Source organism: Dermacentor andersoni, chromosome 10, assembly GCF_023375885.2.
Source record: "Dermacentor andersoni chromosome 10, qqDerAnde1_hic_scaffold, whole genome shotgun sequence".
Classification (NCBI taxonomy): domain Eukaryota; kingdom Metazoa; phylum Arthropoda; class Arachnida; order Ixodida; family Ixodidae; genus Dermacentor; species Dermacentor andersoni.
The window spans coordinates 67288047-67360135 of NC_092823.1; the positions used below are offsets into that span (position 1 = coordinate 67288047).

The window sequence follows — 72089 nt, forward strand, 5'->3', positions numbered from 1 at the left end:
CGTCACGTATAAGTGAATACATAGTGAGCGGGCGCAAATAAAGATATTCTCTCACTGATTCATTTCTGACGATCGTTAATCCTTCCATGATAATTTAAATCACACTTGCTTTGTGGGAATAACTGTTTTGTTGGTGTTATATGCGAAGCCTACCATTTATATTATCGCCTTTTTGCAGAAAAGGGTAGCGGATGCCCGGATCCCGCTGCCTGTCTCAAGAGCTGCAAGGACCAGAACATAGCAGCAGGTGTGTGCCTTGGAAAAGAACTACTGGACGCCTGCCTGTGTGTGGATCTTAAGCTGCTGGGCTTGGGGCTGTAACCTCGCCTACAGTTGCGCTCAATAAAGGTATCCTCTTTACTGTCGGACAGTGAAAACATGTGTTATCTCTTTTTTATTGGCTGTATACTCTAAACCTCTGTGCATCGCCCCAGTGTATTGTCTGGTCCTGCAGCAGCTGCTCCTGAATAATCGGACGCAGCTTCTACCCAGACTAAAAGAGTTCTCTTCAAATAGTCCCGCATACCACACGTGGGGGTGCGACTGAACCTATATATTTTCTTGTTACAACCATCAATACCTGTTTCGAGCATAAACATGCAATGACCGGTGCGGTAGCGAAGCGCACATTCTGAACCCTCCGATTCAATCGCTTATTGCATCGGTTTAGTATATATGCTGCTCTGTGGTGATTAGTTACGCTTGTCTTATTGTAACGTAGTAATGATGGCGAAGAAAACATTTGCAAAACTGAATGACGCATCTAATTTCCCTGATCTCAAACCTGTGCCCAAAAAAAGCAAGTTTCATTCAAAGCATAACGTTAGCAGCGAACACATTCTGCGATCGTCCCCGTCCGCTCAGCGAATGAAACCTGTCAGCTTTCTTACATCGCTCGTCGAATGTTCCACTGCAATCGCTGGTGCCCGCATGGTTTTGCGTATCTGGTTTGAACATCTTATCTTATTTCACTGTACATCTCTGAATTATCTAGTCGTGCAGCAGCTGCTCCTCAATTATCGCACGTTCTTTTACATGGGCTAATACGATTTGTAGGCAATGATACCACGTAACACACGCGTGTGTGCGACTGATCGAATAAGTGTTCCCTTAAAGGCCGTGAAACCCAATTTTCCGCTTGAACGAGCATTGATCGCTGCGATAGTGAAGCACAAAATTTTAACTGAGCAATTCAGCAGCGTACTGCATAAGTTTCTTGTATATGTGGCTATGTGGGGATTAATTACGCTTGTGCCACATTGTCATGTAATGGCGACGGTAAAGAAAACAGTCCCAAGTCTGCTAGTGGCAAAATTACTTTCTTGTTGGTCGAACCTGTGGGAAGAAAAGCAAGTTACACTCAAAGCACAACGTTAGTTGCGAACACAGTTCGCAATCGTAGAAATATGATCAGTGTGTGAAGAGCGTCCTCTTTCTTACATCACTCGTCGAATGTTTCGGTGCAACCGCTTGTACCCCGTGGTATTAAAAAAAAACGATTATACAATTTGTGTCGCACATGCAGTCTGATTATACTAGGCTGGGTGAGGACCTACATAACAGAAGGATGGAAAGAGGCCCCTCGCGTAAGTTGCAAATCTGCATTTGTGCCCTGCCCGCAACGATGAGGCTTAACATTAGTAAACCGCCGAGAAAGCGGTCACGGCGGAGGACTCAAACAGCCACGTGTCCATAGCTCGCATGCTCAGCAGTAGAAAAGGTCATCGTGACCCCGAGTTTCGAACCATAGCCGGAAGTGAACCACCTACTTTCGCAGCAGCTGAACTGCAACCATAGCTGACAACCAAGTATTGGAACTGAGCCTCAACTGCGGATGAGGGGTTGACATCGCAATTGTCACAAAGTATTTGTGGGGATCCCACGCATTGTGGCAATCTATGATACGCAGAGTATTTTGCATATACATGACCAAGCCGTCATTGCTTGGGCTCCTCAAAACGATAGCAGGTGGACCAATGTGTTCCTGTAAATTGAGTCGTCGTGTGAAGGATTCGTGCGCGTTCGTGTGTGTGACGAGTGCAGCACGACAGACTAAGTTGTACACGGTCCTATGTTAACAACGATATCATTTTACTCCACGCGGCCAGTGTTGGGATCCCCGTAGGTTGCGGGAGAGCGTGAGCGACACAAACACGAATTGTGACATCATAAGCCGGCACGTGCTTTGCAGTCCCACGTACAGCCGCTAGCAAAATTAGGAGACTACGGCATTATCCAAAAATTGAAATATACGCAAGCGGAGCTTCTTTGCCTGGAATTGGTTTTATACATTTTTTTGGACAATTAACCACACGTGGGCGTGTGCTCTTCATTTGAATTGTACTTGAAATCGAGTGCTGGAAAAAAAATGCGGCACCAATGGCCCCTAAGCATTTCCTCGCTACGGCACATATGGCTGTAAAACCTATGATGACATTTGTATATCAGCAAAGAAACGTACAACTTCATTACCTTCGGTAAGCATTCATTCTGTGGAATGAAGAAGAGTTTATACGAAGCGTAAGCAGTTAAGAGGAAGTTACTGCGCCAAGTGGGACAGTCACGCAGATTGTGCAGCGCTACGTTATGTCGAACCCAGCCACATGTGGTAGCGTGGCGGAGGCTTCGGGTTGAAGAACTCAGAAGCTTCGAAGTTACAAAATCGAAAATCTACAGGTCTTCCGGCACTTTAACAAAATTTAATAACTTCTGCCAATAGGAAAAAAAATAATCAAGTGTTTAGCAACAGTCGTCCGGATCAGCTTCGTTTTCGTGGCCCCAAGGCAGCTTCTTTTCACTACGCACGACAATTATATAACTTCTGTTTAAACGCGCCCTCCATGCGGTTGCCAACCACACACAGGTCACGACCAATCGGGATGACAGCGAATCAAGCACCCCGAACAACACTCTTGCTCATGTTTGGTATTTGATTGAAGAGCGCATAAGACGGGGTCACAGATAGGTAAGTAGCGAGGACTGCTCTTTCCTGTCTATTTCCATATCTCTGACGCCGTCCTGACAGCGCTTCAATCAAATTTCAAACATGAACGTGAACCAACTATCCCAACTCGCCATCCTAATACAACACAGCTGCAGACGTAATATGGAACTCGTGGTGCCAAGGAGTTCAAGAGGGTGCAATGGCAGGGAGATGGACTGACCGTGTGAATGGGACAGGCGATCTGTTACTCCTAACTGGTAACTGGTCTTCTCCGCTGCTTGTCAGTATATGCCAGGCACAAGCTGGCGGCGGCTTTTTTCCGGCAAACGTCCATGAGCCCCTCGCGTAGTCTCGGCCTCTTCTGGAGTGGCAGCTCTTTCTTTTGCGGCGCTTCTTCTCTGCCGAGGAGGGCCCGTTACGAGGAAATTAGCAGCGCCCTGCATCGCGTAGGCACTGCCCTCTGACTATGTTCCCAGGGTGGAGCTCGCATCTTACCCTTGTCCGTTACAAAAGAGCATGTTGTCCATTGCAGTCATAACAGCGTCATCCTCGCCAAGACTGCCGCGGAGGCAGACGGCGTGGTTTTGTGCAGACAAAAGCCAGAAACTCACTGTCGATTGAAGCCATTGCTGTCGGGTCTATAACTGTGTGCTGGCTTGTGCAGTGCGCTTCACTCATGCAGCAAAATGCGGAATGACAGGGGGAAGGCATCCGTAGTAGCCGTCAGCTTAAATAGTGACTGCCATATTAGGAAATGGAATCAATCTGTGTGACCAATTTGATGGGCTCCTGCTACATAGAGACCACCTGCGTTGCTGGCATTTCACAAAGCCAGGCCTTCCTCTAGTATAAAAGAATTCACTCATCCACTTGCGTTGTATCCGTAACCTCCAAGGAAAATACTTCAAATCCGGGACGCAGTCATTAGTGTGTACGACTTAACGCAGTGACAAAGGGTGTGGCACTGTTTCCAGGCATGGCAAGTTTATCGCACGTTATCTATAAGTAACTACGCCAACTCGCTCGCAAGCTTACGCCCACTTTTTTGTTAAGGTATTCAAATAAGTGAATAGGCGCATACTTGAATCTACGCTGTGAAGCAAGGGTGGCGCAGATTACACCGACCACAAACGAATGTTCGAAGCTAAACGTTTCCTGATGGTCCACAAAATATACGGGTGACTTGTTGTAATACGTCATCCTTACAAGTCATTATAAATTAAAGAACATCTACATTCCATGCCGATTGCGTGGCAAGAACAAATCGACCCCAACTGAGCACAACCGAGAGCGCTTAGCGCTGAAAATTAAACAACATAATGACCGCACCCAGAATTCTGACTCACAAATGTGAGAAACCACTGCTTCAATGTGCACGCAAAATAAACAAGAAAGGATGTTCCACATCCGCGGCAAAGATTATGTGATTGGTGTCGCTAGCTTCCACTCCGAGGTTTAAATATAATAGTAAAACTTAAATACAGCAGAAAGGGTAGGGGGAAATGGCGCTGTGGTAGCTGAATTGGTAGGAGCATCGCACGCGTAATGCGATATAGCGGGTCGTATCACAACTGCGAGAGAGAGAGAAGTGGTTCTTGCAGGGAAAAGGGGAAAGGCTGGCGCTATCTTCTGCAACCCTTGTGTAAGCACGGCTCAGCGCCAGCAGGGGGATGGATATGGGAGTGAAGGAGATAGAAAGGGGGAGAAAGGTAGAGTCGTCATGTCAGCAGCGGAGCAGCCCGGCAGGGAAGGCCCAGTGGCTTCGACCGGAGGAGTGGACTGGTGATAGACCATAAGAGGAGGCCCAGCAAAAACGAAGTTGAGGCTGATCAGGAGGCCCGAGGTGGTGAATAGCCGTTAGACTATTCGTCTTTGAAGAAAGTTCCTAGAGTCTCGCCGAGAGCCTCGATTAGTCGAGGTACTCGACTACACTTAAAAAGGCTGGTAGCTGATTACGACTGGGAAAGAGGATGTCTTCCTGTCGTGAACATGGGGTCCCCAGGCTGGAAAACTCCTGCAGAAGTCGGCCCGGTGCTGAAGGTTAGCAGGGCAGGCCAGCAGAAGGTGCTCCAGAGTCTCTGGGTCACCGCAGGAGGCACAGGCCGGCGAGGTGGTTTCCATATGCAGTGACACATACCCAGTGAACGAAGTTCATTTGATGGTGTATTTTCAATGCTCTTTTCATGGCAAAACAGCCCACTGCTTTACTCCTTCCACCATGCAGTATCCAGTAACCTGAGTAGGAAGAAAACAGAGATTTGGCCCGACAGAGAGGGCGAAACATAGTCGCCTAATAGTGCATGAAGCTCCAAAACAATGCTAATGGGATTAGAAATTTAGCGTGTATTGTCAGCCTGCAGTTGTCTGGCATTGATTTGAGGCCTAGCTTACAATTTCGATGTCTCAGCTTACTGAACCACTGAACAAGTCATTATAAAATTCAACCCCATGCTGAGTAAATGCACCAGCGGACACACTGTCTATCAATTACAGATGAACGACGTAGGTTTTTTGAAACCTGCCACACATCGACGTGGTGAACGATGTCTTGAGATTGCAGCCGCATGTGCTTCTTCATTCCAGAGGGGCAGTCTTTGCTAAATGAGCTCACAGCCATGCCTTGCTCACGACGAAAACATGTGAGATTTCTAATGAGGCTCTCTTTCCATCTGGGAGCTCGCCTACACTTCTTCACTCTGCAGAGCAGCAATTCACCAGTAGATTTGGAATGCGAAAGTGACACAGGGGACTGAGAGTGTTGCTAAGGAATTCAGCTTTATAATAAATATAATTTGCAATGATTCCAAATCCCTTGGGACCATGACATAAACTGATGCTTGAACGAATAAAAAATTGAGTGACTTGATTTTGTGCATTGTAATGTGCAGGTTGAATGATGAAGGCCAAGAACCACGCGTGATTAGCGCTGATGTTGAACTGCATTTTATTCGCAGAAAATTCTTGTTTTGATACTAACAAAATGTACATGAACTAATCTATGAAACGACAAAATGGCAGTAAAATGGGAAACGAAATTCCAGAATACAACGAAACATGCAACAAAACTTATACAGTACATCAAAAATTGACACACTAGTTAAAAAGCATTTGTTCTCGAAAACTGCGCAATGTTGCTACGCTTTCAAAATGTGATACTGAAGTCTGGCTGACGCACGCGATCGTTCTTTTGTTGATGTATTATGTTTCTACAGTTCGCACGTCTAATGTGTTTTTGATGCACGAAAACGAAATAGGCCCGCAAGCAAGAAGAGGCACACCACATCAAGAAAACTTGCTGCGTGGGTCAGATATCATCATTATTTTAGAATCCGAAGTAATCTTGTCGGAAAAAGGCTGGTGATATGCGTTGCTGAGAATGACTTTTAACTAGTCTCTCGCGATTTCAGGTACCTGGTGTCCACTTGCGGGCTATTTATATTTTTAGGGCTCTGTTATCCTAGCAGTCTGTTTCCTTTTTTGTTCTTGTGCGATACCTGGGTTTACTTACTTGGTGTTGGTATTTCAAGAAGTATTTTCTTTAAATCAAATGTTCAGGGCGCGTCGCATGTGGTTCTTTGTAGTCATTGTTTATGTTGCGCATTACCATAAATCTACGAGCACAGAAGACGCACTGACATTGAACTGAAACCCTTTATTGCAGACGAGACAGTGTAATTTGCATTATACCCTACAAACAAAACAGTCATGAAGAAGTGCATTATAAATTAAACACCAGTGGAAACTTGACTTGCTATCGCCTGCACTGCATGCCCGTGCTTGTGAAGAAACAGCATTTATTTCTTCAAAGAAGAGATAGCATACTCATTCACATTGTGCGTTCCCACGCTACCTTGGTATCAAAACAAGGTTCCCACTCCCCAGGCTGGACAATGCTTCGCAGAAACCCTACATAATCATTATGTATATTTTTATTGTGCTCAACCAGAGGGTCATTTTAACATGATGCATCTGATGCCTGGCAGCACATTTTAATTTTTGGTATGCTGCTTCCAAGCGATAGTGTTTATCTGAGACGAAAGGCAAATACTAGTGCTCCTACATGCTGTTTTTGAGAAGCTCAACTAACAAAAAGAATCCAGCTACAGACGATGGCCAGCGTAAGAACATATTTTTAAGACAGGAAACAAGACGCATGTAGGTTGTTAGCAATTCCTTCTCATACTTGCAAGTTCCCTTTGCAACTGGTTGGCCTTTATCGTTTCGATGTTGCAGTTTTTTTTTTCATATCTGCTCTTCAGTGCTTCCGCTATATACGTAAACAGCACCAGTAGCTCCACTGCTGCTTCGATACGATAAGCCGGCACGTTAAAGCTGTCAACCCAACAAAGTTGCAATATTTCTGCAATGCATTCAAGAAGCGTACGCGGAGAACTTTTTAGCGGGCTGTCAAATGCATAAGGCAGCATGGGCGGGCGCATCCGCATGGCTCTAATAATATCCACCATGAATAGCCACTAGAAATACTAAATACATATTTAAAAAGTGAGTGCTTTGCCCTTTGGCATTTTGTGCATTGTTCACGAATTTCAGAGATTTGTCATCTTGGAACAAGAACATCTGTTCCCGTGCTAATTGTGTAGCAGAAGCAACTTACAGGAAACGAAGCAACCATGATGCAGAAACAAGAAATCCGAACTACGAGGAAACGAAAACTTGCAAGCACGTTAGTAAATCTAAAGCAAATAGTGGAGCATGTAGGAATGAATTGACTATTTTCACCCTGCATAAATGTTTTTCGAAGAAAACCAAACAAGTAACTGTAACTGCACAGTCAGGAATAAGACGCACTGTGCGAAATCGTGCTCCAGTGTATTAGGCCAAACAGGAATGTATTTATGACTCCCCATCAGCATGACCACAATGTGCACAATAATTATGGTCTTTAGGCAATCACTGCGTAGGTTGTTGCTTCACATCCATATTAAAATAATATTTCTGCTTGCTTTCACTGTTATATACAGGACAAAAAAGAGACTGGCACACATGTGCGCAAGCTTTGAAGGGTTTACTATTCTCTAGCGTACGTCAATTATATACACGATAGGGTGACAGAAAGTAAATATAAAACACGAAAGACGAGAACGAAGGTAATCTGCGCACTTGTGATTTAACAATCACGAGTATAGCTTCATCCAACATCCGTCTATGAATTTAAAAGTTGTTTCTCCCCGTCTCACAGAAGCTGTGCCACCTCACTTTTCCGAGTCATTTTTAGCGTGAAATACGCTTGTCATATTTCACTGGCATTTCTAGATATGCAGAGAACCAAATCCTTTGTTTTCTGTAACATAGGCTTGTAATCGCATTGTGCGCAGTGTGTCGCCAACTGCCCTGACGATTGGAGCAGTTCTGTCGCCTACGTGTGCTCTCTTAATATTTGTAAAGCAGCGTGTCTGCCATATGTATGTTATTCCGCACGGGAAATGTATCTCGTAGACACGACTGGTCCACACGTGTTTTCGTTCTGGCGTTAAATTTCTCATTTGTTTTTAGCTTATTTATTTGTGTCATTATTTACGTTTTTACATAAGCCTACCATCTTTAAGAGTGCTGAAAAATCACTTCCGCGCCATGCCTTTCGCCAACCTTTTCGATGCCATGTGAAATTTCTTACATATAAGGTATCACAGTTACCTTCTTATTCTCTCAGTCGTCTGTAACTGCTTTCGTTTTGGTACTTGAGCCTCAAAACATTTTCGGCGATGGACCTCACAAGTCTGGTAGGATAACCACTGTCCTTACATTCCGTGACCTGTCAATGCATACTATCGTTGATCCTATAATGATATAATTTATTGATGGCTAGGTTAATACTCGAACTGGCAGTCGCTCTGTTTCTTAACTTAGAACGCACTTAATAGGAAAGGAGCAGCCTTCTTACACTCCTCCTTTTGTACAACCAACAAGGGCTAGTGTCACTGAATGTGAATTTGAAGTTAAAGAATTGGCGGTTATCATTATCCGGCCAATATCTCAGCAACCTTCGGTTTACCGATGACATTGTTCTATTCGGCAACAATGCAGACGGGTTACAACAAATGATTGAGGACCTTAACAGAGAGAGTGCAAGGGTGCGGTTGAAGAGTAATATTGCAGAAAACAAAGATAATGATGAATGGCCATGCAAAGAAACAAGAGTTCAGGATCGCCAGTCAGCCTCTAGACTGTGAAGGAATACGTTTACCTAGGTCAATAATTCACAAGGAACCCTGATCATGAAAAGGAAATTGATAGAAGAAAAAAGACGGGTTGGATCGAATACGGCAGGCATTGTCAGCTGCTGACTGGAATCTTGCCATTATCATTGAAAAGGAAAGTGTACAAGCAGTGCATTTTAGCACTGCGCACATATGGGGCACAGACTTAGAAACTGAGAAAGAAGCTTGAGGAGATGTTGAGGACCGCCCAAAGAGCGATGGAACGAAGATTTCTAGGAAATACTTTAAGAGACAGAAAGAGAGCGGTTTCGATCAGAGAGCGAATGGGTATAGACGATATTCTAATTGATATCAACAGAAAAAAAATGGAGCTGGGCCGGTCATGTAATGCGCCGGATAGATAACCGTAGGACCATTACGGTTAGAGAATAGGTACCCCGAGAAGGGAAACGCAGTCGAGGACGGCAGAACACGAGGTCGAGCGATGACATTAGGAAATTCACGGGCGCTAGTTGAAATCGGTTGGCGCGACACAGATTGGAGATCGCAGGAAGAGGCGTTTGTCCTGCAGTGGACATCAAACAAGCTGATGATGACGATGATGATTATTTGGCATTTCCACCTTAACTGCGAGGCCTTGGTGTGGCCGTGGGAGCATTTCTACACTTTCTGTTTCAGTAACTTTTGTGAACTGGTCATGTGGAAGACAAATAACAAAATGATTGACGTAACGCAAGCATCCGAGGCTCCAAGGCTAGGTAGCGTCTTCTGGAATATCCTGCACTCCTTAGAAATACGTCGCACAGTACTGTAGCTAAACATGGCCCTATACCGATCCCGACTTTCTGTAAGAGCGCTTCTTATTTATACATATCAAACAGCGTTTCAAGGTATAACCTTATTAGATTCAAAAAGATATTAACACCCGATTCACTGTAATTTTAGAACTTCACTGCCCCTTAAGCATTTATGCATTCTTCAGCGGCTTTCAAGGGAGCTTGTTGTGGAACATTGTAAAAAACTTATTTTGCATCTATGAAAATGTACTTCACTGCTTGTGCTTCCCTAATAAAGTCAAGAAATTATTCCGAGTTGCGGACGTGTACTAGCTCATCGAAATAAAGCATTCAAGTTGCTCCTGCATAAATGTTGCCAGAACACTCTGCCAGGTGCCCTACCTTCAAAAATGGCACAGAAAAGATTTCGTGTCTTATGTATCTTCACGGAGAAGAAAGGACATCGCTTTAGCTTTGTACTAGCATTAATTTCCTTGGTTAATTTTTCCAGCCGTGCTTCTTCACATTGCCGCATAGCCTTTCTTCTTCGTTGCTAGAAGTCTTCTTTTTTTGTCATGGTGGCGTATTTTTTTATTTTTATGCATTGCTTCTCCAGCTTCACGTGTATTCGGCATCATCAGTTATAAATATTCTGCAGTTCTGCAAGACATCAGCAGCCTTAAGTCTTGTTCCTTTAGAAATTTTCCAGCTGGTGCAATGTCAGTTCTCTTCTTGCATGCGCCGTTATTTGCACACGTAATGTCTTCAGAGCTGCATACTTCCTTCTCGTTATCTTGCACGCTGTTTAAAATATTATTTATCACTTCCTCCAGTTATGCAGGCTTTGGGCTGTGGCTGGATTGTAAACTTTGTTCTCTTGCGTGCGAAATTTACGGAACATTCACGTTGCCCAAGTTCACCGACCTTTGGTTCCTCACTTGTTTTCGTTTCTCGCCTTGGTAAAGTTTTAAATATCAGATTCAATGTCCTCTCATTTCAAGCTTCTGCGAAAGTCGATAAGTGCTTGAATGTTCCGGGACTTCTGTACTCCAGTATTAGGCAAGAGACTTTAGTTCGCGGTCTAGCCACAGCCAAAGCCGGCAAAACTGGTGGTAAATGTGTATAATATAGTAAAAAGGATACCGGATAAGGAGAAGGAAGTTAACATCTCAGAAGGCATTACGTGTGCATATAACAGCATGTTCAAGAAAAGAAGAAGCGATCACGCGCCAGCTGAGAGATTTAAAAAGTAACAAGAGATAAGCCTGCTAATACTGACAAATCAGGCACATTTGTCATAATACACGATGCACAGTACAAAATCAAAGCTGAAGAAGCAGTGAATAAAAATTTTGGAGACACACCAACCTGACTAAGAAGTACTCGTAGCAACGAACAAAACAATGTGGCATTAAGAAGTAGGGTTGGAAAAATTATCCATATAAATAAAAGACACCACGAAGGGTAGAAAGCTAGGACTTTATTCATTCTTCTCCGCGAAGACTCAGAAGGCAGGAAACCCTTCCCGTTCGATTGTTGAAGATAGGGTCATCTGGTTACGTGTTTTGACAATGTTTCGGCAGGAGCAACTTTCCATGCGTTCTCTGGATTACCCCTTCCATGTCCGCAACTTCGAAGAAGTCGCTGTTATCAGTAGAGCACAGCCAGTGAAATGCGTTTCCACAGCTGCAAGAGAACATTTTACAACATTCCATAAGAAGCAGTCTTACAAGCTGTTGATTAAAAATGTTGATGCTGGTGAACTTCACCGACTGGCCCGCTAAGTTCCAAGCTCACAGTGGATTGAGCGTTGATTCCTTTTTCATTCTATGAAGGTTATACCTTGGGGGGGGGGGGGGGGGGTGAGTGGCTGTTCGTTATGCTTCAGGGAGAAGTGTTTTATTTTTCAGAAAACCGCAATCTGTATAGGGTCTGTACTGTACTGCGCGACCTATTTCTAGTTAAGGGGAACAGAATACAACACAAAAAGCTTCTTTCTTCCTTTCTTCTTCGTTTCTTCTTTCTCTCTTCTTTCTTTTGCAAAGGAGCAGTTCGCAGAATGTACTGAAAGAGGGGTGTGGGATTGTTCACACGGGCACACCAATGGCGGGAGTTTATTGTGGAAATGCCACATGATGATAGCCTCAAATCTTTACTCTCTAAGTTGACGTGCACTGCTACTCACACTTGTGATAACAAAACAAGGAGGGAAAAAAAGAGCTCCATTACAATTCAGGACATCTTGAGTTCGACACCCCGCTGAGCATGTACTCACGGCTGCTTGTAACCCATATGCTCCTTCTTGCCTGGAAACACCGCCCACCCGTGGCCTTCGACGTTCCAGCGACGACTGAGGACACCCCTACCGGCGAGCAACGGCACTTCCCTGGCAACATCGGTAACCGTGAATTCCTGCACTCCGACGGATTGGCTCCGCCAAATCTGGGCAGGGTTGCGGATTTCATCTGGCAACTATGGACGACACCGGTGCATTAAAATGGCAAGTTGGGGCAGTTGGTTGGGATTCATAGTAAGGTAACCTTCTTTCTTCATTGTCTTGTGTTGCGCTGTAACCTGCCCAACTATGATAGCGGTGCGACTACATAAGGATTACTCCAGGGTCCTAGCAGTGGGGCTCGACACCACCTGTGCATGTACTCACGGCTGCTTGTAACCCAGGTTAGTTATTTGAAAGCCTGTATCAGCTATCGAAGCTCACATCGCCTTGTAGCGTTGTAGCGGTGTCACGCCCCAGTGACTCTCGTTATCTGTTCCAACGTGTCGCTTCAATGTGCCTGCTTTGCATTTATCATGCTGTTACCACGAACATGCTTCTGCTGTTATCTAGGAATATTGAGGGCCTGATGACGTCACTGAACTTGCGAGGCAGACAGAGCTTACTGAAAGTCCAGGTCTTTTGGAAACAATACATTGTATTGATCGGGGGCATTTGCAGTTACGGATAGACTTACGAGAATGGGAAAAAATATCGAGTCTAAGTTGAAAGAACACCGAGGAAAGGATTAAGTGCCTTGGACAAGAAAAAATACCTCTCAAGGCACTCCCTTGTTTTTGGAAAATCAGCAGGGCAAAGCCCCGGCGTGGCTCAGGACTTGGTACTGCTAAAAGTGGCAGCTGATGACGCCGAAAATCGATTGCGCAGAAATAACCTTTTTTTTCTTCGGAATTTCAGACAACGAATCAGAGACATGGGTCGAATCTGAGGACGCCGTTGTTGCCTTCTGCATCCATTCCTTAAGCATAAAGATCTTTGGTCAAGCCGGGCACAGCAACATGTAATAAAACCCGCTTATTCGGGATGCAACGACATAACTATTGCGGCAACCACCATCGGTTATTATTCGTTGAAGAATGTGTTTCGTGATCATCTTATAACTATTTGGTTGGTATGCACGGTCCAATGAACGCGAACCTTGTTGTCCGTGTTCTTTCAAGACTGTTCCAGTGTAGTCAAAACAAATTTCATTCCGTTGCTTTTCCTTTTGTTACGCATCTCTTTCTTTAGCTTTATGTAAACAAGCCACTATTCGTTTATTTTTTTTTTGCATCCTAGCTCATTTTAAAGTATCAATGATGTAAAACCAGGTCTTATGTTAAAAAATACAGTTGATCGTGCACCTTGATGACCTTTGCTTCCCGTCGGAAACTCGAGTAACATTTTTCTTGTACAGCATGTTATTTTTTTTTTACAATTAAATCTGCAGCACGACACTGCAAACACGTCTAGTCAAATTGAAGAGATCATGAGGTGTGTGGGCGGCGGCTTTATGAATCTAAACAGAACATATCGATCTCCTTTCCGTACAACGTCAAAATCAGCCAAAAATGATACGTGTTTTCTTACGGTTAGACGCAATGAAGGACTAGAATAAGGTGAGCACTGTTCAAATCCCGTAAAATATAAGGTGCCTGTTTAAGAGGGTGCCTGGCAATATAGGTTAAGTCTATACCTATTCTTGAAGTACAGAAAGCCTTCATACAGCACTTCTGTATCCTGGCCCCACAAGCTATGCTTCAGAGGCTAAATCATTCCTTTATAATCTTGCCATGTGGTTCTCCAAATGCACCCATTATAGAAATTTGACATCTACAGCATTTGTCAATATCGGTTGGTTAAAATACTGTTGTTACGTTTAAGGTCAGGTTGTCTATTCTTCTACATGCTTGCCTCAACCTGGTGGCATGAATGTACCATGCGGTGCGTTCTAAATCAAGTTGGAAATTCGCTGTAGACCGAAATTTCATCAGCAACGCAGCAAGAAACAGGAGTTGCTCCGGTCAGTCGTGGTTCGCTGCTGACAGCCAACTCGAAATCCATTGACCAGCGGACTTCTTCGGCGCACTTGGCAAATGGATATGCATCGTCGGTGCTGGTCTCCCATGCGTCAGGTAAAATAACAGCCTATTCCATGGTGGTATTACGCTCGAGAAACAAGCCAAAAGGGAGGAATCGTATCAGCGCTTAAGGGAACGCAAACTTCACGAAGGGTGGGAGGGTGTATTATTTCATTTGACTGTTTTAAACCTACATTGAAAGCACATCCGCAGTGTTTTTGAGTATTCTGGTCAGACCCATGGTTTTAGGATACTAAGCATTCGGAAGCAAGTAAATGCTGCGCTGAGTGTAATGACAAGTTTTACCAGGTGGGCAGTTGAGGCATTGCCTTTTTCGGTAACAACCGTGGTGTATGCACACTGCCGGTGCAAAAAAATCTGGGATAAGTAAGTTAGCAAGCTTTGTCGCAGTAGTTCTTTGGAGTGCCTTCATATATTAGGCGTGGTTGAAAGTGCACATCGGAGCCATAAACCATGGTTTAGGCAGGTGAAGATGAACATAGGCAATATTATGGCAACGTGCAAATGGTGTCTTACCTGAAAGTGTTTGCTATGAAACTTCGTGCTATGGCCCCTCAAATTAATTTTTTGCCACCTACCACTCTCCTCATCTGGCCTCGATTCGATCTATATATCTGTCAATAAGTGCACGTCAAAGCTAGAACGGTTCCGAAGCTTAGGCACGAGTGGTATGAATCTTGCACGTGAGATACATGAGACCTTTTTGAGATGAGATACATGAGCACTGTGAGATCGGTAAATACAGTTTTTTTTTTATAAATTCGCTTCTTTAAACAAAAATGCTTACTTGTTACGGATTTAAAAAATATCTTACCACTTCATTCGGTACCCCTTCACTAGGCACCTCATATTTTACAGAAGATCAAACGTACTGTTCTCAGTTTGGCCATTTAGTCTGTCTCATGGTACAATTAACTTATCGTTTCTTCTTTCCATCTATCAGGAACAAGTAATTTCCCCTATTTTGTCCTTGCTGTCAGTGTTTGTTGGCTTGTCATGATATCACTAATAAAAATCGGGCCCCTCGGTTAACCCCCTTTCTTCTCGTTTTACATAACCAAGGTCTCGAATCCGGCAATATTGATGCCTTCAGGTAGCATATGTGGGTTTATTGACCAGTTGCCTTCACCCAAAATGATCATGTTCTCGTGACGCCTGCGGCAACAAGGACGTTCCACGTCCGCCGCCAAGGTCTGTGAGTGGTGGCGCTGGCTAACACTCACAGGGTTCTACTAGTACACATAAATACCCAAGAAAGTGGATGGGGAAACAACGCCGCGGTAGCTCAATTGGTAGAGCATCGCATGCGAAATGCCAAGGTTGTTGGTTCGGTTCCCAACTGCGGCAAGTTGTTTTTTCATCCGCTTTAATTTCCATTAACTTATCGTTTCTTCATTCCATCAATTAAGCACAAGTAATTTCCCCTATGTTATCCTTGGTGTCAGTGTTGGCTTCTCATAAAATCACATATAGTAATTCGCCAGTTTTCACGAATGATTAAAGCTAGACTACTTTTTGCGCTAGTTTTTATCTAAAGCAAGGATTGCGCATTCTCTAATTTTTTTTTCTTTGTATTCGACCAGTCTAGGCAAGAACTGGACTAGACAACGGAGTTAAGGCAGATCCTAAATACCTGGTCTATGCATTCTCAAAATTACTTACTGTCGATTCAACGTATTATAGTACTTGCTAGCGGTATATACATACAGGGTGTCTCACCGAATACTTTCAAAATTTTTTAAAGGTTGCCTGCGGCCGATAGCTCAATTCTAGTTTATGAGCCGGTCTACTCGAAGCGGCAGACACTACTCGCAAAAGAAATTGAAATGCAAAATTGATTAATTAATAAGAAATCACTAATTAAATTTTAGCTAATTATTATATGATTCATATTGCAAGTTACAAATTATAGCAGTGGACTTTGCAAGGCGGATCCACTTGGAACTAATTCTCAGGACGACACCGGTTTCGAGATATAGATTCCCGAACTTCGCGGAGGAATGCATTGGTGTTACAGTTACTTCTGTGGTTCAGTGCATGAAACAAGTTTTGTTTACAATTTAATTGAAATGCCAATGCAATTCTCTGCAAAGTTCGGGAATTTGTGTCTCGAAACTGGTGTCATATTGAAAATTCGTTCCAAGAGGATCCGCCTTGCGAACTCCATGGATAGAATTTGTAAATTGCAATATAAACCATAATGTACTTAGAAGCTTAATTAGTGAATTTTTTATGAATTATTCGATTTTCGATCTCAGTTTTTTTACAAGTATTGTCTGCCGCTTCGAGTAGGTTAGCTCATGAACTAGAAATGTGATATCTGCCACAGGAAACATTTAAAGACTTTTAAAGTGCTCGCTGAAACACCCTGTATATTTCTAGAGCGTGACAATTTAGAATTACATTTTATTTCTTAATTCCCCTACAATTCAATCTTTACGACAAGTATGGAAGCCTCTATGGTCAATGTTTTCTACGGTACAAGCAGGAGTTCCACGGGAAAATCATTAAATAGTGAACGAAAAATAGCGCTATGTATATTATTCTGCATTATCCCAGTCTCCAGCTTTCACCTGGTTGGCTAATATGAAGCTTTGGAAAAGCAGTAGCTTCGAAGTACATTAGTGTAATTGATAACAAATGCCTACCATTCCTACAATTCATGTGAAGGCACGTAACAAAGCGGTTATGATATATTATAAATATATATATATATATATATATATATATATATATATATATATATATATATAATTATGGAGTTTTACGTGCCAAAACCACTTCCTGATTATGAGGCACGCCGTATTGGGGACTTCGGAAATTTGGACCACCTGGGGTTCTTTAACGTGCACCTAAATCTAAGTACATGGGTGTTTTCGCATTTCGCCCCCATCGAAATGCGGCCACCGTGTCCGGGATTCGATCCCGCGACCTCGTGCTTAGCAGCCCCACACCAGATAAATGGAAGTTTCTGGTTCTGGCTTTATTAAAAACGCTTTCAGTGATTTGCTGAAAGCTTGCACTCATACCTGACATTCACGCTTCATAATGCTTGCTCTTACGGCATTTTATGTTAAACATTATGTGAGGACCAGATAAGAATTCTGCAAATTGAAGAGAGGGAAGAACTGATAAATACTGATAGTAAATCTCGATACATCTGTCATTCTTGCAGTAGTGTGAGAAGGAGGTTATTTTCTAGTGAGCAAATTGCTGCACAGGCCACGTTCTGCGCCATAGACAAGTCTAATGTATATGAGCATCCCCCATGCACGATAATTCAGTGGCAAGGTCAGTTGCCAGAATTGCAAAATTGTGTCCAATCATATTCTTTCATCACAGGCTTAAATCATTTTTGCTTCATGAATCACAAACTACATGCGATGGAAGAATCGGATTTTGTGTATTCATATAAATACACCTATGGAGTAACTAAGGCCAGCACAATATGTAATACTCCGAATTTCATGTCGGTACATTGCAATGTATACTGTTCAACAGTATCTCAATGTGCCTTTTAAATCGAAAAGCCAGCAGCGAAGCCAAATAAAGATCTAGTATGAACAAATGACATGAAGAAATGACATACACTACTTCAGATGAGTAGACAAATGGATTTCTCTTTAACTTACTCTAAGCTCTCAGCCATGAGAACATGCTGGGATATTGAAACATCATTGTCAAATTCACCTATTGGAACAAGCTTACACACTTTGCTTTATAGCGCGATGTGCAGAGCTCCATTGCAAAGATCTTGTAAAAAAACTAACGACTGCAATTCGCCTGGAATAAGAAGCCGGAATAATTCCACCCCATTAGAGACATTTTTACTATCAAGCAACAACAACTTTATCAGGACACTCATTGAAGAACGCGAACAACACACAAAATTACACATTCACAATACAACGTCATAGAAACGCGTTGTGGTTTCTGTCACAGATGCACGTATATCACAAATATGATGAAGAAACACAGAAAATTGCTTCTAACCGGCTGCGTCTGCTCCCTGGAGTGCACTGCAGCTCTTCGCTTGAAACACATCGTACACTGCCGCACATTTGTGCCACACAACGCATGGGACACATGCACGCGGCACATACATGCGGTTTTTTAGGACTCTACGTTGGCCGCACGACAAACAGTCAAGGCACGGACGACGGAAATGCAACCAACGCACATTCAACAGACCGACACGGAAGGAAATGGGGACTAGACGGGTGTATCATGCGCCAAACAAGCGATTAACCCTCGCAGATATGATGATTCTGACTGAAAGAGCTAAACTGCGCAAGGAAACATCCCACACTGCACATGCGTAGCTTTGAGATCACGCTAACAAATTCAGAGGCTGATTTTGACGAAAGCTGCTGTAAGTCATTTGAAAGAAAGCGACGGCGCCGAAGCCACATGCAGTAGTGGAAAGCATCACGGAGGGGTTTCAAGACAGGCATTCCAGTATTTCTACCATAGTCAAATCATTGAAATCAAGACCCAGCGACACCTCCCTAAGAATATTATAACCAGATCTCGAAGGTCATACCAGTACCTCATAGAAACGCTTCTGCACTAAGCTTTAGCGGACCGTATACAAAGTTTGATGGTTATTTTTATGTCGCCACAGAATATGTAGTTGTGAGCAACACGGCAAAAACGAGAATTTATTGGTTAATATTTCAGGCATCACGGAGGCCGCAACACCTCTGCACGCGCATGCTCGTCCAAAGTGGCCAGTTGGTGGCGCCAACCACTGCCCTGCTTCAGAGGAGAGGCTCATAACGTTTATTCATATGTTCCGTTCCGTATTTTAACGTGCCGATTGGTCATGCATTGTGCGAGCTGCGGCGACGTGTTTTTCTATTCGTGTGGTTTTGTCTTTCTTTGTTTGTCTGCGTGATTTCGTCCTCTAACCAATGTTATCGCTCAGCACGGGACGTGCCCGCATGTATCGGAAGTTTCTCGAATGTTATCGACGCTTCTATCTGCTGTCTGTTGTCACCGAAGCTTGTGTGATCTGATTGAGTGCACGACACGAATTGTGTGGCACTTCCTCGAAGACACGCGGACACCAGTGGTTGCTCTGAACCCTTCAATGACTCATGTTTAAAAGCTGACGCGCCTGACCGGCATATCAGATTTGGACGATCGCCGACTGTGTTCGCCGTTATCGTGCTTTTAGTGAAGACTGTTTTTGTGGGCACAGGTTCGGCCAACAATCGTTACTTTCCCCCTTCACAGTATTGCCCCCCCCCCTTACTGTGTGCTTTCTCGTCACTACTACGTGACAGCTGGTGGAGGTGATTTGCGTTCATCTACCGCATGTTCCCACAATGTCGTGACCCAAGCCCGAACTCGGAAGACAGCAGCTGCGTCACCAAGAACCAGCGAGGTAGCGGCAGGCTGCAAGTATTGCCTACGGAGTATGGACCTTTGCCTGAAACGATTAGGAAGCTCGTTGCTAATTTAACCCCAATGGCAGCCGCAGCATCCCCCATCGGGCTGCAGCAGCCCAGGGAGCCACCGACCTTCGGTGGATCATCACTTGAAGACCCGGATAACTGGCTCAAAACATATGATACGTCCGTTGCATTCAGCAACTGAAACCCCGACAGCAAGCTCCGGCATGTGTACTTCGCCTTATAAGACGCCGCTAGGACGGAGTTTGAGAATCGGGAATCAACCCTGACTACATGGGACATGTTCCGCAGCGGCTTTCTACAGGCGTTCACGAGCAATCTGCAGAAAGAACGAGGCGAAGCTCTACTGGAAACCCGCATGCAGCTGCCGAAATAGAACATCGCGATCGTTACGAAGATGACTCGCGTCTTCACGCACGCCTACCCAGCCATGTCGGAAGAGGAAAAAGTTCGCTTCCGTATGCGCGGTTTGAAGCAAGGCTCTTGGCCGGATTGATACGCAACGCGCCTAAAACAGTTGCCAAATATATTTCCGCGGCCACAACTATTGAGAACACACTCGATATGCGGACAATGCAATGTCACCGCTGACCGGAAACTACACCGACGTCCAAGCATTTGGCAGCAATGACCTGCGGGAGACCACAGAGCAATCATTCACGAGGAAGTGCAGAAGCTCTTTCGAAGGTCGCAGTCTGAAGTGGCCTCAATGGCAGACATTGTCAAAGAAGCTCAGCGATCGCTTGGACTTCCTGAGATGCAACGACTATCATCGCAGCCCGAGCCGGAACGGATGACCTACGCTGCTGTCGCCCGCCGTCAAGGTCCGCCTCCGCGGCCTGGCCAGGGCCCTGAAACGCCGGAATTCCATCGTCCACAGCAGCAGCCGCCAGTACGCCCGCCCATCGTCCAGCGGCTCTACGCGAGGAAGACGGAGATTTGGCGCTCACCGCACCACCACCTATTACTGCAGAGAAGTCATCCATGTGCGCCGCCGACACCCATAACCCGATATGGGACTGAGAGAGTTCGCTGTCCACAAGCCGCTTTTACAGCTTGGGGAGTGCCCTCGTGACATTGCCGACTACCTCGCCAGAACTTAATAGACATCCCGATGACTGTGCTAGTTCGCCTAGGATGCTATCTGTCGCCGCAGCGCCGACCATACGCTGCTTCAGCCAACGGCCAGTACGTAAGCCCCTATCCGTTAAACTAACAGCACCAACCTGTCAAGGTGCGGTTGATGTACGTCAAAACGACGAAGGCTCTCCACCGCGGACGATGACGCTTCAAGATCCATTTCGACGACGCAGCAATGATACGCTTCCACCATGACGAAGCCTGGGAGCCAAGAATTCACCGAGGAAAGACAACTAGACGACGTCGTGTACCAGCCATAGGTCAACGCGACGCAACCGTGATGCGACACAACGACCTAACTGCAGTGGAAGGCAGAGAGCCACAGACCATGGCGTGCTTCTCGACGGTCACAGTCAGTGCGCTTGTAGACACTGGAGCCTACGAAGACGCCATCAGTGAATTATTCGCTGCCAATTAAGTTGAAGGAAGCCAAGATTGCTTGGAACGGCCCTCAAATTTGGACCGCTGGAGGACACCTAATAATGCGAATGGAATCTTCATGGCAAGAATTGCCGTTGATACCCGGACCTACCCTGCCACCTTCTTTATCCTCCAACGGTGTACGAGACGTCGTTCTGGGTATGAAATTCCTGAGCCAACACAGCGCAATCATCGAAATGTTGTCAGTCAATAAGGCTATCCGAAGATCAAACGATACCGCCGGGGAGTGCTCCTAGCTACGTTGCCTTGAGTGTACTTGAGAAACAAGTCAGCATCCCGCCTCGTTCCAGCACTGTCATTTCCGTCGGCATTGAAACATCCGCAAGCCTAAAATGTGTCATCCAGAGCGACGAACCTCTACAGCTCGATCGGAAAATTGGCACCGCGATAGCATACCTCAAGGAAATTGGGTAAACCAGCAATCTGTTTGTCTTCTCAGATTTTGCCGAATCAACCTCGACGGCCGCAGTTCGCGAACCGGCCTACTACATAAGTCCAAGCCTCCCCATGATTAAGTAACAATGGCTCGAAAGTCTTCTTTGACGATACAAAGACTCCTTTCCGATGTCATCGAGGATTCGACAAAACCAGTTGCAAAGCATCACATTACAACCGAAGAGCGCGCTCGACCACTCCGCCAGAGCCCTTACCGCGTTTCGACTCGAGACCGTGAAGCTATAAGGCAACAATTCGACGAAATGCTCCACCAGAACATCATCCAGCCATCAAAAAGCCCGTGGCCTTGTCCTGTGGTCTTTGTGAAGAAAAAACAAATAGCCCTGCGTTTCTGCATCAATTATTGTCGACCGCACAACAGCACGAACAGGGACGTATACCCCCTCGCACGGATAGCCGACGCGTTTCAACGAGGCGTAATGAACTCTGAAAGCACTTATATCGTCCTCTGAAGCTGCGGCTCAAGCTTCGTGGATGCCGCCTGGACTCAAGGCATTCAGTGCTGAAGACGCTTTTACAAAACGGCACTCACGTAACAAAGATGTTTATGCTCCATCTAATGTCATTCCCCTAGTCACCATCTAGGATAACCGCTGAAACGGAGCTAGTGTGAGTCCTACGAGGCATCAGGCGAACTTGTTGTAAACACATAGGCAACGGAGGCGAGCTACGGATGCGCATTCATGTGATCAATGATCAATCAAGGCGACGCCCAAAATATAGTTAAGGAAACGGGTCACTAATACAGCAAAGTCAGGCTAGCTGCTGCAGAAAGACCTCAGTGGGGCTTGTCCGATAGCGCGTAAGTATTGTTTCCCAACGCTCACCTCTGATGTATACAACGGCGTCGGATCGTAGGTAGAAAAGCGAGGTTTTCTCGGTTTCCTTTTTTAAGCCATTGAAAAGACTTCTTCGTCACTATCTGACAAGGTAGTCATACCACGGTTGAAATGACTTGCAATTTCTATGGATTGTTACAATTATTTAATTAATTAACCTACTTAGCAGGAATTAATCTTATTTGGTGTTATATTGGAATTATGTATATACTGATTTATAGGTAATTTTAACTGAACGAAATAATCTTTATCAACCTTATTACTCATTGGCCTCAATATAGGCTGAAAGCAGCAAAATACGAGAGGTCTAATGCGTTTTAGAAGCCGGAAATGCAGCCATGTTGACGTAACATCTTCCTTTGTACCAGCAATGAACTCGCCGGAGCAGTGACGCGTGTGCTTTGAACTTGCATTGCTGTGAGCCGCCGGAAGTGTTTGCTGCCGACGCTCGTCAGGACAAAGCCACCGAAGCTTCCGTAACAATTTCGGTTAAGCAGCCACTATCCTGTGTTTTTCCGTGGCACCTTGAAAAAGATGACTGAAACCCACGCCGTGATTCCTTAATGCCTATGTTGCTGTTGAGATGTCAAACACCCAGAACCAAAACACAACGGTCGAGCTTACACACCAGGCGCCAAAGTAAAATTGTCTCGCCAAAAAAAAAAAAAGAATATGCTGCGAGAAATACATTGGCGAAAAATTTTTGTTTGCACTGGAGCAGCAGCAAGATCTTCAGGAGCGTGGTTGCTATGGGAACTTTGATGTTTGGCGTATCAGTCCCAGTGCTCCTTAGCGAAAAACAGCACTTGACTCGACACACCTTAACCAACAAATTCGTTCTGGCCGGGGCCTCTACTCTGGTTTCTTTCCTCAATGGGCTTAGGGGATGTAATCATAAATATTGACACCCAACCTTTGCTCATCCTAATTACCTGTAATAAGTCATTACGAGCCATACATAATAAAGTAATTCAAAGTAGGCCTCAATATTCCTTAGTACCCTTAAATATTGGTTAGGCTGAATTATTTGGACCATTAGCAGGTAACTTCTCTAGCATAAATCATTTTATTTACGTTTACTTTCTCTATTTCGCTGAAACATGCGTCATTAGGCTTTAGAAAGTGTACTACAATTTGATCTCCTTTGGCCTTCCTAAACCTACAATAGTTTTACAAGTAAGCGACCAGTGGAAACTGAGAAAAGTCAATCACCGGTTGATTGCGCTCGCTTTGCAGAAATACTCTAACGAAGGCAGACACAGAAATAGAGACCTGAGTTCTTGAAACAATTCACAATTTCACCGCGATTTCCTTTTGTACTTTCTAATTTCGTAAAGCTGACAGAAAAACTACATGCAGGCCTTTGCGTCGATCACACTCCTATGATTCGTGGATTGCGGTTTCTTTATATTCCAGCAATCATAATTTTTGTACGATCTAGAAAGTGAGTCTAGGCACGGCGTGACTTAAACTAGGGCATTCCTTTCTAAATAGGTAAAAAAGAGGGTCTATTAGACCGTCAAGCAGAATTAATTTCGATTTGTCAATCGATCTCGACGGACATCAAAAGAATAGAACTATTTTGCCCGACTACAGGCATTGTAAGGCCCGTTTCAGTCGAGCTGTACCACTCTCTTTTGACAGCAACACACGCGAGCGCTAGAGACGGCAAGCGTATGTAACCAAATATTGCGAGAACCTTCTTCATTAGTTCAAATATCAAAGCACCGCATATCTAGCACCACGTATTTTAATACGAAGCATCCGTTTAACTTCGCAGTGGGTGGGTAGGTTTCTGTTACGCCTCGCTTTAGGAAATATTCAGTCCTCTGCTTTCGGGCACCGCAGCCGCGTGCTCTAACCATTAGGGCCACGTTCTTTTAAATTAATTGGGAAAGTACGCTTCTCTCGTCCCAATGCCAGCCATCTCCTTGAGACACTTGCCGCGTACACCCCCATGCCTTTTGTCACCTCCTTTCCTCTTGACAGTTCGTGCCTTGAGGCACCGTGTTCCACTGCACAATCTCTGGGACCTTGCCACTTCGCGAAGTTCTTTCCTCGTAACTTGTTATGATACGTACCAGCTTTGGGATGTCGTACAGAATCCGTGTTCCCCGAAGTTAACGAAGTCGTAGATTTCTTCGCCGAAATACAAGAACCGTCGTTTCTTTACCACACACCACATAACATAGTCATGCGTATGTGCGATTGTATAAACCGTAGTAGCTCGGGACGTGACCATCGTGTTTTTCTCGTTCGCCCTCATCCACCTCCTATGATGAACCCAACAATCGTCATCTCGTAGCCTCTCCACAAATGACCGGCGTAGAAATTACGTAATTGCGGTCATAGAATGGCGTACATCTTTGTTTTTGTCGTACACTCGTTGTCACACACACGTACGCTCGCAAACCACACACACACAGCTTTTTAACTTTTCCGATAACGCTGCAGTTTTCTTTGTTAAGGATAGAGTAAATCATGAATTTGTTGATAGATCTGTACAAAGCAATAGAATTACATTTTTAGACTATCTTCTGCCTTTTCTATGCAATTAGTATGACGCGATTGTGTTGTTTCGGTATGCTTTGAAATGTAATATTCCTCTCGTTTTTTGCTCATTATGTACTTATTGAATTTCAAAAATTGTATGCTTTATCAACCAGTTCGGCACTAATCGATATGGTTTGAAATTTCTTGTGGGATACGTAAAAGAAATTGGCATCATAGTACAGATCCTTACATTGAGATATGTATTCTCCTGTATTTGAACAGTGCCCCTTACACTGCACTTTGGTACTCTTATCTATTCATTTACTTTCACTTGACTTGTGAATTGACATTGAAGAACTTTGTATATACAATTACTGTTTATCTTATTTTATTAGTGCTGTGCTAGCATTTTCTTTATATTTGTTATCGGACCTTCAACTTGCCTTCAGCTACAGATGCGCCAAGTGATTGTTACTTGTGTAAAATAATCTGAAAAAAAAAATAAACATCTTTCTTTCAACCTCTTAGCGCTTTAAGGAACCCGTACAAGGCTGACTAAGCAGGTGCTTGCAATATACTCCGCCTAACAAAGATTTTCACAGCTCGAGGAATCTGCAAAGTTTTCAGGGAAAATCGCGATACGAGAACGGAACGCCTTACGGCTCATTTCAACTATTCCGTTGGACGTTATGGTTGCAATTAGGTGGTGGCCAAAGCAAGTGGTCCACTGGCGGTTATAGTTCGACTGTCTCGCTTACCCTCACTTCATTTGCTGTAGTTCATCCGGGATAAGACAAAAGCACTTTCATTCAGCACAAGGCAGCATAAAAATAATACAGTTATACTATACGTAACTGAATCGATCAGTCCAAAATCTCTACGTTGCTTTCGGAGCGTGTAACACACGTGCAGGCTGAAAATTGTTATTGATGATTTCAAATGCGCGATTTGTTACTTTAGTTTCACGTGCACGTGTGTTGCGTGGGCTTATTAACAGCGAAGTTTTGATTCAATGTAAAAGAACCGTCCAACAAGTCTCGAAAAGGTTAAAAATTTATACTTGATTACAATACCACTGCTAATGATATATTGTATTATAATCAAGAATAAATTTTTGTTAGTCGCCCATCTTATGACCAAAGAATTTGTGTGAGGAACGTGTCATACGTTTGTTTCAACCTCTTCTTCTGTGTAAATATTCTTGCATATTCTGCTGAACCTGCTCGGACTTCTTGTCTGCAGCATTTTATAAATAAATAAATAAATCGTACTACAGCACAGTTCCTTGCAGCAATACAAATAGGGTTAAAGTGTAGAGCTACGTGAATTCAAATCAGATCAACAAATTCTTTAATTCGAGACAAACAGGATACATCTATTGAGCCTGCGTGCACCCGAGGTCTATTCCCAGCCGTCGTCGAGGCACAGACAGACTTCAAGTAGAGGTTGAAGGCATATGCCTACGTTCAAACCCAGTGATCGGCAGCTTTTGGTGCATTCTTCGGCGTCCGGGCATCCGTGGCCATATACTGCAGAAAAGCGATATGTTACTTCGAGGCACCATTAACTCACATTTTCAAGTCAGTCAGTAGCTTCCAAGATTTAATTTCGAAACCCCTAACGTAAGAAACAAGAACCTACGTACATCAGTGTGTGCCATACTTATATGCTTATTACCAACAACAATCACTGACTCTCAAAGTGGACACAGCGTATGTGTCAAGAACAAATGCTTGCTGAATCAGACAACATCGTCCTATTTCGCCATGCTACAGTTTGTTCCGTCCCTAAGAAAACTCACGCAGGCACCACCACTTGCTGACAGGGCGCGATACAAAGCAACTCATCTGAGTGACCTCTAAAGCCTGGACATTGTGTAGGCATCGGAACCGCCAGTTGCAGACTTGAAATTCATGTATGCGTTTGACGTGTGTCTGACACAGCTAATTGGTTTAGTATGTCGAAATGAGGACATTGTGTTATGGGATTTGTTGACAATATATCGAAACACAATAATGTGAAGATATACAATATCTTTAAATAGAAGCGATGGGAGTGTATTTCCAGTTCGTTCTGTTGGCGCTGTACTCCGTTCTACTTGACCTATTATTTGGCCTGACGCCTGATTATGTCAGTGTGCATTCTGATCGCAGTCTCAGCCATTCGGAGTTTACTCAAAGGTGCATACAGAAGAGTATTCACTAAGAACACTGTGTTTCTCTTTTGTGATATTGGGACGCTATCAAACCAATTATAGAACCATACATGTCTATAAAAATACAGACGTGAAAGTATTTGTTAATAGCTATGTTTCACTTATCAAATCAGGTTTAGACGCGTCCTATCTGTATTGTTCAATAATCTCAGTCTAAATCAGGAAGTATTTATATTTGAGTGGTCCCACCGACAATAAAGTTAAGAAAGAGATAGATGGGCGCAGGCAATCAGTTTTTTTTTCTAAAACTTATTTACCATAGCACTTTTAGATATGCCAAAAGCATATAAAGTCATGCATACAGCACACGTTCTCGCAGCCCGTTAGTAACATGATAACTTTAGCGCGAAACATCGAACAAATGAAAATGGAGAGGCGTCACACTCCTCGACCTCCTCCTGGAAGACCAGGTGGATCCATAACTACGTTTGCATATATTGCCGGATCTCCTCTCGCACACTGTCTCGGATGACTTCACGCAGAGACGAACTGCAGCTCTCAGGTAGAATCGAGGCATTCCCCGGCGAGCTCTTGCGGTCATATTGGTGGTACCGTTGCTATAGTGCCCCTTCTGTAGCGGTAGCCTCCTTGGTAAATTCGGCGACTGTCGTGAGTGGGTTCCTCACGAGCCCGGCAAACAGTTCCTCCTTCACTCCGCGGAAGAGATAGCGTAACTTCTTTTCTTCGGCCATCTCAGGGTCCGCTCTGCGGCAAAGGCGGGCCACATCTTCTACAAACATGGCAACGCTCTCGTTTGGTTTTTGAGTACGGGATTCGAGAAGGCTCTGCGCGTTGTCTCTTCGGCCGCTACTAGTGAATGTGTCTAGCAGCTGGGTGCGGAAGGCATCCGATGTGGTCAAATTTCTGCCCCGGTTCACAAACCACGAACGCGCACTGTCTTGAAGCGCAAAATAGACATTAGACAAATTTTGCTGGGAGCCCCTGTCGTTATAACTGGCGACACGCTCAAATTGGTCCAGCCAAACAGAGACGACAAAAGCGACGCGTGGACTGCTCTCATAAAGTGCTTTTACACGTCCTCGACACCGGCTTTCCCGTCTTCTGCTAGGCTGTGACACTGGTGGAGGTGCTGGGTAGGATTGCCTCATGATCGGCACCCCTTCGCGAAGCCATATATCGAACGCGTCATCACCTGCATTCGTCGAAACTCCTGTTCACCGATACAGTCGCCGCCTGCTGAGGCCTGACGTCCGAGTTCAACCCTTTGCAGCACCTTGCAAGAACGTGTCTACCGATTTCCGCCATGGCCACTACAACTCCATCGCAGGTGACGCTGCAGAATCCCAAGATCCCAGAAAGTTTCCATGGTGACGCTTTTGAAGATGTCCAAGATTGTCTGGACCAATTTGAGCGTGTCGCCAGTTATAATGACTGCATCTCCCAGCAAAAGTTGTCTAATGTCTATTTAGCGCTTCAAGAGAGTGCGCGTACGTGGTTTGTGAACCGGGAGCGAAATTTGACCTCGTGGGATGCCTTCCACACCCAGCTGCTAGACACATTCACTAGTAGCGACAGAAGAGACAACGCGCAGAGCCTTCTCGAATCCCGTATTCAAAAACCAAACGAGAGCGTTGCCATGTTTGCAGAAGATATGGCCCGCCTTTTCCGCAGAGCAGACCCGGAGATGGCCGAAGAAAAGAAGTTGCGCTATCTCTTGCGCGGCGTGAAGGAGGAACTGTTTGCCGGGCTCGTGAGGAACCCACCGACAACAGTGGCCGAATTTACCAAGGAGGCTGCCACTATAGAACGGGCACTACAGCAACGGTACCGCCAATATGACCGCAAGAGCTCGCCGGTGAATGCCTCGATTCTACCTGAGAGCTGCAGTTCGTCTCTGCGTGAAGTCATCCGAGACAGTGTGCGAGAGGAGATCCGGCAGCTCGGGATCACTCCCATGGCACCAGCGGTGGATTCTGTCGCTGATATCGTTCGGGAGGAAGTTTGAGAGACCTTTTCGTCGCCCGACTGGCAGGCGGTGCCGCGACGATTAATCTACGCGGAAGCTGTCTGTCGTCCACCTCCGGCCACTTCAGTGCGGCGGACACCGTCGACCACTACGACGCAGCCATCACCACTACCCCCGACGCCCTATTTTCGACAGTCACAGTCGCCGCCATCTGTGCCGAATCGCCACCAGTCGATAGCTGCGCCTCGTTTCTACGGTGAATCCCCTGGCGGCTACCCGCTTCGAAACAACGATTTGTGGGGCACCGCTGACCGCCGGCCGCTATGCTTTCATTGCGGCGAAGCAGGGCTTGTTTACCGCGCGTGCCAATACCGCGCGGCTGGGTATCCAAGATTTCCCAACTGCAATTACCTTGTGTCTGATGCTGCACGTAGCTGCGACGAAAATTCTACAAACTTTCGGCCAGAAAGCTCAATGACGCCTCGATCGCGTTTCCTTTCTCCGGCTGGTTACACCCCATCGACCCGTCGCGATTTTTCTGACGCCTCTAGGGGCAGGTCCCCTAGCCTGCGCCGGCGAAACTAGACGCAGCGACCACCGGAGGTGAGGTGACAAACCGGCTCTGCGACGATCGACGACCCTACACCTCCGATGACTCCAACGACACCCCCTGTAACCGACGCCGTCAGCGCCGATCTTGTCGTTTGCATTAACGGCCACCAAGTGGCTGCTCTCGTCATTACTGGTTCGCATTTTTCAATAATAAGTAAAAAGCTGGCCGATAGGCTAAGAAAAGTGAAGATGCCGTGGACCGGGCCCAACACCAGAACTGCCGGCGGCCAGTTGATGACACCGATTGGAAAATGCACAGCCAGGATAGTAATCACAGGTGAAACCTTTGTCGCCACCCTCGTCATTCTCTTTGAGTGTTGTAAGGAACTTATATTGGGGATGGATTTCTTGAGAGAGTACGGTGCAGTGATTATTGTCCGTGACCTCGTCATCACATTTCCTACGAGCTCAGACGACGTCGACCTCGCGGAACACCAGTGACCCTGCTTACGCATAACCGACGACGACGTCACGCTTCCGCCGCGAAGCTGTGCCCTCGTACCTGTTATCTGCGACCACTTGAACACCGGGACTGGCGTCGCTGAGCACATCGACGCACTGGTACTGAGCCAAAGGGTTTCCATCGCCAAAGCCGTAATTAACGTACACGACGGACATGCTGAACTCCTGCTGACGAATTTTACCAGGGAACGTCGACACATTGTTAAAGGCATGGCTGTTGCTTACTTCGAGGAATTTACTTCACTACAGGACTGCCTCTCAGTGGAGCACGTGACGTCCACCGTGGTTATGCCTGCCCCTGTGGTTGACATCAGTCCCACCTTATCGCCCGTGAAACGCAACAGCCTTCTTGAGCTCATCGATCAGATAAGAGCTGCTTCTGATCCACGTCACGAGTTAGCCAGACGCCGCTCACTAAGCACCGTATTGTCACCGAAGCCGACGCCAGACAAATTCGGCAGAATCGTTATCGCGTAGCTGCTAAAGAGCGCGAGGCAATACCAACACAAGTGAACACCATGCTTGAGGACGCAGTTATTCGGCCCTCTAAGAGAAATTGGGCACCGCCTGTCGTATTGATGAAAAAGAAGGACGGCAGCCCGCGCTTCTGCGTCTACTATCGAAACCTCAGCCAGATAACAAAGAAAGATGTTTATCCGCTGCCGCGTATCGACGATTCACTGGACAGGCTACGAAACGCACATTACTTTTCGTCGATGGACTAGAAAAGCGGCTGCTGGCAAATAGAAGTTGATGAGAGAGACCATGAGAAGACCGCTTTTGTGACGCCCGACGGATTTTATGAATTTCAGGTGCTCCCCTTCGGTTTGTGTTCTGCGCCGGCAACGTTTCAACGACTAATGGACCCGGTATTCTCAGACCTCTAATGGCAAACATGTCTGGTGTACCTCGACGACGTGATTGTTTTCTTCGTTACGTTCGAGGAACACTTACAGAGACTAAAGACGGTCTTTGAAGCAATACGCTCAGCTAGTCTAACTTTGAAACCTGAAAAGTGCCATTTTGGTTTTGAAGAACTTCAATTTCTCGGTCACGTTGTTAGTCGTGAAGGTGTTCGACCTGACCCTGATAAAATCTCTGCGGTCGCTAATTTCCCAACGCCATCAGATAAAAAGTCAGCGCAACGTTTTCTGGGCCTTTGCACCTACTACCGACACAGGGGATATCTTACCAGAGAAGATGTCCCCTTTGTGTGGGGTGAAGACCAGCAACGGTCTTTTGAAGACCTACGGCAGCGGCTGCAGACGTCTCCCGTACTCGCACACTTTGATAAGGACGCCCCTACGATTCTTCAGACCAACGCTAGTAATGTCGGCCTTGGCGCAGTGCTTGTACAGCGGCAGGATGGCGCCGAAAGAGTGATTGCTTACGCCAGCAGGACGCTATCAAGAACGGAGGCTAACTACTCTACTACAGAAAAAGAATGTCTCGCACTGGTGTGGTCCGTCCTGAAATTTCGGCCATATTTGTATGGTCAGTGTTTCACCGTTGTCAGTCATCATCATGCACTTTGCTGGCTGACTAACTTAAAAGATCCAGCTGGTCGGCTTGCGCGCTGGAGTCTTCGGCTCCAAGAGTTCGACATCACTCTTGTACACAAATCGGGCAAGCGACACACGGACGCCAACTGCCTTTCTCGGTCTCCTGTTGAGATTGCAGTGCACGACGGCGATGACACGGCTTTTCTAGGCGTGCTAGACACTGTGGCTGTTTCACGCCAGCAACGCGAGGATGCAGCACTTGTTCCTCTTTTCGATTACTTAGAGGGAAGCACAAGCAGAGGTTATTCGCCAGAAGGCTGCCTTCATTCTGCTTACGCCAGGATGTTCTCTATAAAAATAACTTTTCACCTAGAGGCAGCAGCTACGTACTCGTCATTCCCGCATCTCTTCGCGACGAAGTCCTACATGCCTGTCACAACGAGCCGACCGTTGGTCACTTACGCTACACTCAGACATTGGCAAGAATTAGGCTAAAGTACTATTGACCGAGACTTGCGTCGATCGTGAAACGTTACATACAGACACGCCTGGATTGCCATCGCCGCAAAGCCCTACCCGACAAGCCAGCTGGACTGCTGCATCCTGTTCAGATACCGCAAGCACCGTTCGAGCAAATTGACATGGACCTTTTAGGTTCGTTTCACTGTCTACTGCCGGAAATAGATGGATAATCGTCGTCACAGATTACCTTACGCGATACGCCAAAACAGGTGCTATCCAACGTGGAACAGCAGCCGAAGCAGCGCGATTTTTCATCAAAGCTGTCGTCCGAAGGCATGGCGCTCCCGCAGTGGTCATAACAGACAGAGGAGCTGCGTTCACGGCTGCGCTTCTGGATACCGTGTTGCGACTAAGTGGTACCACTCACCGAAAGACCACGGCTTATCATCCCCAAACCAATGGGCTGACCGAACGTTCGAATAAGACTCTGGCAGACATGATGAGTATGTACATCGACGTCTACCACAGGAACTGGGACGACATTTCACCATATGTTACATTTGCGTATAACACGGCTCGCCAAGAGACAACACGCGTAGCACCTTTCATCCTTGTTTACGGCCGGGAAGGGACAACAATGTTGGACGCAATGCTGCCAAACGAGTGCGATGACGACGAGACTGGTGCCGAGGAATTTACGCAACGCGCAGAGGAAGCCAGGCAGCTTGAGCGTTTGCGAATCAAAGAACAACAGGAATACGATGCCCGACACTGCAACCTTCGACACAGACCTGTCATATACAACGTCGGTGACCAGGTGCGGGTCTGGACTCCTATTCGTCGGCGGGGGCTGTCTAAGAAGCTCCTGTGAAGATACTTCGGCCCGTACACAGTTCTGCGCCGCATCAGCGATGTGAATTATGAAGTTTTCCCTGACAGTCATAACTGCTCCAAACGCCGGCGGCATCTGCCCGAGGTTGTGCACGTGCTTCGTATGAAGCCACACTTTCCCTCATGACCTCGGCTTTTCCCCGTCTGTGCACAGCCTGCGGAGATTGGTGCATCGGGACGATGCCTTTTTTTTTCAAAGTAGGGGCAAACGCCAAATTCTATATGGTCGCAGCGGGTATGTGCCAGGCCATGAGAAGGACGCTGAAGTAGCGCGCGAGTAGAAAAATACAGAGACGATAACGACGTCACGTTCACTGCTCTCATAAAGTGCTTTTACACATCCTCGACACGGGCTTTCCCGTCTTCTACTAGGTTGTGAAAATATATTCACATTACACAATTTTCATATTCTCCTTATCCTAGAAACCGAATATTCTACTGTACATGGACATGACACAAAATCACAAGATGTAGCTCCATGTATGGTATTTTTCGGAAACGTGTACGACATGTTCGCAGAGGAATATTGCCCCCGCGTGTCGACGGCTCATAGATGATAAAAAATGGAATGTTTCACTCTCCAACATTTTCAATTGTCTACAATTACATAGCGATGGTGATTGCCGCGCCACTTGCATACGCTGTTCGGAGAAAAATGCTTGTGCAATAAACATTTCACAAATTTTTCATTGTAAAGAAACGAAGTGGAGGTCACCTGCAACTGCCTATAGTATTTTATGTTTAATGTTGAATATTTTTCTTAGAGACGTAAATTTAATGCATCCTGCAAATGCTCCTCATACGAGGGATTAAAACAGACATGCAATCCTGTAGAAAGCGTGAGAATCATAGAACTTCAGGATATAATAAAAGGTACTAAGGGGGGTTCTAAGGTACTGAACCACTATCGAATTTAGCGGTTAATAAAAAGGCTCTACCAGCTTCGCCAAAAAACATCATGGTGCATCACACAGACATGTTTAACTTTCATACTTACCACTTCCACTACGCATCTGCTCGCTTCTTTTCTCCGCTGAAGTCATCATGGCAAGGAACGCTGCACACAGGTACGCGCAAAACATACCAAATTACCCAGGGTACAGCAAAGATTCATTCTCAAGCTATAAATTCACCCATTGCTAAAGCAGATTTCGCCAGAAGGTGAAATTGATTTTTTCGTGGGAAACAATAGAGTAGTTTCTCATGTGTGTTTTTTGCAGAATCTCATTGCTACAATATTTGTATCTGTAATTTTTATCAGAATGAGCTGTTCTTCGGCAGTAGTGTGCGTACATTCTCTCGCTTCCAGGAGTGCATACTGCGTTTATGTGAAAACAATGTTGTTATTAGGTTTACGGAATGCATTGCCCCTTGGCGCAATCAACTTACCTGCCAGTACTGCAAGGAGCAACAGAGCATAGGGAAACTTCATCTCAGCAGTGAGTCTGTTGACGGCAAGGACGAAGGAAAATGTTAGTATTAATTGCCTCACACCACAGAATGTACAGTGTTAAAGAGAGAAATTGCCTGCGCACCGAACATTAGGTACGCGTAAATTTTCTGTAAATCCTGAAATATCTAGGACCCCATTCCGTGTTTAGGTGACCGGTGAATATTAGCTACCACTTCAGGGAATCTGTGCGTGCTTGTACAGAGCGACAGCTTCTACTTAGCGTAATCGCTCTAAAAAGTATCACACTTCGTAGGGGTGACTTCATTTCACAAATGTAATTCACGCGTCCTTCTCGCTTATAGTGCGGTCTTGTTTTGGGTTCTGTAGAACGATGACCTATATATGTAGGTGATCGTGCAAAAATCCAGCTTAATTGAGAAGCAAATGTGACTTTGTGCCTTACGAAACAGCCAAATCTCTTGCTGGCATTTTTTATAAAATAATTTAATACACCACCTGTCAAGCTCGTAATTGGACTTTCCCTAACTATCACAATCTCCAAAGGTATAGTTATTTCTGGTACTTCGAACAATTCCTTCGGAGTATTAGTGTTTTGAAGCAATACAAACATTTTCTTCTCCTTCAATAAAAGCTTTACGGGGAACAGATATATCAAGACGATAAAACACTAATCATGGCAAGAAAGTATGGGTAGTAGTAATCATCTATGAAATGCACAAGAAAATTTGTCTGCTCTCTGCACACCCATGAAAAACCTACCTCAAAGGAAGAAATGCAAGAATCTGGCTAAACCATCGATCGCAGAGCAGCTGCAACACTGATCAAGGCATGAGAATGGCCCTCTTTATATCTACCCTTAGGACGGAAGACACGCACGTGGAGAAGAATTGCACATCTGCTCATGAATACACTGTGGAAAGGATAAGGCTCTTGCTCTTTGACGAACAACGTGCGCCAGGTTAATTTAAAATTTAAAGCGGTGCCTGCTTGATAAAACACATACTGAAGTACAGGAAACCGGATTCACGTTTTTCTCAACGGTAAACTTATTTTTATACGCGAGAAATTCGAAATATTGTTTATGATCGATGAACTCTTCTTTCGGAAAACTGATCAGGCTTATCCTCTCGTAAAAGAGATTAAAGAGAATCTTTGTGGACTTCATTTCAGCAGTGATTCAAACTGTTCTGTACTGGTAAACAGTTGTGCTAAACAACAACAGCGCAGAACTCACAGATAGAATGTCACGGGCGTGCTCTTTCTTAAACAATTTTTCATTTACTACTACAACTCAAGCATGTATAATAATAACGTTCAATCGACTCTAAGTAGCATTTAAAATGCTTACATCAGTTATGTATTATCTGCCTTTTATGCAAAAGAGCTAGGAGAGTGTGTGATTCTTCCTTTAGGTAAATATGAATGCTTATGTTTGTTTGCGGTGTATTGATAACACTGTCAATTGTCATTAATAACCTAGGGTCCCACTGCAGTTATTTCACTTTGGGACCCTCGTCTGTATACTGGCGATGTTGTAAACATTTTTTAACCAATAAATCTGAATCTGAATCTGCGAAAACTGCTGATTGTTATACTATCCTGAATGATGACAAAGTACTATATGTTTTCTTTACCGCAAGACCTGGTAAATGACTAAACTGACAGAAGCACTTTTGATAACCTGTAAAATATGAGGTACCTAGTGATGTTGTAGCTGTTGAAGTTGTACCAAATATTTTAAATTCGTCAGAAATGATTATTTAAAGTCACGGATTTCTAAAAAAAACATATTCACCACCCTTTCCCCTCCATGTGGAGACGATCGAACAGGAAAGCCGTGCTTGTGGCACCCAGAGTTACACCATGCGAGTCAAACTTCCCAAGCAGTCTTTGTTGTAAATTTCTTGTTTCAGAATATTTTATCTCACTTTCGCTTGCAATAATTTTTTGTCTTTTTTCGCTCCAATCATTTTCATCATTGGTCGGATTGGTTTGGGGATTCACGTAGCTGCAGGAATTTCTTGCTGGCACAAGAAGTACTGGCAACGATGCGCTCTTAGTATCACGTTTCAATCGCTGGACACTGTTCGTTGACCGCAAACCCCCGGCATAACCTTTTCTTCTTTCGCTGCGCGCGTGATAATGCACCACGTGATAACCGTATCAGATTCGCCTATAAAATAGCATTCTCACAGAGGTAAATGGTTTACCCCAACCTCCTTGCATGCAACTCGTGCACAACCTTCGCAACCATTTTAGCTCTAGCTTGCATTTATTGGCAGATACACATACATAATCGTGGGTCAGATTGTGTGATGTAGCTCAGGAGAGTGGTACGGACCAAATCGTCACTTGTGCTTTAGTAGCACGATGCTTCATAGCAAACCCATACTGCTAGTATACCTTTCGCGTGTTGGCATAAGCTTCCTGGTTTTCGACATCTTCGGCTGCCAAACCATTGTTTAGAAGTGCGATGTGCAGTTTCAACTGTGACTGAAATATAAAGCCACTTCAGAGAGGCAATCCTAGAAAGCCTGCTCACTTATTTGTCCCAGATTTCTTTTTCTCACTGGCACTGTGCATATGCCATGGTTTTTACTGAGAGAGGTTGTTCTTCCATTGCCCACCTGGTAGGAGATGTCATTGCACTCAGTGTGGCATTTATTTACTTACAGCTTACTATCCTAAAACAAAGATTCGGACTGAAATACTCAACAACACTTTCGATCTCTTTTAAAAAGTAGTTTGAAAATGGCCAAATAAACTGACGCACCAACGCGCCCTTCGTGACGTTCCCGTACAATACTGTACTTCAGTTACCATAGGACTCCCGCCATTTTGGATTGATTCCCAAGCGTGAAACCACAATGGAATAGGCAATGATTTAACTTGACGCATGGACGACCAGCACCGACCATGCTCATCCATTGAAGCTACAAAACGAAAATCTGGAAATATAAAAATATGAAAATATTAAAAGTACGAAAATATACGTAACTCTCCTGTCGGATATTTCTGTGCGCCGAAGGCTGTCAGAATGATCGCATAGTTTTCAACTACCTCTTTTCTAATCGCACGTCTACTTAGAGCCCCGTTGTCGTACTCTCTACGTTTTTGTAAATCACTAACGTTAAAGGTGCTACCAATGCAACAACGAAATGCGGTTAAGGGTGTATAGCTTTGTACGGCGTATATGTATACCTATATAGCCTCCTACGCCGCGGTGCTGGCCCGGCGAAACATTTTGGGCCTCTTGGTATATACTTGCGTTCACGTTGCCGTTGTGGCCGCGGCATTTTTGTCATTCTACCTTGCTCATCCGACACTCGCCTCGGATTGACGGGAATTACCTGTGCTTCAGCCGGGAGGCATGCTTAAGAAAATCCGTGCATCTAGACTAGGAAACACCGGTAATGGTCGCCTCCGAACAAACAGCGATACAAAAGCACGTTTCACACGAGTAATGATTGTTAATCACAGACCAGCTATGCGCCGCCTGTTCGTTGTTATAAGCACTCGCACGGGAATTTCATGGCCGTTGTATTTACGAGCCCTTTTATGCAAGCATCGAGGCCTGCTTTTTCATGAAGCAGGACGACGCTGCGCGGAACTCCCGCCTGGCAACATCATAGCAGCAACTGTCATTGAGGAACTCCCAGTTTCCATGGCCATGTAGAAGCTCTTAGAAGGCGATGCCAATAGGTGTAAACAACAACCGGGTGGGGGTGGTTGTGGCAAGTGAGGGCACTCGGCAACCAGTCTCGGAATGGCGGGAGAGGGGCCGGAGAGGCAAAAGAAGACCGTTTGTCTCTCACTTTGCAGAATCTAGAACACAACAACTGGTGTGCCGATCACCTCTCGAGTCTACATAAAGCGCCTAGATACCCTTAGAAGGAGGGTCTGGCCTCTCGACCAGCTCCACGTGGAGCCTCCACCAGATTGTTTTTGAGAGCACTCCTCGCTGGTATACTTGTAGCACACACGGTCTACTCGGTTTTAGCTGGTAAACTTCTCTACCACTACGATTCTTGCAAGACTTGTTGAATGCATTTATTCCAGCTAGTTGGTCTGTCCTGCTGGGAAATTCAATAGCGCAATGGATATTCCCAGTACCTTCAAGAATAGTTCCATTCATTTTCCCGTAAATGATTTTCTCGCTGTGAAAAAAAGGGCAGCGCGAAGCGTTCGTTTCTCGATGCCAGCGCGTTTCATCACGCCACTGTTCTGACAGCGAATGCTCCTGAATTACCTGGCTCGAGCGCAGGCACATCACTTCCATACAAGGCGAGAGTCTCATGACAAAGCTCGAATGACGACAATGCCGCCACCGCTACGGCAGCCCGAACGCTAGCACATACCGACCTAGCCATATAGTTTAGCGCCGCATGTGATGCGGCATAGTAGGCTGTAGAGGTAAACGGATTCTCTGAAATTGCCTGAAATTGGTAAGGAATGCTTTACATTAAAACATTTCGTCTACCACCAAACAACACGCACCTTGTATATTTCTGTATATTGAGAACGCATTCTCGCTGAACGCATGCACAAGTTATAAATCATTTCCTTCGCCTCATTTCTAATCTTAGCGGGTGGGAAGCGAAGAAAAGTGAATGTATGTCACGAACTGTAAAAGGCGAATGTTTACGTACGAGGAATTCGAAAGTTATGGCTCTGATGTCGGCCGAAATGAATGAGAGACATTGTTTGCTTTATTTCTGTTTCTTTTCTTTTCATGATGACGCCACGCAACGTCGTGCAAATCTTCATTGGCACTCTGCAATCGTCCATCGTTGAAAGTCAAGCATTGCTTCGGACGGCTTTTTGGTGTTCGATACTCCTCGTGCCGTTTCCGAATCTCAACACAACATTCGCTGAACTGCGTGAGTCGCCATTCGCTTTTCGTGGACCAGAAGTACCGGACCCTCCGCTCACTCTTGGAGCAGTCAGAAGATTTTTCCACGGAGAGCAGCTATCTAACACCTCTAAGCTAGCAGACGACCAATTAGGAGGCTTAGCAGGTAGACCCTACTGAACATTCGCATTGATGTCAACATCGCGAAAGAGCTTTTCATGAATAAGGAAAAAAAACACGTTTATACTTTATTTTACGACGATTGTGTAGCCATCTCCGGAGATGGCCTTCTTGTGTCTCAAGCGATGTAAACTTTGTGGAACGTGTTCCCTACATAAACTTTGGTACCACAGAGATGCAAGTTGTCTTTCTTGCGAACGCAGAGCAAGTGTCGAATTCCTTACGCAGGCTGCGCAGAGTGATGCTGACGCTGAACTACTAGACAAAAGATGGAAGTGTTTTCACTCGGAGTCAGATTGCTGGGGCCTTAAAGAGAGTAGAACAGCTTTGAGCACGATTCTGCAAGGTGACTGAAGCCACAGTGCATGCATTGTTAAGCATTGGTCTACATCCTTAACGCTGAATTCCCGTGTCTACCTCTCATCTTTGGCCAAATTGAACACATGGGCGTGATTTAAAACCTGCTTAATCGGAATAGACGACATGACTATTCCGGCCACCACCACCGGTGATTATTCTTTCAAGAGTGAGTTTTCGTGATCATCTTATAACTATTTGGTGGGTATACACAAGCCCCACCAAGGCGAACCTTGTGGTGCGTGTCCATTATAACTGTTACAGTGCAGTCACAAGAGATTTCATTCCATTGATTTTCTTTTTGTTAGGCATCTCTTACTTTAGCTTTATGTAAACAACCCACTATTAGCCAAAGCGTTAGCAAAATGCAAAAGCTATTAGCAAAAGCTATTCTTGTGCAACCTAGCAAATTCTACACCTCGCACACCTTCGCCTTCGTACATCTCATGACCTTTGCTTCCCGCCAGAAACTCGAGTAAAATTTTTCTCGTAGAGCACATATTTGTTTCATTAAATCTGCTGCAGGACACTAGAAACACATCTAGTCCATGTGAAGAGATCATGAGGTGTGTGTGGCTGCGGCTTTGTGCGAATAAACAGAAAAAATCAGTCTGGTTTCCCTAGAACGTCAAACCCGGTGATAAATGATGCATTTTTTACCATTAGACATAATCAAGGACTACAGCGACGTGAGCACTGTCCAAATGCAGTAAAACATGAGGTGCCTATTTAAGAGGGCGCCTGGCATTACAGATTACGTCTACCCAATCGTAAAGTGCAGGCAAACATTGTACAGCACGTCTGTTTCCCTGGCCGCGAGCGACGCTTCAGAGTCTTCATTATTCCTTTATAATCTCGCCATGGGGTTCTCCAAATCCGCACATTATGGACATTTGATATCTTTGGCATGTGTCAATATTGATTGATTATAATACTGTCTTTAGTTTTTGAGATCAGGGGACTCGTTTTTCAGCATGCGTTCCTGAACGTGGTGGGATGGATGTGCTGTGTGGACGATGTAGATCAACTTGCATATCCATGTCATTCAGCCATTGAACAAGAATGCAAGCGCTGTAGGCCGAAATTTCGTCGGCAGCACAGCAGGTAACAGACGTTGTTCTGGTGAGTTGTGTTTCGCTGCTGACAGCAAATTTGAAATCCATCGAGCTAAGGAACTTCATTGGCGCACTTGGCGAATTGATCAGTATTGTCGATGCTGATGTCCCATGCATCAGGCAAAAGAATAGCCTACTTCATTGTGGTCTTATGCTCGAGCAGCAGGCCAAGAAGGGGAGAAAATTATCTCAACCGAAGCGTAGTATTTACTAGAACGTCACGAAGGGTGGCAGGATGCATCATTTCATATGACCATTTTCAACCAACATTGAAAGCACATCCGCGGTGGTCTTAAGTATTTTGATCAGACGCTTTCTTTTAGGATAGTAAGCTTTCTGGAGCAAGTAAATGCCGCGCTGACTGTAATTACATCTAGTAGCTGGTAGCCAGTGCAGGTATAGCCTTTTTCGGTAAAAACCATGCCATGTAGACAGTGCCGGTGCAAAAAAGAACCATGGCGCACTGACGGAGCAGGTCACGTAATCGACCTCTTGCTCTGTAACGTACCTGATGTTGTATACAATGTGCGGGTGCTGCCAGGTTTGAGCGACCACAACGTTGTTCTAGCAGAGTTATCAGTTCCGTATGTGAAAGTTGCAAAAACACCTAGTCGAAATATTTATGCCTGCAGCAGGACCAACTACGAGGCGATTAGTGCTGCTTTCGAGTCGTTCTTTCCAACTTTTGACGCACTCTCAGGAAATCTAGATATCGAACAACTGTGGAATACTATCAAACTGAAAATATCTGAACTGCGGGAAGGTTTTGTCCCATCACGAGTTATGTCAAGTAGGCGAGCTCGAGACGAACCCTGGGTTGAAACAGAGTTACGTGCCTTCGTTCGCCGACAGCGACGAAATTATCATAAATACAAGGCTTCTAGTTCGCCAGAGCATTTGGCCTTGCTGAAAGCAATAAAAATTGAATTTAGACAAAAGTCCGACATCGTTAAGGACTTGCATTTTTTTTAATCTAAGAGAAAGACTTGTCAGGGATACCAAAGAATTTTGGAGGTATGTGAAGCGTAATGGCAAGAATAACCGATCGATACATGCTTTGAAAAATAAGGAAACAATTATTCATGATAATGAGTGCGAAGTTGAAATGTTTAGCCATTATTTTTCATCTGTGCTTTTCCCGTCTAGCTTACGTACTGTCTGTTTTGAATTATCTGCTGAAATATACCGCATGCCTGAAGTCACCTTTTGTGTCGATGGTATCCGTAAATTATTAGAAGATGTGAACCAAGCTAAGGCATGCGGCCCTGATGACATTCCTGCCGCTATCATAAGGAAGTGTGCGGAGACGTTATGCTTTTATTTCACCCGGTTGTTCCGGAAGTTCCTCAATGAAACAGACATGCCTGATGATTGGAAATTAGCGCCAGTCGTGCCCATACATAAGATTGGGGTGCGAAACTCCGTTCAGAACTACAGGCCCGTTTCCTTAACAAGTATAACTTGCCAAGTTATGGAGCATGCAATATACAGTTGCGTTATGGCCCATGTAACTAAATATAATCTCCTAGGTCCCTGCCAACATGATTTCAGGCGTGGATTATCTTGCAGTACACAGTTGGTAGAGTTTATACACGATTTAGCCATGGCAGTTGATAAGCAACAAGTTGCGAACTGCGTCTTCCTAGATTTACGCAAGGCATTTGATGTATTCGCACAGTCTCCTACTCTCCAAAAAAAGAACTTATGACTTGGATGCTAAAATAATTGCGTGGATTGCCGAATATTTGTCATTGCGAAAAGAGGCTGTTGTTCTGAACTGTATATCTTCGCAATATGCGTCAGTTACGTCAAGAGTTCCCCAAGGCTCAGTGTTGGGGCCACTATTGTTTTTGTTTTATATTAGTGATATTTCAACTGGTATACAGTCTTCATTCAGGACGTTTGCCGATGATTGCGTTGTTTATAGAGTCGTAGATGCCCTTTTCCGTTTCACAAATCCTGCAAGTTAACTTAAATACTATAGCATACTGGTGTGTGCGTTGGGATATGTCATTAAATATAAATAATACTACACGTCACCTTCACAAGAAAACGAGCTAATCATCCGTAAAGGTACCGAATTCATGATATAACTCTAAACACAAACAAGGAATTTAAATATCTAGGTGTGTTTTTTACTTCCGATTTACGATGAAACAAACATGTTAACTATATTGGAAATAAGGCAGCATCAGTTTTGCGACTCTTGAGGCGCAATTTTAGTGATTTACCGAGTAACTTAATAACGCAGTTGTATTTCAGTCATGTGCGTTCAATACTTGAATATGGATGTGTTTGTTGGAACGCACACACATCTGAGCCTATAAATCAATTAGAAAAAGTCCAGAATGGGGCAGTTAGATTGGTTCTTGTTAAATATAGCCGGCAGCTTAGCATGACAGAAAGCAAACTTAAGCTTAAATGGCAAGAGTTGAAGGATAATAGAAGGCATTTCTGATTAAAATTCTTCCACGATATTTATTATTCTAGAAGAGGCATGAACCGCGAACAATATATCCTGGCACCACACTACATATCTAAGCGACTTGACCCCTGTTGGAAGGTCAGCGAATTTTGTTGTAGGGGTGACGTCTTCCGTTGTCGCTTTTTTGTTAGAACTGTTCGAGATTGGAACAGTTTGCCATCGAGTATTGTATACAGCACAGAAAATGATGCCTTTTTCCACGCATTGAATTAACTTGTTCAAGTATTTATTCAATTCTATAACCTCCCGGCTGTAATGACCTACGGGGCGATGCAGGTGACTAATCATCATCATCAACATCATCATCATCAGCCTAGTTACGCCCACTGCAGGGCAAAGGCCTCTCCCATAATTCTCCAACTACCCCGGTGATATACTAATTGTGGCCATGTTGTCCCTGCAAACTTGTCAATCTCATCCGCCCACCTAACTTTATGCCGCCCCCTGCTACGCTTCCCTTACCTTGGAATCCAGTCCATAACCCTTAATGACAATCGGTTATCTTCCCTCCTCATTACATGTCCTGCCCATGCCCATTTCTTTTTCTTCATTTCAACTAAGATGTCATTAACTCGCGTTTGTTCCCTCACCCAATCTGCTCTTTTCTTATCCCTTAACGTTATACCCATCATTCTTCTTTCCATAGCTCGTTGCGTCGTCCTCACTTTAAGTAGAACCCTTTTCGTAAGCCTCCAGTTTTCTGCCCCGTACGTGAGTACTGGTAAGACACAGCTGTTATATACTTTTCTCTTGAGGGATAATGCCAACCTGCTGTTCATGATCTGAGAATGCCTGCCAAGCGCACTCCAGCCCATTCTTATTATTCTGATTATTGCAGTCTCATGGTCAAGATCCGCGGTCACTACCTGTCCTAAGTAGATGTATTCCCTGACCACTTCAAGTGCATCGCTAGCTATTCTAAACTACTGTTCTCTTCCGAAACTGTTAAACAATACTTTAGTTTTCTGCAGAGTAGTTTTTAGACCCACCCTTCCGCTCTGCCTCTCCACGTCAGTGAGCAAGCATTTGAATTGGTCCTCTGAGTTACTAAGCAAGGAACTATCATCAGCAAATCGCAACTTACTAAGGTATTCTCCATTAACTCTTATCCCTAATGCTTCCCAATTCAGGTCTCTGAACACCTCCTGTAAACGCGCAGTGAATAGCATTGGAGAGATCGTATCTCGCTACGTGACGCCTTTCCTTATCGGGATTTTGTTGCTTTCTTTATGGAGGACTACGGTGACTGAGGAGCCGCTATAGGTATCTTTCAGTATTTTTACATGCGGCTCGTCTAAACCCTGAGTCCGTAATGCATCCATGACTGCTGAGGTTTCGACTGAATCAAACACTTTCTCATAATCATAATCTCATAATCATAATCAGGTAACTAATAAATAAAAAGAATAAATAAAAAACAGCAAGCAAGCTTTCTAGCAGTAACTCTTTCAAGTGTCTTTATACTTAATCATTGGTTGAAACCGCACATGGCAGCTATAAACCAATATATTTGCAGGCAAAGATGAAGAGAAGGAATGTCATGGCCAGCAGGCAAATGGTACCTTACCCATACGAGTTTGCTATGAAGCTTTGTGATACAAACACACATCGGAAACTTTGCAACATGCCACTCTTTTGGCATTTGTTGGGCGTGTTGGTAAACTGTAAGCATATTTAGCGCTACCAAACAAGGACGGAAGGCAGACGACACCACAACACCACAATGCGCATTCTGGTGTCGTCTCCCTTCCGTCCTTGTTGGCTGGCGCTAAATATGCTTTCATGCCACTCTCCTCTGCTACATCAAAGAATCTGGGCCCCATTCGGTATCTGTATCTGCCAATAAATGGTAATTAGATCTAGAAATGTAGCGAACCTTCGGCACGAGCTGTATAACTGTTGCACGTGAAATGTATGAAAGTTTTTTTTTATTAGGCACTGTGAGATGAGGGATTAATTTTTTTATTTCGCTCATTTGAATTAAAAATGCCTTTTCGTTAAAAAGTTAAAATATTATTTACCACTTCACTAGGTAGCACTTCATTAGGCACCTTATATTTTAGCAAATATTGTTACGGGGATGTTGGGAGTGTAGAAGATTATATTTACGATATATATACAAAATGAATCTGAGTAGTTAAGATGGCTGACCACCAACAACGCGCCGCAGGCAGCGTCTCGCGATCTTCTTCCTCCCTTCGTTCATCCTTCCGTAACAATATCAAAAGTATTTCTCTCAACTTTGTCGTTTACCATGTCTCATGGTTATAAAATCAGATGTATTTCACAAATATTTGCGATTTCCTAAAGCTAGACCAGTCTCTCCAATAATATTTATCTAAAGCAAGCATTAACAGACTCCTAGATGTCTTGCATTAAGCTAGCCTCGACATAGAACTGGTCTAGACAAATGAGGTAAGGCAGATCATGTATAACGGCTGTATGCAATCTTAAAATTATTATTCTCGATTCAACGTAATCATAGCACTTGCTTGTGGTGTAATAATAAGCAAAATATTTTCAGAGAACGATCCCCACAGTAACATTGTATCGGCGAGCTCCGCACTGATGTTGTTTAGCACCACAGTTTAGCACCACAAAAGTTTGAATCATCGACGCAATTAATTCCACCAAAAATTCTTTCTAATCACTTTTATGAGAGATAAGCCTAATATGTTTTTTCCCAAGGAACAGTGCATGCATCTTAATCCCCATTTTAAGTTTGTCATGCATAAAAATAGCTAACCGTTAAGGAGGATGTGTATCCGGTTTCCTGTTTTTGAATATGTGGTTCATCGAACATGCATCGCTCTAAAATTCAAATTAAGCTGGCGTACCTTGCACATCGGAGAGCAAAGGCCTTATCCGGTCCCCAGTGAATTCTTGAGCAGATGCCTAACCCTTCTCCACGTGCGTCCTTTCCGGCCTAAGGGAGATATAAAGCAGGCCCATTGTCATGCCTTAATCAGTGTTGTAGCACTTCTAAGATCGAAGACCTAGCCTAATTCCTGCATCTGTTCCTCTAAGGTAGGTTTCTGATGTCTCTGTGAGCAGTCGACAAACTTTCTTGCTCGTACGATTGATATTTACTATTATGCATACGTTGTTCCTGTGATTAGTCTGTGATCTACTGATTTATATGTTCCCCGCAAACCTTTATTGAATGAGCACGAAAAGCTTGTATTGTTCCAAAACAATTTTAAAATTTCAAAAAGAATTTGAAGTTTGAAAACTCAGTATTGCTTTCGTGATCTTGATAGTTAGCAAAACATCAATATTGTGCTTAACGCGAGGTGTACGAAATAATTTCTTAAAAAAGTAAATATGAAGTTTCGCTGTCTCGTGAGCCAAAAAACTGTTACTTCTCAATAAGGCTGGATTGTCGCCCGACCCCCTATATTTTTGGAACATCGTTCCAAAGAACCCCCCAAATCACAGTGCCCACTAAGCGAGAAAGTCCTTACCCACGGCTTTGCATCCCAAATAGAAGGACTTTAGATTATACCAAAAGCTTATGTACTAAAAGTTCTCGCCCGCAGGTTACTGAGCTGCCGTTTCAAACGATATTTCCACGCCTATAAACCATCGAACAATGTGCTGCTATTCTTCATCCTAGTGGGACTCCAATTTTTCAGATGAAGTCTCCCCTACACGCTATGCTGCTTTAAACTACAGCGATTACGCTAAGTCCAAGCGGTCCTATATTAGGACAGATGCGTTTCTAAGGTGATAGCCCACGTTGAAAGGCCATCTATAGGCCGAAATGGATCCTAAATATTTTAATCTTGATAGAAAATCTAAATGCACTTAATGTTCAGTGTGAAGGGAATTTCTCTACTTTTGCACTATAAGCTGGGTGTTTTGAGAAAAATAACACGAAGACTTTCCTTCATCCTCGTAGGCATCATCCCCATTCCTAAGATGAAGTTCACCTCTGCCGTGTTGCTCCTTGCAGTACTGACAGGTAAGCGAGTGCTGCCAAGTGGCAATGCATTCTGTATAATTATAAAGACAACGGTTCTCACGGTAAAAGCAATATGCACTCCTGAAAACGGGAAAGTGGGCGCACACTACTGCCTCAGAGCTGTACATATTGATATAAATAGTAGGTAGGAATATTACAACGATGAGATTCTACAAAGTGCACACATGATTGGATTTCATTTCCGTTTTCTACGAAGGAATCAACTTTCATGGCTGGCGAAATCTGCTCTAGAAATTCATGAAACTGTGACTTCAAAAAAATGTCTAGTGCCCTCGGTAGTTTCTTATAATGCGCGCCTACCTGTGTGCAGCGTTCCTCGCCATGACGGCTACAGCGGAGAAGAGTAGCGAGGAGATGCGTGGTGGAGGCGGTAAGTGTGAAAGGGATGCATGCCTGTGTGATATAACGTAGTGTCTTTTTTTTAAGCAGGCAGTTCTTTTTCGTGAAATGCTAATTCCAGAGTGACTAAAATATACGTACATCAACAAAGTCCTGTCATAGCCACCCCTTTAGCACCTTTCTCAAAACCCGAAGGTCCATGATTGTCACCTTTTTTGAAACACCCTATATCTCTTTTTAATCCTTCGCATGATGAGGACTTGCAGAATATGTTACATTTACGTCTCTAACGTAAAATATAGCAGTAACACACATTAAATATCATAAGCAGCTTGAGACGACATGCATCTGTTTACATTAGCGTTGAAAATTTATTACATATTAACAGATCATTTTTTCTCAGATAATCGAATGTGAGTTGCGCGGTACTTAGCCATCGCTATGAAAATGTAGGTAATTTAAAACGTTAGACAGTGAAACATTCAATGTTTTGATCAAGTATATTCAGTAAATGCGCATGAAAAAATGTTCCTCTAGTAACATGTCGAGCACTTGTGCGAAAAATACCTTACTCAGGGCTGCATCATGTGTTTTTGCGTAATTTCCTTGCACAGTAGCATTTTAGGTTTCCTGGTACACTGAGAATTTGGAGTTTTTCTGATGTGAAGATGCATCTAAGAGTAATTGTGGCTCTGCCTTTTACTGACGGACTGTGAGAACGTGTACGGTATGAAGGAACCTATATGATTTTAGGCATATCTAATAGCGCCTATTAATCTCGTGAAACGAGCATCTACGCACGAAAAAGTACACTTGGAATACCATCACCGGCTTCCCGCTGGATCATCTCTTGTCTCTGCTTGCTTCACATCTTTTATTATCATCCACACTCCAGGCTTCCCCTGTTGAATCCAGCCTTACGTACATCTTCCCGCTAAAGCCACAGCCGTCACATAGCACACATTATCACCCAGTCATCTGCCATGAACACTTCCTTCTTCCCTGACGCAATAACCTATTGGGAACGTCACCCAGAAGATACCGTCTCATGCACTGACCGTAGATCATTCCGCGAAATCTTAAATTACCACATTGCTTGTTTACTGATCCTACCCACTGTTACTAGAGATGATCTTCCCCTGTTTTCACAGTTGTTTTTGTTATTGTAGCTTCTTTTCTGCTATGTACATCTGTTCTAACATTGTCGCAAGAATTAATGCCCTCCCTTATGAATATCGCAAGTACGGCAAGAATAAACCCACGATGTTCTTTCCGCCCCTTTCTGTATGTATCTTTAAGTAAATTTCGAATGGCTGAGACTGCGATCAAAATGCCTGTTGACACAGTGATGCGTTGCACCAGTTGATACGTCACATAGAAGGATATTCATTGGGAACAAGACCGAACTGAAAATACTCTTCCATCACTTCTTTTTAGAAAATATTGTATTTGTTCGCACGGTTGTCTTTCGATATATTGTTGACGAATCTCATGAGACAGCGTCTTCGTTTAGACGTACTAAATCAATCAGCTGTGTCACGCACACCTGAAACGCATCCATGGATTTCGTTTTCAACTGGTGGTTCCGATATCTGCACAATGTCCAAGCTCTATAGATCACTCTTATGAATTGCTCTGTATCCCACACTGTTGGCAAGTGGCAGAGTCTGCGCGTGTTTTCTGGATCCCGGAACAAACTGTAGTATGGCGAAATAGGACGACGTTGTCTTATTCAGCCAGCATTTGTTCTTAACAAATCCGCTGTGTCCACTTCGAGAGCCAGTTCCTGCTGTGGTTAATGAGCACATAACTATTGCACACTCTGATGCACGTAGGTTCTTGTTTCTTATGTTAGGGGTCTCGAAATTAAATTTTCGAATCTATTGACTCATCTTAGAATGTTAGTTGATGGTGCCTCCAAGTAACATATCGCTTTTCTGCAGTATATGGCCACGGATGCCCGGACGCCGATGAATGCACCAAAAGCTGCCGATCATTGGGTTTGAACGTAGGCATATGCCTTGAACCTCTACTGGAAATCTGTCTGTGCCTTGACAACAGCTCCAGCTCGGAATAGACCTCGGGTACACGCAGGCTCTATAGACGTGTCATGTTTGTCTCAAAATAAAGAGTTTATCTGATTCCAATTCATGTATGCTCTACACTTTAAATCAATCTGCATTGTTGCAAGCAACATTGCGATATTGCAACTGCTCCCCAATTATTGAGCGCTTCTTTTACACGGAGTGAAACATTAGATATAAATAACCGCACGAAATAACCCAAGTGAATGCCCGACTGCACAAAGAGATGTTGAATTTCAAATTATGCATAACAATTTTCACCTGGCACGTGTCTTAATCACTGCGATAGTAATGTACAGATTTTGGACTGATCGATTGAACCGCGTATTGTATAACTGTATTGTGTACGCCGCAGTGGCTTGTATATTGACGCCTTTGTCCTATCTAGGACAAGCTGCAGCCGATTAAGTGAGCGTGAACCGGACGGTCTAACTATAACCACAAGTGAACCTTTTGCTTTGTCACAACTTAATAGCAACCATAACGTGCACCGCAATTATGAAAGTGAACCTTAAGGCGCGATGTCGTTCTAACGTGGCGATTTTCACAACATATTGCGCATATTCCCCGAGCTGTGAAAGTCATTTTCATTCGAAGTATTTTCCAGGTATCTGGCTATACGGCGTTGTAACGGTTGCTCAAAACAAAGCGAGGCGAACCAAACCTAGTTGAAAAATACGCCAGACGGTTTTGGTGTGTTCTGATGTTTACTGGTGTAAACACCAGCAGGCTCTGGTGTTACATGGTGTACACGACAGAGTCATCTGGTGTGTTATGGTGTACAAGATTACAAAGAAGGCGCCAAATAAAACAACAGCCTACGTCGTTGTCTCGTGTCTCCTTCCTTCGTGTGTTGTTTTATTTGGCGCCTTCTTTTTAATCATGTATAACCAACTCGCCCACCAGCATGTGCTCAGGGACTGGTGTACAAAGCAGAATGGCTTGGTGTTTTGTGGTGTTCACACCACAGAGGCATGGTGTGTTCTGTTGTGCAAACGACAGTGAATGTGTGCGTTTTGATTGCACATCAGATTGGTGCAGTGCCATCTGGTGTGCACACCAGGGTGGTTTATGCTACCACATGTGCATACCTTGGTTGTCTGGCGTGCACACCATATTATAGTCTAGAGTTACTTGGGGTGCACGTGACTGTAGGCCGGTGCGGTCTGGCGTACATGTTAGTATGTTGTGATGCGTATTAGCTTCGGCGCACTTGCCTTGGTTTATACTATTTTTTCTGGTTCGGGCATCATTAAGGCTCTCTAAATGGTTAATCGCCTACTTTCAAATTTGCACAACCATCACATTGAAATTTATATCCTTTATTTATTTCTGCATACTGTAGGCCTGAACGGCCATTTCAGGAGTGGGGAGCACAGAATACAAATTTAGCAAAGAATAAAGAAGCGAAAACAAAAATAACAAAAGATGTAATACAATATCGGTGTTTAACATATACAAGACAGAAGAATTCAACTTAGTGACAATGAACGAACATGAGCGGGTAAAGCATTCCACAGTTCTACAGTATGGACAAAAACACTATTCAAATTTCTCGGTGTGGTGGTCAGGAGACACATTCAGTCATGATTGTGTAAACTGGATGTAAGTCCATCGGTTCTGATAAGGCTGCTGGCTGAAATAAGTTGTGCCGAGGTAATCGCAGCACAGAAAACTTCAGTGACTCAGTGTGGCGTTAGTAAGACAACGTAAAAGCTGATTTTAAACATAGAAATCCTTACAATGGAAACGATTGCATGAGAGCTGTGCATCCGATTTATGACAGTAAACAAAAGCTGAATTAAGTTATTGTATACATGAACACAAGATTTTCAATCACCACGAACTGACGCAGTTGCCTCCGAATTGCAAGATACATGACGTACCTGTTTTATAAAATGATTATGCATTGTGTGTGTGTCTGTATGCATACACCCACCCACGCGCATATATATATATACATATATATATATATATATATATATATATATATATATATATATATATATATATATATATATATATATATATATATATATATATATATATATATATATATATATATATATATATATATATATATATAATGTCTAACAATTTACAATTACATTTCACTGCATAGATACCCTCCAATTCAACCTTTCCGACAAACTTGGAAACATCTAAGGGCAATGTTTTCCCTGGCACAAGGAGGAGTTCAACGGGAAATAATTAAATAATGATAGACAAACAGCGCTATGTATAATAAGCTTGATTTATCCCAGTCTACAGCTTTCAACTGATTTGGTAATACGAAGCTTTCAAAAATGAGTAGCTTCAAAATGTATTAGTTTAATTACTAACTTATGCATACCAAGCTTACACTTCGTGGGAATGCACGAAACAAAGTGGTAGTAGAAATGGAAATTCCTGTTTCTAGCTTTCGTAAGATCACTTTTCAGCTAAGTGGTGAATGCGGGTACTTATAAGTGACATTCACGCTTCCTAATGCTCACTCTTACGTTATATTACATTAAACATTACGTGAGGACCAGAGAAGGATACTGAAAAGTTTGACGAGGAAAGGACTGATATGTACTAAATACAAATGCTGTGCTTACAGATGGCTTGGCAAATGTGTAATTCAATAAACCACACGTGGTCGCTGAGTAAATCTGTCATTTTAGCAGTAGTATCATTTAGGAGGTTATTTTACGCTGAGCAAATTGATGCTCATGCCGCGCTATGTGCCATTTTCCACAGAAATGCGTATAAACATCCCACATACGCAATAATTTAATGGTGGCGTCAATTGCGAAACTACCAAGATTGTGTGGAATCATATTTTTTCATCACAGGGCTGAATAATTTTTGCTTCATGCCTTACAAACTACATGCGATGGAAGAAAAGGATTTGGAGTAACCACGGCCGGTACAATATATAGTACTCTTTAATTCATGTCAAAACATTGCAAGGCATACTGTTGAATAGTATCTCAAAGGGTGTTTTAGGTAAGAAAGCCAGCACTGCACTCATGAAAATCTTCTACTTGAAAAAAATAATATGAAGAAAGGACATACACTACTTAAGATTAGCAGACAATTACATTTCCTTTTAACATACTGCAAGTGCCTCACCGCTGAGAACATGCAGAGATACTGATACATCATAGGAAGATTCCCGCACTGGAACAGGCTTACATACTTTGCTTTATAGCTCGATATGCATAGCTGCCTTGGTAAGATCTTGTAAAATTACCAATCACTACAGTTGCTAAGGAATGAAGATCCAGACTAATGCAACCCCATTAGAGACATTTTTACTATCAAGCAACAACACATTTACAAGGACCCCCATTAGAAAAGGCGAACCAGACACAAAATTACACATTCACATTGCAACGTCATGGAAGCGCGTCATGGTTTCTATCGCAGATGCAAGTATATCACGAGGATAATGAAAAAAACAAAGAACCCTACTTGTAACTAGCTGCGTCTACGTGCTGGAGTACACCACAGCACTTGTCTTGAAACACATGGTACACCGCACCACATTTGTGGCACACAACACACTTCAGGTACACGGTCGTCCACTTCCAATTTGAACACGACTCCGGGCGGCCGGCGAGGCCGGCGCTCCGCGGAACGCCGCTCGTGGGCGCCGGGGTAACTAACGCGCCGGCGCACTGGCAGCCACAGGTGTGGCCTCTAAAGGGGCTTTAGTGGCCTCAGCTGCGTCGTCTGCTACAGCGCGCCAGCACACACTAGACGACGCGGCTGAGGCCACGCCTGTGGCTGCCAGTGCGCCGGCGCGTTAGTTACCCCGGCGCCCACGAGCGGCGCTCCGCGGAGCGCCGGCCTCGCTGGCCGCCCGGAGCCGTGTTCAAATTGGAAGTGGACGACCGTGTACATGTTTTTTTTAGGAATCTTCATTCGCCGCACGACAAATAAACAAGGCACGGACGACAGGAGCGCTACCCGCGCACATTCTGCACCTGTGTCATCCATAGTAAATGTGGACAACACTGGTGTAACCTGCCCCGCACGAGTGATGAACCCTCGTAGATTTGATGATTTCCAACTAAAACAGATGAAAAGCACACAGAGACATGGCACACTGCAAACTTGTACCTCTGAGATCCGGCTAACAATTTCAGGGGCCGATTTTGACGACAGCTGCAGAAAGTCATTTGAAACAAAGAGATGGCATAGGAGCCACAGGCAATAGTGCAAAACGTCACGGAGGGGTTTCAAGACAAGCATTCTAGCCTTTCTACCATACTCAAATCGTAGAAATCAAGGCCCAGCGCTGGATGCCTAAGAGTAGCATATCCAGGTCTCGAAGGCCAGGCTTCAGCTGGCTGCATTCGACAGAAATTACTGAAAAATCGTAGAATTTTTTTCTGCGCTAAGCTACAGCGGATAATATTGTATGTTCAACGGTTAGCTTTGTATCTCCACAGCATATGTAGTTGTGCACCACACGGCACAAAACGAGACTGTACTAGTTAATATTTCACGCATCACGGAGGCCACAACACCAATACAAGTCTACGCTCTTCCCATGCTACCGGTTGGTGGCCCCACCCACAAAGGATACGCTCAAAGCATTCGTTCACCTATCCTGTTCTCTGCTTTAACGTGCCGGTTCGTGGTGCGCTTCGCGAGCAGAGGCGAAGTGTATGTCTAATTGTGTAGTTTTGTCATTTGTATAATCGAATTTGACTCAGTTCGCCCACACAAAAGGGCCGGAAGACAACTTGTGTCTCTCTGAAAAGTCGCCGTATGCGTGACGAACCACGCAAATGTGCATCAACGATTTTCATGCCGGGGACCTTTGTTTCTGGTTGTCGTAGAAAGTTGGGTGGACATCGCACAGAAATGCGTATCATCAGCGTGCCTCAGCTCGACCACTACGCAACGACATGTATGCTTGAAGTAACATCGCTTCAATGGCAACTTGGAGGGTGCTTTTCGAGCGCGTCGGAACATTGAAAAGGTAAGTCATCGTGCTTGCTAACCGCACGCATGTTGAGCGTGCTTGTCGTGTGTCGATACACTTATGAAAATGTCAGATCTGTGCTGATATGAAGAATGCTATATATGTCCATATTAAAAATTGGGCAGATGTGGCCATATATATGTCATATATGGCCACATAGGGCCGCTTATATGCTATATATGGCCATATCTTTCAAGTTTGTTATATGTCTATACAAGGCCCTCTTATATGGATGGTCATAGATGGAATCTGATTGATTTAACATCTAGGGTTACAAATGCTAAAACCACAACTTCATGATGAGACACACCATTGTGACGCATTCCTAATAATTTTAACTCGCTGGATTGTTATGGTGTGCACCGAGTGCACGGTCTAATCAAATGCAACAGCAGCGGCCGCGATTCATTCAAGCCCCCTCAGATATAGTAGCGCAACACCTCTGCCACTATGACAGGTCTGGAATTTTATATTTACATGTACCCAGTCAAAAAGTTCCCTCAGCGTATCGGTTTACATGTTTCTTCGCGAACTGTAATTTCCGACCTTGATTTGCTTCTAGTCTCTCGGCCTACAAGCTTAATGGTCTACTAGCCTATCGGCCTGCAAGCCTACATGTCTATCAGCTTGCGTGTCTACAAGCCTGTCATACTATGTTTGTCGGCATGCCATTTCATTAGCGAGGCCACTGTTGAAATTTGTATTGTACGTTTATTCAATTGGATGAATCTTCGTTTTGACTGTGATTCCATTAGGTTCATGCAGTGTTAATCAAAATATACTCAGTGTCTTAACCCGTTTGTATGCCAAGCAGTACTTATTATATGGGGCACTTCGTAAGTATGCTCACCATTCCATCTAAAGCATCAGTCATCGCATGGGCGTGATGAGGGAAACAGACTGATAACATATAAAAGCAATACGAGCATAGCTGAAATTTTATTGCAAAAGCTTCCTACTGCAGCACATTAGCAAACTGATACAAGGGCTGCCAGTTCACTGCTTTTGAGCTTCTGCACTAATTTGAGCCTCATTTCCGTTACCACCTTTGACACGGTGTTGTCCGCGTAGTGAAGACAGCTGCACAAAAGAATGAAGCATTATTGTCATAACACAGATAACTAAGTACATTGCTTGTTGGGTTATATAATACACTAACAAACGTTATGGAATGGAGCATTAATGTTGTTAATAAAAGATATAGAAGTGGTGAAACCAGTACAAGTACTAGCCATGACTGCTTTCAAGTAAGCTTTGGATATTTTCAAGCAATTGTAGGCCAGGCACGCCAAGCTGTTTCCAGTACACAGATGGCTTTTGAATAGCAGCTATAATTCCAAAATGGCTAGGCCTTACTGAGTGCCTGCTGGGTTAATTAGTAATAGTACATACATTAAGTATGTGCACAATAAAATACCCCCACTCACACAATGACCACACTGCAAAGGAGCAATGCAAGCAGTGGCCCTATTTTGACTTCCATTAATGATGATGATGGCCTGCTGCGGATGCCAGCTCTTCTCTGGCTCTACCAGCACCGGAGCTATCTAGCGCAATATGCACAAAGCTAGTTTTTGACAGTCTGGGCCGGCCATGTCGCAATTTCATGGCGTGGGAAGCATGCTACAGCACCGGATTCAAGCTAAAAGCTGTTCAGCATGCTTTGTAGAATGACAATCGTCCATTGCGAAGGCTCTTCACCGTCAACGAAGTAAACATTACAGACGGTAGAATGAAAAGCTTAATGCTACCTCCCAAAATAAGCATCACTTTCCGCACACCAAACACTGGTTTTTACCTACAAGTTGACATAGCAGTCCTTTAGGCTACAAACTGCAACGCAATCAGCAACTGGATGATGCGCTTCATTTGGTGGCATGGGTTTTCCTCTCGAGTGAGAACGACCCCATGTCAGCAGCTGCCTTCTATACAAAGAAATACTCACGAACTTTCACTATTGGTCATCATGTCTTGACGCCAGGACGCAAGCTTAACAGGCTGCCAGAGGAACTGTTGCGCACAATGGTCGCAGAGGTGCAAAGCACAATTTCGGATGAAACAGTCAGCAAAAGCTTCAAGAGAACTGGCATCTGAAGCTCAATGGACACTACTGAGGGCCACCTATTATCGGATTACGCAGCTGAAGCTGGAGCAACTGGAGAGCCCGCCAGAATTGCAGATTTCTCAAGCACAAATTATTTGGAATGCGTTTTCAAGATTTGATGATGAGACTTGGTCTATTCTTGTAAATTACTCATGTTTGATTCTTCCGTAGCTAGTTTTTGGACAATGTCTTAGTGTACCTAAAGTTAAGCTGAAATAGGTGGCAGTGGAAATTCACTTAAAATTTTACTCTTAATACAAATGTACCCTCCGAATTTGTGACGTTTGCTTAGGTGTATATTATAGGAGTAAACAAATTAACAAAAATACTTCGTGTGTTCCCTCCTTATACAAAAAGTATGCTGCAATGTATCAGGAGAGCTAGCATGCTGTGGCGATTGCTTTCCCTTGATTTTATTTTCCATTCTTATCATCAACTACACATCGCCAGCCAATCATGATAACCTAGGCAGAACGCTATCCTTACAACGTCTTACAACGTACCAGAAAGACAAGAACCGCAATAGAATCATTACACTATCCCAGCCCTAAGTTGGCGTTCAGCTGTGTCAAGCAGTCCCTGAGGCGAGCACATAGTCAACCTTTCATGCGAACTTTTACTTCTGGCCTACTGAATAGCATACGGTAAAGAGAAAATGAACTACCTGGCTCTAGTGAGGAAAAGTTTACCAACGAGAATTTCTGGCCCTGCTGCTTTGGGGAGTGCACCAGCTCACAGTTTGTTTTGTCAAAATGGCTGCCGCTACTTCACACGCACGTGTAATCTGTATCCCATGACTGCCCTTGACGTAGAGTACCCGATTCGGCTGCAAGACGTTGTGAGTTCAATTGCTGCCGCCACCGGCCACCCACTGGTTCAAATGGACGACAGCATTCCGCGACCTGACATTCGGGTTTCTTCAGGAAAAGGAGCCTGCACTCTAAATTCTAGTCGAACTCCTCGTGAACGCAAGAAGAGTACACTTGGGCCGTTCCCACAGCGGCGAGTTCCCATGTCGCGCTCCAAATGCACTTACTGAACTGGGAGTACCTACGGGTTGGGGAAAACACTCCTATGTATGCGTTGTGGTGCCATAATGGCCGAGCACTAGGCTGGCAGCACGCTTGTACCTATTTGACCGTTAGGTACCTGGCGATGCACTTGCCTCAAACAGCTGCGGCTGGTGCTCTTCAACAAGGCCGTCTGTGGTTCGACAACAGGTGCCAAGAGAGACCGTTCATTAAATATTTATTGGGCTCCCTTTTGAGGTTTGAACTGCAACAAGAAGCTGAGCCCCAGGCTAGGGGGCATCTCTATCCGTTAGAAAGAAACGAAGGGTTTCTGGTGGCACTATCATTTGAGCTCAGTACCGCCCACATACCATGCGGCTGTTCTACTGCTATAGCACACTGTGGTCCAGTTAAATTATTTGGTGGTGAGGATCTGGCTCCACTTTAGCATGTAAGAGCACCGAAAGCGGGGCAAGCAGGGACGTATTCATGGTTGAAATGTTAAAATGTTGAAAGCAGCAAAGAAAAACGCACACAACAAAGGGCTTCCATTCTCGTGTTTCTTTCTCTGTCCTCAGTCTGTATTTGCTTTTCACTGCTTTAAACCTTCTAATCGCTTCAGCTTTATCCATGACAGCATTGTTTTAATTATAGATGTATTATAGCACCTTGTATTGCGTGTATAGCAGAGCATTACTAACATAGGAGTGCCGATGTTTCTATATGTGATTGCTATGTTACAGTATTTCACAACACAGAAATTTCTTGTCCCCAAAGGGAACAAGATGAGCATCCAGAGCGACAACAGCATCCGATATTATATTACATTATTTATTTATTTATTTATTTATTTATTTATTTATTTATTTATTTATCTATAAATACTGCGATCTTTTCCGACATTTTGGCCGGGCGGGAACATACAAGAACATTCATACAAACATACAGTTCAAGAAATCATGCCAACGCTTGATTTCAACATGGCAGAAGGACAGAATGTACGAAAAACTAGGAGCAAATAAACGACGTGCGGTTGAGTCATGAATTCAGGTGGGCCTGAAAATTAGATCAAGAATTTAGTGTAAAGACTTCGTCAAGAAGTTTATTACATTTAAGTATTTTTCTTCTAAAGCATGAGTATTTGAAGCAGTTAAGCGGTGTTAACGGGGTTTTTGCTAAGGTGTGTTTACGAAGAGTAGCATAACCAGTTAAAGGTGTTAAGATGTGCGAGGTATCAATATGGTAGTGGCCATTCATTAGCTGAAAAAAGAATTTTAATTAATTAGGAAACACGATTTTGTTCTGTAATCGGAGAGAAACCGCTACGTTTAAGGAGATCTGTAATTGAAGTTCGACGGTAAGAATTGTAGGCAAATGGGACAGCTTTCTTTGGAATTCCTTCTAGTTTTTCAATATTTGTTTTCGTGTAGGGGTCCCAAATGATTGTTGCATATTCTAAAGTAGGACGAACTATTGTACTATATGGCGTGGCAAATTTTAGCGACCTTCTCAGGGTGAACAATTTGCGAAGACAATTAGCCCTTACACTGTCTGGGGGTTGAGCCGATGCTGAGTGTTTGGACCTGTAACCAGACCTCCCACCCCCTCCCCGGGCGGAGGCAACATACCTCTTTGGCCAGTGCTTCACATAGGTGGCGGCTCCAGATTCACCCATCTGGAAGAAACCACTAGTCGCATTTCCTATTCTGATGATGGTGATGATGGCCTCATACTATGATTCGTACCAACATTAAGGGATTGTTTTTGTTCCCTTGTTGAATAGCGACCAAGAATTCTTACATCTCCGTCTTTCTCTCTCACTGTCAATCTTTCCTGTCTTCTTGTCAGTTCATTTAACTTCTTATTTTCCGGACGGCAAGCGTTAATCTTGTCTAATATATGTAGTTTCGGGAAAATATATATATTAGGTTGTAACGTTGATGCACAGCCGGCGTTTCTAAGTGTTTATCCAGCACAGTAGCGTCCCCTAGTTGGTCTTGAGGATAGGGGGCTACTCCCGCCGTTGAATGTTCCACGGCTTACTTGGCAAATGCTGTCCCTCCACCCCCTCCCACGAAAATCATCCTCTAATACAAGGGTGCACAAAAACAATTTTCCTGTTATTTCTATATTACAGTGGAACGTCACCAGACTCAACCGCAACCTGAACGGCGTTAAAGAAATGCTACAGAAGTTTATTCAAATGTGCTGTGCGTTCAAAAGACATACAATAGGTCTACACAACCCAACCTTCTTCTGCAATACGTCATTTAACAGAAACACCGAGACGACGCTTTCGCGTCATTCAGTGGTTTAACAATAGTTCTGTAGCTTTCCAACATGTGGCTGTGCGAGTTCTGAGGCTGTGAGGCTGTGCGAGTTCTTGGAGTCCTTGAGGCTGTGTCAGTTCGGGTATTTTTTAAATCAATTCATTATTGTTGCGTTACAGAAATATGCCCCCCAATAATCACCTCAGTAAAACAGGTATTTATAACCTCATATATCATCTTCCACAACCCTACATGCTAGTGGGTCATTTTAACGCTCAGAACACGTTGTGGGGAAACTCGCGATGCGACGTTACTCGTCGCCTCATAGAAAACCTCCTTGTAATTTCTAGAGTGTGCCTCTTCAGTCAGACCTAACCAATATACTGTAATATTCACCATAATTGATATTCATCAACACAACTGTCGATTCGCTACGCTTCCCTTTTCTTTGACTTAGAACGACATGTAATCAAAAATCCATTTGGAAGTGACGTCTTCCTACTAACGCTAATCTGAATAACACAACAAGACTCCCATCCAATTGTCCCTCGCTAGAAATTGTCATTGACTGACCGGAAATGCTTTAGGAAATCTTCCTACTCATGACGATATTTTAGAAGTAATTTTAGCATAGATCATGCCGTATCATAGTTTACCGCCTTTATCATTGATGCAGCTGAGAAGGTCACTCCTCAAGCAAGTGGCGCCTAATTCAAAAGACGGCTTTCCTGGTGGAATACTGATCGCAGATAGGCACGAAGGAGACCAAATACACCCTGGTGCCAACCACGTGAAGGTCCCACTACTGAAAATCTTTTTTAATTTAAACATGCTAAACCACAAGGAAGAAGGATGCGACGACATTCAAGCAAGTCAAACTGGGAGAGGTTTCTTTCACGTATAAACTCGTACACTCAGGCTGCGGACATATGGAAGGTCACAAGAATGCTAAAGTGACTATAAATACATTCTATGCTCTCTCTGCAACTGTTTGTTCGCGCTGTCAAGAAACGTTTGCTAATATGCACCAACTCGTCCAACAACAAGTCCTAAAATACATCCGTTGGCTTTAGTAAATGGCGAAGTAAATAGCGTGGTAGACGCAGGAAAACCATACAGTGCTCGAGCGACAGATGCAGCTTAGTCTCAACAAAGCATCAAAATGGGCAGAAGAAAAGGCTGTAAGGTTAGCCCCAACAAAAGTACCAGTTTTCTTTTTCAAGGAACTCAAGGCTCGTCCCAGAGTCCGTTACCAAACTACGCGGACAACATAACAGAATGAATAACTGGGCTATTTGGTTTACTTGGATCTTTAAAAATAAGACGAGAACCAAGAGAGTGAACAGGACGAAGCGCTTACTCAGATCTGAAACATTTATTGTGAGGAAACAAATATGTACACAAAAATTAAGTATGGCGGCGGCACAGCTGATTAGTGCTTTTGAAGATATTCTGCGTCTTCAAAAACAGAATAACAGCCGCATCCTCTACAGTGGGCGCCTAGATGTGTCGTTCCTGATGAATGATAAAAAAAATGTATGATGAATAATAAAGTGTTTAGTTGTTATTAACCGCCGCGTCCTGTTCACTCTCTTCGTTCTCTTCTTTGTGCCCTTTCACAGCTTCAACGTACACGGACAACAGATACCCGTTATCAAAGAACGCAAATTTCTAGGCGTTGTACTTGATTCCTGGCTAAGCTTCATTCGTCATGTCAAATAGGTTAAGGGTAGATGCCTAAAAATGATAAAACTTCTTAAGTTTTCGTCGCACACAACATAGGGTAGCCACCGAAAGTGCCTCGTCAACCTGTGCAAGAGCCTTACACCAAAATCTTGAGAATACGGCGCCACCCTATATGAGTCAGCTGCACCGAGTTCCCTGAGGATGCTGGACCCTGTTCACCATTAGGGATCCACCTTGTCACCGATGCCTTCCGAACAAGCCGAATATCGAGCCTCTCAGTTGACTCTCATGAGTTGTCTCTATATCTACAGAGGAAATATGGGAGGTTTACATATTTTACCCACAGTGAGGGAGCCCTTCTCACTTCGTGCTAGATAGCTGAGTGAAGAAATGCGTATGCCACTTATGGAACACCATTTATTGTGCCCTGCAAAGCTTCTACCACTTTTTCAATGGCAGCTGGTAGAAAGTAGAAGGCCTGTAAATAGTAGCTATGCAAGAAGACCATCACAAAATTGGTTCCTATGTACAAGACCGCTAATACCAATTGAATCTGAATTCAGCTGTGTGGCCGTGAACTTGAAAATTAGGCCCGCAATGGTCCTGATGTTCTTTCAAAGTACGTTTGCGTTGTGTTCGGTAACAATTTACCAAGTAGCCAAATAAAACTTGCTAAATCAAGTTTCATCATCATCATAACCAGCCTGGCTACGCACACTGCAGTGTAAAGGCCTCTGTCATACTTCTCCAACAACCCCGGGCACGTGCTAATGGTGGCCATATTGTCGCTGCAAACTTCTTAATCCCATCCCCCCGCCTAACTTTCTGCCGCCACCTGCTACGCTTTTCTTAGAATCCAGTCCGTAACCCTTAATGACCACCGGTTATCTTCCCTCCTCATTACATGTCCTGCCAATGTCCATTTCGTTTCTTGATTTCAACTAAGATGTCATTACCTCGCGTTTGTTCCCTCACCCAGTCTGCTCTCTTCTTATTCCTTAACGTTACACCCATCATTATTCTTTTCTTCAAGTTTATAACGGGCCTAACATTCATGTTCTGCCGATTACTTTGGTGGTATGAAACTTTAGCAATCGTGGACAACTCCTCTGTAGTAGACTGCCTGTAATGCGAAACTTAATAATAGGTCACGTAGACTGCCTGATTTGCTCGTGCTGCGACTACCCTGTTAAAATCAACACCCCTCTATGGCCACACACAACCTATTCGATCAGGTCAGTCACGGGCCTAATTCTTTGAAAACTCTGCAGTTGGTTGTCTTCAATCGTAGATATTATCCTGGAGCCGTGATACAGCATGCTTATAAACAACATCTATTAGTGCAGGTGCAAAACAGACCTAAAAGCTTTCAGCCACTTCGAACTGTACTCTTCTCTTACAGAAACGCCTTTATATATAAAAAGGCTGTAATGCGCGTAATCTTCATGAACCTTTGCCATCTCTTTCCCTGACTCTTCGCCATCCACCGCGTTTATAAAAATGGCGTTATCGTCTGCGGAATGGGAGATGTTGCGGTATACATCATGCCAGAACACCAATGATAACGTTGCTTGAATAAAGGTTCCGCCATTCTTTTTATCTCGTAATAGCTCAAAATCAAAAGCACAGATTAGCAAAGAGTCAAAAATACGTCTAACGCGGAGTTTTGCTGCTTAGAGATAGTCTATTGTTAACTGCAGTTCTTTAATTACATTGAACGGCACCCACGCCTCCCATATCCCAGTTGTCGTTACTAAGTTCGCTGGCATTTTCTACTTCGATACCAGACACACCAAATTGCACAGAATTCTCAGAAAGTCTCTTCATTCATGGCAAGGCATTCAACGTGTGCTTTGTTAAATAGTGACCCACTCTACCTCCTTAGTAATATCGTTCCTGACCTCGTGAGTTAGCGAATTCGGTTAAGACATGACGAAGGCCTGTGGCGTAATCGTTGTGTGTGTGTGTTGAAAATACCTTGGAAAATTTTCGGCTGTGCGCGCAGAAGTAGCGTTCATATTGTATTGTCTTAGGAAGCACGTGAAAACAACACAGAACACGGTGTGCTTGCACAGTAGCTTTATATTGTCATCAGACTGGTCCAGCTTTCCTTGCCTAGTTGCACACGCACCACGTGCCTTGGTCGCAATATCCGCCGCGAGAGCCCAGTGACTTGCAGTGACTCTTGCAGGCGTCGGCCTTGCAGCCAGACGCGCGAGCTGCAGAAAAGCGAAAGGGCGTCAGTGACAATAGTGACCTTCCTTCGTGAACTGTCTCTCTAAAAGGTGAAATCGTGTACTTCAACTGCAATCGTACCACGACAGGGGCACGTGCAACTGTCACTCACTGCTTTTGGTAAGCCCAATGAATGCATGTAAAAGGAAGACGATATGTTTCATCAACTGTAGGTGGCACTTCGCTGACTTACGTGCGTGTTTCGCCGTGATGGAGTGGTTGGTGCGGCTAATTCTGACTTTCAAAGCTTCAATCTAGTGCAGTAAACGGAAATGTAATTAATAAGAAACGATACCGCGTTTGTTGCAAGAAGGCTTATATATACATATATATATATATATATATATATATATATAAGAAAAATGTTTGCGCTTCACCGAACTCTCCTGCATAGACAAATCAGAGCTGCCTGGGACAGCAGCTTTCTTTGCGGGTGATGAAAATTGTCGGGTTGTAGTTTAACGTCCCCAAGCACGTTTGGCACGCATCCAGCATCACTCTGGCAGCTGTCCCTCGCAGAATGTAAGTTTTACCGGTATTTTTGTCCTTCCGTAGGTCGCTGCCGATAATTTTCACCCACCACCACAAGCTGAGCTAGGCGAAGAGGACCAACCGCAGACCCAGGCAATGCCCGTCTACATCCGACAACCTACTTTCACTGCAACATAACGGAGCCACCGAAACCTACTCCACTGGAGCGCCCTCCTTGCTTCTTGTCAAACAATTGATAAGAAAAAACCTGTCAAGGTAGGAAACTATGTTTGCTTGAAGAGCATGTCATACGGTCCGATGTATCTACATATAATAAAAATCAAATTCTAGGCTTTTACATGCTTAAACAACGCTATTATGGTTAGAACGCCGTAGTGGAGAACTCTGGAATTCTCACCACGTGTGGTTCTGGAACGTGCTCACAATGCACGGGGCACGGGCGTTTTTGCACTTCGCCTTCATCGAACTGCGGGCGCAGTGGCACGGTTTCCATGCCGCGGTCTCGTACTTAGCAGCGCAGCACCACATCCGCTAAATCAAACCGACATGTCGCCTATATACAGGGTGTTTCACGTAACTTCAGCCAAGTATTTAAAGAAGTGCTAAACTGCAACTGAATGAAATCAACGACATTTTATTTGCCGTCATGTGGTGCTTCTCAGGGTACTTTTGCATAGCGCCTACTTAAATAATTAACTAGAACAAATTAATAAATATTTAAGCACATTAGGGCAAAGTGGGTTTTCTTACGTTCTAGAGGGCATTAGAAAACTGCCGACACAATTTTTTGGGCAATCTACGTACATGCTGCGCGAAGATATTTTCCGGCGTTTAAAGATCCCAAAATATGAAATAAGACTTACGTGACGGCGCACATGCGCTACCGTATTGCAACCCTCCCGATCACGCTTCTTGCGAAAGAACCTCGCTCGCGGACCGTGGCGAAGTCAGCGGTTGCGGCTCTAGGCGTGGTCTTAAGAGTGCGTCATCATCTTTGACGGTGGCCCACGGAAAGGAAGCACCGTCGTCCTTCAAAAGCGATAAGCTCGACGCACGGTTGAGAACGCTGCAAAACCATGGCACACGAGCGCACTCACATGGTTTTGTTTATAATATCGCGGGCTTTCTTTAAACGCCGGCGAAAATCACCTCGAAGCATGTACGCTGCCACAAAAAATTGGATCGGTCGTCTTGAAATGCCCTCAAGGACGTAACGTAACGCACTTGGTCCAAAAGCAAATATAAAAAAATTTCAGGAATTGACCTTAGTAAGTAAGTAATTAAGCGGAATACATAAGTTATTCCATAGAGCGCCAAATGATGGCAGACCATATGCCGTTGGTCTAATACAGCCGCGGATAACCAATTCTTTAAAATCCGGGGTTCATGTTGCACGAAACACCCGGCAGATATACCGGGTGTTTCAGCGAGCCCTTTCAAATTTTTTTAAACTTTGTCGAAGAAGAGGACGTTATTGTATAAAAATAGAAATGCATAACCGACTAAATAAAAATCAATATTTCGGTTTTACAAACAATATGGGCCATATTGCCATATGTCCAATATGACCACATTGCAATTTAAATATTCTAGCGCCATGTAGTTAGTTCTCATGGAGGGTCCACATGGAATGAATTCTCAGTATGACACCGGTTTCCAGATCTTAATTACCGAACTTTCCCGAGAAATGCATTGGCGTTCCACTTACTTTCTTATGGAAACGTCATTTTATGCATTTAAGCAAAACAAGTAGTTGGAACGCCAAGGCATTCCTTTTTCACATATTGGGGAATTATTATTCCGAAACTGGTGTTATCCTGAGCATTCGTTCCAAGTGGATCCGCTTTTCGAACTCCATGGTTAGAACTCATACATTGCAATATGGAGCATAACGTAATTTGTTAAAACATAGTGAATTTATTAGCTCATTATGCACTTAAATTTTGGTGCAAATAATATCCGCGTCTTCGAGTACACCAGCTCATCAACTTGAATGGTTCTCTCTGCGACAGGCAACCTTTAACACTGTTGAAAGTGGTAATTGAAATATATATATATATATATATATATATATATATATATATATATATATATATATATATATATATATATATATAGAGAGAGAGAGAGAGAGAGAGAGAGAGAGAGAGATGCAAAATCGAACTCTGGCAGAAATATTTCAGTTCTTTGATCTTGGCCAACGACGAACTCAACGCTTCCTGATACAGTCGTATCTCAGCTTCCTAAGAATATATTGATAATAAATACCTTACAACACAAACATATACCTAAATATTATACGTACCTTCTTCACTGCGCTCCTCGGATCTCTCTCCTGTTGCAGTGATCATGACCACGAACGCTGCATGCAGAAGGACAAAAACGATATCAAGAGAAAATTCTAGAGAACATCGACGTCCTTTTTTTTAAGGATCTGTTGACTCCACCGTTGCTCAACGACCGTTCAGTACGGTGGAGTCAACGGTGGAGCCAACGGTGGAGTTCAGTACGGTGGAGTCAATTGAATGCGAATCGATCGATTCGCATTCAATAAGACGGGACGACAGAGTATCAATTCGCGTGAATACTCCTGAAACCTCAGCTGTATGCTTGCATGTAAAACTTGTGCCAGAATTTTCTTCTCGGCCGCATCACCGTTTGTCCACTGCTCCGTGCTTAGGAGTTTTGCACTCCTAAATTGCACTCCTTTCTGTTATACTGAATGCGTTGCTAATTGGCATAATCATTTTACCTGCTATTACTGCAACCAGGAAGATGGCAGAGGTGAACCTCATCTTAGCGAGAAGTCTGGCTGTGTCCTGCGAGCAAGAACAAAACTGACATTTTCCATGGCTTAGAACACAGAGCGTATGGCCACACAGAAGTTCAAGTGCACTAAACAATCTGCATGTTTATGCATTTCAAAAAATATATATAAATTACACGTAAGCAAGTTCTTTTCCTGGTGGAACTATAAGAATCCTTACACTTTGAGAACAAAAAAACAACTTAATGACTTATAAACCAGTCTTGTCTAATGCTCATGCATGCAGCAGGACTTTCTCTAACTTTTACTTAAAGCTCACGAATGGACTTACTTTGGCAATCATAATCGCGAAAGCTGCGTTTTAATTTGAAAATTGAAACTTTGTACATGAAATTTCCCGAATATATGTGTTTATGCTGTAATAACATTCCGCACTGATGCAAATGAACTGTCGCAGAGGGCACATAAAAAAAGAAGAGCACTACTTGTTTAAAGACAAGGCCATAGTGCACCTAGTGACAGGGCAAATGCAGACGAGAATATATTTACTACCCGTAGTGATATAAACAAATCTCACCTAAAAAGATAAGATTCAAGGATCAGACGAAGTCTTGAACTGCTCTACAACTGCAAGGCTGACAAAGGCAACACACTGAGCCTCTTTAAATCTATCCGATCCCGGAATTTCACGTGCACGTGGCGAGGTTTAGCGTAGCTGGTTAACGGATGCGCTATGCACGGTTTGCGATTTCTCGGTCGGGGTTACCCACGTGCTTCAGGTCATATTAAATCGTAAAGCAATGAAGCCTTTGAAGACAATGTATTCAGGCGGCGGAAACCGGATACACAATTCTTTGTGATGGCAACGCATCTTTATATTCACCACATGCTTTAAAAACGCTTCACGTTTTGTTAAATTTTTCATTTTGAATAATGGCTAGGCATATGCTATCATAAAATTGATCAGGGAAGACTTTATAACAAATTTCGATGTAGGGTGGCTGAAGCTTTTTCAAAATACTGTCTTATGATAACAAATAACACAGCCAAAAATCCCACTGATCATATGCACACATCAACAGCTGTCATATTGTTCGTTCAGAAATGTTTGTTTACAAGTACAACTCATACACCTATTTTATTACTGCTATGTTCCCCGCAGATTGTCTTTGAAATGTGCATAACACTTATACATATTTCGGCTCACCACCATTGTTGAGTCACAAGGTGGCAAAGGGACAGAAGAATAAATAAGTGGATGAGGAAGGAAAGAAAAGAATGTTTATGCAGAAGTGACGTGGAAATTATGACCACTCAAGATGGCCTAAGTAAATCCGGCACAGCGTTTGCTAAATGTTGTTGCTGAACGGATCCACTCAGTGTCCTCCTAATCAACATTCTGTTATGCAAACGGAAGACGCCGCTTGTTACATTTATCTACTGGTCTTTGCTCCACCCCTTCCTTTCCTCTTGCGTCTCGCGCAAGCATAGCCCCAGCACTCTACGCACATAGAAGAATACGAGCTGGCGAAACAGTACCATAGGAACCGGTAAGCTTGCATAATTAGAGCAGTTTGCAGGAATTGCAACGAAAAACTCTGCAAGCGAAAGGTTTTCTAACTTACTTTGGCTTGTTGTGGTAAAACATTGCAGGGTCAGCAAGGCATGTGCGAAGATCATCTGCAAAAAAATTGTGCAAATACCACACCGTACGGAAATGGGCGGTATAGTACGTAAATAAAAATATTGTTCAGCGTTCCGCAAAGCATTACGGCATTCACAGATGCAGTGCCATATATAACTATATATATGTATATATATATATATATATATATATATATATATATATATATATATTGTAACGGTTAATGTTAAACCGGCTTTATTCAAGGGACGAGATTGATGGTAAAGACAAGATGGCGTCCTGAGGCTGCACCAGCTCACGTCTTCTTCCTCTTCTCCTCGCCCGGCTCATGCCGTAGCTATCCCCATTGCCAGACGAAGCCTGCTGGGCAAGTCCAAATCACTCGGAAAGCGTAGGGTGAAACCGCTTAAGACGGGCAACATGTACTAACTGGGTCTGGCTAGACCGACAACCAGCCGACGTCAAGCGTGCCACCACGTACATTCAAGTCGCTCAAGCGATCTACAATGACGAATGGGCCCGTGTACTGGGGTAAAAACTTTTCGCATAAGCCACGTTTACGTTGCGGAGTCCACAACCACACAAAGTCTCCTTTGGCGTACGAGACATACTGGATTCGGCTGTCACAGCGCTCTTTCGATCGGTCTTGCGATGCCACAGTACGAAGACGAGCGATACGCCTGGCTTCTTCGCCAAGACAAAGCGTCTTGGCAACAGAGTACTCGCTGTGAAAGTCAAACGGTAGTATAGCGTCAATGCAGCTTAGCGGTGAACGTGCGTAAAGGAAATAAAAAGGACTGTAGTCCGTCGTCTCATTTTTTGCAGTATTATAAGCATAGGTGATGAAGAGAGCACGTCATCCCAGTCCTTGTGATCGGAAGATACGTACATGGCCAGCATGTTAGTTAGAGTTCTGTTCGTACGTTCTACAAGCCCATTTGTCTGAGAGTGATAAGGCGTTGAATGACGGAACTGCAAACTGCAGAGACTGTTCTACGGCGTCCGCAATGGCGTCCGCAACGTTCTACGGCATCCTTCTACGTAGTTCTTCTACGGCGTCCGCAACGAACTAACGACCGCGATCGGTAATGATCACATGGGGGGGAACATGTCGACAAGTTTTGAATGGAAGCAAAAACGTTGCAACGGATGCAGCTGTTGAAGATGGTACGGCCGCCGTTTCCGCGTAACGGGTCAGATGGTCGACACATACGATCACCCATCGGTTGTCGTTAGATAATCGGAGAAATGGGCCCAGAAGATCGATACCCACTTGTTCAAATGGCAGGCGAGGTGGCGGCACAGGTTGGAGACGACCTGGCGGAGCGGTCGTAGGGCGCTTGTAGCGCTGACATTGTTCGCAACTGGCGACGTAGTGCTTGACTGTGTCGCGCATTCTGGACCAGTAAAAACGCTCCTGTGTCCGGTTCAAAGTTCTTATGAATCCTAGGTGGCCAGAGGTCACATCGTTGTGCATGGCTCTTAGTATGTCCGTTCGCAGACTCTGCGGCACCACCAGAAGGAAGCGTGCGCCTTTAACCGAATAATTGGTCTTGTAAAGCAGGCCGTCACGGACACAAAATCGACTGGTGGCTCCAGGACACGATGCGGCTACAAATAGAGGTTCCAAACTAATATCATTTTCCTGCTCTGCTTTGAAAGTCATCGAGTCTGGGAATGTAGAAGAAATGGGAGCAAAACAGTCATCACAATTGTCTTCGTCACACTCCGTCGTCGTCAGAGGAAGGCGGGAGAGACAGTCCGCATCTGCGTGGCGAAGCCCGGACTTGCAGGAAATAACGAAGTCGTACTCCTGCAGTCGAAGAGCCCAACATGCCAGTCGTCCACTCGGGTCACGGAGATTCACCAACCAGCACAACGCGTGGTGGTCAGTAATGATAGTGAACGGGCGTCTGTAGACATAGGGTCGAAATTTGTGGACAGCGCAAACAGCTGCCAAGCATTCTTGCTCGGTCACAGTGTAATTGCGTTCCGCCTTAGCCAAAGAGCGACTAGGATAAGCCACAACGTGTTCCGCTCCTTGATGACGTTGCACAAGTACGGCACCGATGCCGATGCCACTGGCATCAGCGTACGCTTCCGTAGGTGCGGATGCATCGAAGTGACGCAATATGGGCCCTGACGTTAGTAGAAATTTTAGCTGACGGAACGCGTCGTCGCAAGCCGATGTCCAGTTGAAAGGGATGGCTTTTTGGAGAAGACATTTTAGGGGGTACACCACGTCGGCGAATCTTGGAACGAAGCGACGAAAGTACGAGCACAGGCCCAAGAAATTCCTCAACTCCCGCACTGACTTCGGTGCTTCGAAGGAGCTGACTGCCTCAATCTTCCGTGGATCTGGCCTCACACCAGTTTTGTCGACCAAATGCTCAAGTACTAACGTCTCGGTTTCTCCGAAACGACATTTCTTGGAATTTAGGATCAAGCCGGCTTGTTTGACACAATCCAGAACAAGATTGAGATGGCTGTTATGTTCACTCAATGTGCTGCCAAAAATCACCACATCATCGAGGTAGCACAAACAAATTTCCCATTTAAGTCCTCGGAGGATAGCATCCATGAATCGTTCGAATGTTGCTGGCCCGTTACAAAGACCGAACGGCATAACGTTAAATTCATAAAGACCGTCTGGTGTCACGAAGGCCGTTTTCTCCTTATCGTCTGGGTGCATGGGTATCTGCCAATACCCTGATCGCAAATCCAGTGATGAAAAGTAGGCAGCGGAATGTAGACAATCGATGACATCATCAATTCTAGGAAGCGGATACACATCCTTTTTGGTGACCGCATTCAGTTTCCTGTAATCAACGCAAAACCGCCACGATCCATCCTTCTTCTTTACTAAGATTACTGGTGCTGCCCACGGACTAGAAGACTCTTGAACAACATTATTCCGCAGCATGTCTTTCACCTGTCCAGCAATAACTGTCCGAT

The 72089-nt window shown here is 44.2% G+C and overlaps 1 protein-coding gene and 1 long non-coding RNA gene across 2 annotated transcripts; one reads left to right on the forward strand and one right to left on the reverse strand.

The window, feature by feature from the left end:
- Positions 1–12513: 12513 nt before the first annotated feature.
- On the forward strand, positions 12514–49977 carry LOC126543465 (uncharacterized). The gene is made up of 5 exons (XM_050190583.3): positions 12514–12578; positions 39345–39427; positions 47438–47500; positions 47832–47891; positions 49804–49977. The coding sequence occupies exons 3-5, from the start codon at positions 47458–47460 to the stop codon at positions 49935–49937; spliced, it is 237 nt and encodes a 78-aa protein (XP_050046540.1). The 5' UTR covers positions 12514–12578; positions 39345–39427; positions 47438–47457; the 3' UTR covers positions 49938–49977.
- Positions 26390–30569, reverse strand: LOC126543995 (uncharacterized). Its single transcript, XR_011890368.1, has 2 exons — positions 30319–30569; positions 26390–26591 (listed from the first exon to the last, which is right to left on the reverse strand). It is a non-coding gene; the product is annotated as an uncharacterized lncRNA (long non-coding RNA).
- Positions 49978–72089: the final 22112 nt, after the last annotated feature.

Coding starts and splice junctions, on each gene's coding strand:
- LOC126543465 (XM_050190583.3), top strand. CDS start 47,458: ATGAAGTTCACCTCTGCCGTGTTGCTCCTTGCAGTACTGACAG. Junction 47,501..47,831: donor GCTCCTTGCAGTACTGACAG/GTAAGCGAGTGC, acceptor ACCTGTGTGCAG/CGTTCCTCGCCATGACGGCT. Junction 47,892..49,803: donor GGAGATGCGTGGTGGAGGCG/GTAAGTGTGAAA, acceptor GCTTTTCTGCAG/TATATGGCCACGGATGCCCG.